The 72,089-nt window shown below is 40.8% G+C and overlaps 4 protein-coding genes across 5 annotated transcripts in view; 2 read left to right on the top strand and 2 right to left on the bottom strand.

Annotated features, from left to right (window-relative positions):
- The window catches only part of tob1a (transducer of ERBB2, 1a), a 3,362-nt gene extending 232 nt beyond the window's left edge, over nt 1-3,130 (top strand). The window contains exons 1-2 of the mRNA XM_061749258.1: nt 1-33; nt 918-3,130. The exon at nt 1-33 is cut by the window's left edge and continues 232 nt beyond it. Of these exons, the coding sequence (XP_061605242.1) occupies nt 1,125-2,162 (1,038 nt within the window). The 5' untranslated portion in view covers nt 1-33; nt 918-1,124 and the 3' untranslated portion in view covers nt 2,163-3,130. The remainder of the gene's footprint in view (nt 34-917) is intronic.
- Nucleotides 3,131-32,748: 29,618 nt separating this feature from the next.
- wfikkn2a (info WAP, follistatin/kazal, immunoglobulin, kunitz and netrin domain containing 2a) lies at nt 32,749-39,999 on the bottom strand. Its single transcript, XM_061750284.1, has 3 exons — nt 39,463-39,999; nt 36,616-36,932; nt 32,749-34,350 (listed from the first exon to the last, which is right to left on the bottom strand). The coding sequence occupies exons 1-3, from the start codon at nt 39,667-39,669 to the stop codon at nt 33,153-33,155; spliced, it is 1,722 nt and encodes a 573-aa protein (XP_061606268.1). The 5' UTR covers nt 39,670-39,999; the 3' UTR covers nt 32,749-33,152.
- Nucleotides 40,000-45,194: 5,195 nt separating this feature from the next.
- ankrd40 (ankyrin repeat domain 40) lies at nt 45,195-53,768 on the bottom strand. Its single transcript, XM_061749363.1, has 5 exons — nt 53,297-53,768; nt 52,718-52,866; nt 51,855-52,475; nt 49,548-49,729; nt 45,195-47,185 (listed from the first exon to the last, which is right to left on the bottom strand). Exons 1-5 carry the CDS (start codon nt 53,428-53,430, stop codon nt 47,042-47,044), a joined length of 1,230 nt encoding a protein of 409 aa, XP_061605347.1. The 5' UTR covers nt 53,431-53,768; the 3' UTR covers nt 45,195-47,041.
- Nucleotides 53,769-56,201: 2,433 nt separating this feature from the next.
- On the top strand, nt 56,202-61,817 carry luc7l3 (LUC7-like 3 pre-mRNA splicing factor). Of its 2 annotated transcripts, XM_061749456.1 has the most exons (11): nt 56,202-56,404; nt 56,788-56,854; nt 56,969-57,008; nt 57,293-57,437; nt 57,537-57,614; nt 57,694-57,798; nt 58,598-58,759; nt 58,898-59,259; nt 59,380-59,600; nt 59,694-59,917; nt 61,191-61,817. In XM_061749456.1, exons 1-10 carry the CDS (start codon nt 56,306-56,308, stop codon nt 59,882-59,884), a joined length of 1,470 nt encoding a protein of 489 aa, XP_061605440.1. In that variant the 5' UTR covers nt 56,202-56,305; the 3' UTR covers nt 59,885-59,917; nt 61,191-61,817. The 2 variants fall into 2 exon arrangements, with proteins under 2 accessions (XP_061605440.1, XP_061605439.1); XM_061749455.1 differs by having other exon boundaries at nt 59,694-61,817.
- Nucleotides 61,818-72,089: the final 10,272 nt, after the last annotated feature.

The following is a 72,089-nucleotide window of genomic DNA, read 5'->3' as shown; positions in this document are numbered from 1 at the left end:
CTACTGAGATCCTCATCCCCCCGCTAAAAAAATGTGAGTATTGTCCTTTTGAAATGTGATACGTGTGAGCTCTTGTGGCTTTATTTTGGCTTGACGTACTGAAAGCTCTTTTAACTCTCACTAAGCTGATTTGCTGCGTCAGTCTACGAAAGTTATGGTTCGTGTGTGCATGGGTGTGGGATGTCGATGCCATTTTCTTCATTAAACTGATGTCTTTCTTTATGATGGCTTACTTAATGACGCGTTGGTGAATTGAAATTATCGTGTGTCGTGTCTATTCCCCCCCCCCCCCAAACTGGTGTCAGCTCGTAAATTATCTATGGGAGCAAGCAGCTCTGCACTTATTGCAACCGTATTGCTCGAACTTTGCCAAGCTGATAAGGCTAAATGTGTTATTTCGCAATACTTTGTCGTACATTTACCACAGAGAGGGCTGTCTCTATGACAGCGGGGTTTTTTTCCCCCTTCTTCCCAAACCCAAATAGATCAACATTTGGGGGACAACAAAAAGGTCAAGTTTATGTACCTTCATCGAAAAAGCCTTTTTTTTTTTTTTTTTTTGCCAATTCATGGATTAAAACCCATTAATGTTATTCCACGTTAATATTAAGTACTCATTATTTGTCTTCATGAGAGCATTTTCTCTTTGCTTTGTAGATAAAAGGGTGTAGCCATTGTTTCGGGAGTTTAACACAGCAGCGCAGTCATTCGATGATCAAATTACTTCATTCAGTGGACATTATTGACTCAATTTTCTGTGTTTTCAGTCAATGGCATCTCCTGGTGTTTATGGAGGTTACATTATGTAACCAGACTCCCGTGTGTTAGTCTAATATCGGAATAGCTTTTTTTAGTTGTTGTTTTTACATTTATCTGGCTCTAAAAGTGTTGTGTGTTTCTCTGTGTTTCTTTTCCAGAAAGTTTCACACTGTGTGGAAAGAAAGCTCTTCTGCAAGTACTGCACTTTTACCCCCCGAACACATTTCACCCACATTTCGGTCCCTTAGGCCATTCTGCCCGAAGAGCACCCGCGTTGCCAACCACGGCTAAACCAAGCAGACCCAGTAGACCCATTGACACGCACGCCCAGTCTCCACTCACCTGGTAAAAGTCAGCAGTCAGCTATGCAGCTTGAAATCCAAGTAGCTCTCAACTTCATCATCTCCTACCTGTACAACAAGCTGCCCAGACGGCGGGTCAACATCTTCGGCGAGGAGCTGGAGCGGCAATTGAAGCAGAAATACGAGGGACACTGGTACCCGGACAAGCCATACAAGGGCTCGGGCTTCAGGTGCATCCACGTGGGGGAGAAGGTGGACCCTGTGGTGGAGAAGGCAGCCAAAGAGAGTGGACTGGACATCAATGATGTCCGCAACAACCTTCCCCAGGACCTCAGCGTGTGGATTGACCCCTATGAGGTCTCCTACCAGATCGGGGAAAAGGGCCCCGTCAAAGTGCTGTATGTTGACGACAGCAATGAGAGCGCGGCGAGCAGCGGGGGGCTCGATCTGGACAAGGAGATCAAGAACAGTTTCAATCCGGACGCGCAGGTGTTCATGCCCATCAATGAGCCCATAGGCGGCGGCGCCTCCCCGGGCTCCAGCTCGCCCTCTCCTCCTTTTGGCCACTCGGCGGCGGTCAGCCCCACTTTCATGCCCCGCTCCACGCAGCCTTTAACCTTCACCACCGCCACCTTCGCCGCCACCAAGTTCGGCTCCACAAAGATGAAGAGCAGCGGGCGCAGCAGCAACAACAACAACAACAACGGCACTAACGCCACGAACAAGGCGGCACGCACGTCTCCCACCAACCTGGGCCTGAATGTGAACACTCTCTTGAAGCAGAAAGCCATTTCCACCTCCATGCACTCTCTCTACGGGCTGGGCCTGGGAACGCAGCCGCAGCCGCAGGCCAAGCCCTCGGCCCTGTCCCCCAACGCCAAGGAGTTTGTGTTCCCCAGCCTGCAGGGCCTGGGCACCCAGAGCACCCTCTTCCCGGGGGACAGCTCACTCGGTCTGGGCCCGCTTCAGTACAGCAACGCCTTCGACGTGTTCGCGGCCTACGGCGGCCTTAACGACAAGTCCCTGATGGATGGTTTAAATTTCAGCTTGAGTAACATGCAGTATTCTAACCAGCAATTCCAGCCAGTCATGGCCAACTAGTACACCAAGCTAATACTTCACACAGCAACGACCAGATAATGTGACCGCTAGTGGTGGTGGGAGAAGGATGTCTGAAACTCAAATGCACATGTAGAAAAAAAAGAACAGAATGTCAAGGTTAATAGGAAATGTGACGTCAACTATAAGATCTCAGTCACAACTCTTAAGAATACGAGCCCGAGGGTGAACTACTTTGCCCCCTTGAGTTACAACTTTTCTTTTTACCCTCAGTGGTGACGCTTGTTGTACGAGATGTCCAAGCTTGGTTACCTAAACATCAACTTGCGTTATTGTTATTTCATTTGCCAACCAAGCACAAAATATTTTTTTATGTTACTGTTTAAGATATATTTAAATAAAAAAGACAAAAAACAAAACAAACAAAAAACAAAAACAAAACAAAAAAACACCACCACAAGTCATGGCCTCTTTCAGTATTTTGACAGAACTGGACATTGCCAATCTTTCAAGAAATTGGCAAAGCTAAGTGGGATTTTCTGGTCTTTTTTCTAATTGTATAATTTAATTTAGTACAGAGTTTGTAAAGTATCAGAGTATCTATTGTTTCTACGACACGGTATTGCATTTATATCTTTTTACTACTTCAGTGATCTGTGATGGCTGCAGCAACTTTGTTTTCTTTTTTATTGAAATTATAAAAATGAATTCATCTTTCAAAAAAATTGACTATTGACTACTCTAAAGATTGTGTACAGAATATTCCGTAGTGGTGGGATTTAAGAATATTTGCTTTTTTGGCAGGAAAAAAACAGAGTTGTATTTTCTGTTAAGAGTAAAAAAAGATTTTTGCTATATTATGGACAAAATGTAATCGTATATTAATTTTGTACCTACATCGTGCAATACTTGATAAAAACAACGGTATAACAAAGTATTCGGAGTCAGTGTCTTACATGTTAACCGGAACTGATAGTTTATTAAGTTTGTATTAAAAGGCTTGAAAATAACAGCTTGTTTACTCGGGTCTTTGTGGGCATTTTTAAAAGTGACATTTTACTTCAAATCATTAATCTAGCACTTATTTGGGAGCTGTTGGGCACCACCGAACATGAAATATTCATTTCATTGCAGTTTTTCCACATTTACTGCTATGACAAGCTAAGCTTCACAAAGGTTCTTCAGCAAACATTTCTTACGACAGTATTTTTGAGGACCTCGCAAGGCGTCACTGCACATGCAAGTCTGGGTGTTGTGTCGAGCCTGATAACCACCTGAACTGCTGCCCTGCGCAGCGTTGGATAAAAGGCAAAGCCCTGTAACTATAAACATAAAAAGCCCAATGCAATGCTCGTTAATAGTTGATGCGTAGCAAAAATAATGCAAACGTGACCCAACTAATTCCCCCTTTGGGCTAAGAAAGAGCCCATCAATCTTTGATGAGGTTTACACTGGGAAATATTTTTACAACATTTTCCTGAAAGGAGGAGGTTATCAATGGAGGGTGCAGGGTAGTATTTCTTCTGGGGTTCAAATCTGAGCTCTGGCCTTCCTGTGTGGACTTTGCATGTTCTACCTGTGCTTGGGTAGCTTTTCTCTCAGTACTCCAGCACCCACCCACATTCTTAAAACATGTTTAGCTTAATTGAAGACTAAATTGTCCTTCGGTCTAGATGGTTGTCTTTGGGGGAGGTCTGCACTTTACCAAGTGCCTCTAGTTTTCATTTCAAAGTGGCTTTAGTAACTTTCTGCATCAACAAAAGTAGATCCTCAACTGTATCATTGCCAGCACCTCAGAGGAGGAGGAATCGCTCCCCTGCAGGTCAGGAGCCAAGCCACTTATTAACTAATGAAATGCATCACGCCAAAGCAGGAACACAGAATTAAAATGTCCTTCACAAGCATCTCATTACAATTCACCCAGTGTTTTCCAACAGGGTGGCTTGTAAATGGATAACTGGATCCAAAGGGTTGAGTGGTTTAAGGACATATATTAATAAAAGTCACTGTTTTTGCACTCAAAAACCCGCAAGCTTTGAGAGCATTTCTGCATTGCGTTTGTGCTGCTGCCGCATATCTTTAAATGTCCAAGACTAAAATAACCCTTGTGGTGTATCATGATCCTTCTGGGGGTCGTCTCATCGTCACTTGACTGTCTGCGTGTCCCCTGATACTCCTGGGGGGCGGGAGGCTGATAGTGCTCTGTAAAGTTCACTGCGTGTGTTTGTGTGCTGATCCCGTGTGCACAATAGAGTGTGGTGGTGGGAGTGTGTTTGTTTATCATCATCGGGGTGAATCTCTCAAGGGAAGGTCGTCCTTAAAATACCTTTAATGTTTAATGGCTCCTTTTTGCACTCATTTTTTACTTACTATACAGTATATCATCTACTAAGACAGAGCATTTCAATTATGTCTCACTAACTTCAATAGATATATAACAATAATGTAGTATGTTATCATACTAATGTTACCCGATTACAGTTATTGACTTCAGAGGTTGTGTCCTTTGCCCAAAAATAGTGACTCAAGTGTGTAAGTGAGTTGACTGGTGTTATGTAATGACTTGAAAATTTTACCTCGCTTTGACTGCTCTGTGAAAAAGGCCTTAGATAAGTATGAGACAGGCCAAAATACATTACTCTCAATTTAATAAGAAGCTCATGTCCTCCACATCATTTGATTGTATTCTCAGGAGACTTTAGTTGAAAATCAAACAAAAAGTAAAGAACAGCATTGAGTTCTTAACTACAGTATTTTCCAACAGGATGAGTTTTCACCAAAAAGACACTTAAGGTATGCCTCAACACATCCGACTTACATGCTGCAATGACAATGCTTAATTTTGTAATAAAAACACTATATTTGGCTATCATTTTAAAGGAATTGATGCCTTAAAAATGGTGGTATATTATTTCCAATGCAGTCATGAATAGAAAAAGGAAATTTGTTTGAGGCAACCTTGTTTTCCTTTAACATTTTATATTAAATTGTTATGAGAAGAGGCTGCAGTAACCAGAGTTTGTATTTATTCTGATTGATTTATGTTGCACAAATGATAATGACAAAAAAAAAATAATTCTATGTTCTTTTTAACCTTCGAATCATTTGAGACAACCGTCAGAGTGCTTGACGTTGCTCAACCTGACTGACTGTGCGCACAAAGGCCCTTGTGACCCTTTGCCTACAAGCTGAAAGAAAAATTGACTTTCAATTTTACATAGCTGGCGCTTTAGGGATGATACATTTTGACTCCATGTATTTTGGCAGGGCAGTATAGATGACAGAATTAAAAAAAAAAAAAAAAAGCACTACTTGTACTAAGAATAGCAATGAGGAGAAGGTGAGTTCAGCAGCACTACCGATGTTCATCTTGTGCCAGGCTGCCAGTTTGGCCTTCGCCTCCCATAAAAAAGACGTTGCAGCTCAATGGCACTGGTGGTGGGTGCCAGCGGACAAGACTTTATGGTAATGCTACCCTCCTCAGCAAAAAGCACTTAATGGCTTTTCATTCGCCTGTCTTTCCCCTCAGCCCATCTATTTCTGGAAGCACGCTGGAGCTGATTGAGCAATGATAAGCTGGAGGGAATGTTGCTTTGCTATTAACATTACTTCACCACACCTTATCTGTATCTCACAGGGGATCCTATAGGAGGATCTCTTTGCTCCTTTATAACTTAGCTTGAGAAATTAGACCGCTTTTATTTTCTCTCTTCTAACTGGGACTAATGACTAAGATAACATTGCCTGACTAGTCCCGGTGAGGGAGCTAAGGGTGTTGACACAATTTGAAACAGTTGCTCACACCCATTTGGAACACATGAGTTATGGCTGGTTGGCAGGAACACATTTGCATCCCTTAAAATATGCAATTTTAATTCCCCTTCCAGCTGTAAACTGGCAATGTTGTATGCAGATTGGTGCATGATATCGAAAACAGTGATGTCTTGGATAGCTTTTTGGTGCTCGTTTTAAATGCATTACACATCTGGTTTATCTCCTTGTACTTTCTCTATTTAACATTTATGAGGCATTGTGGGTGTTGTCTGGTTTGCTTTGTACACTCAGTATATCCGCAGCAGACCCTGGTGTATTGTATGTGCCTAGGCCTTTAAACTGCAGATGATCTCTCTGCAGAGGGAAACTAAAAACAAATACAGCGCAGACTTCTCGGCCTCCCCCACCCTAACTTTTACCTCTCCACTTGACGCATTGTGGCTTCCGGCGCTATCTAGCTAGCATGCCACTAACGTACCTGCTGCTCAGTTCCGATTATACACATACATGGTCAAAAGTCTTGGGAAATACTGAATTAAAAGCAACTTGGGGTCGGGCTAGATCCCTAAGGCCATGTGTACGTGAGAACAATGTAGTAAAAAGAGCCGTCTTGACAAGTTCGGCTTAGGGTCGCCAACATTATGATCCCTATTTACACGAAGAACACCTGAAGAACACCTGAAGATACTGTCGTTGTCATTTACGTACTGTAATGTTTAATCACCTCATCATATTATTACATACACACAACAAATTGATGGATAACTAGTTTTGAAATCAGAAGTCGTGAATAATACTTTGTTTTACTACTGTTGAAGTTATTGTTAAAAAAGGGTTTGGTAACAAAACCATTTTTTTTAGATCTGAAAATGTGAAATTTTGATACAGATTTTAGCAAGAACCATGGAAATTCAAGCTCATGCTTTGCTTTCGCGGGGCCACATAAAATGATGTGGCGGGCCGGATTTGGCCCCTGGGCCTTGAGTTTGACACCTACGCTCTATCTTATCTAAAAGCTTTTTAAATACTACACTCTGTGGATATAGGGTTTGAGAATATACATTATGGGAGTTTCAACTGGTCACAATAAATGTACACTTCAGTAATCTTGAGCAACATGAGATTATTCACAAACGATAATGCCAGAGGGCAGCAAGGTAACATAGTGGATAGCATGTCTGCTTCACATTTCCGAGGTTCAGGTTTTGAATCTCGGTTCCTGATTTCTTTTTTATGTTCTACTTCTGCTTGCATGGGTTCATCCCATATTCCCAAAACCTACATGTTAGGTTCAGTGAAGACTCTAAATTGTCCATAGGTGTAAAGTGTGAATAGTTGTTTGTTTATAAGTTCCTGGTGATTAGTTGGCAACCAGTCGAGGGTGTACCCCAGCTCTTGAAATCCTCTTTGCACGCTTTCTATAGAAAATGGATGGCAAGATGGATAACAATGGCGTTTTCTGAAACATCAAACGCTGTTGTTTTTTAAATCCTTTTTTGTTTAAAAATAGTCTTGTGTAAATGTGGAATGGATTTTTACACAATTCCTCATTCTTCAGCTTACCAAAACATTTTATATCATTCAAAGCAGCTACCTGTGTGGTAACAGTTTTAGGGAGGTCCCTTTCCCAATCAAGGTCTATCAAGGCATGCTTGGATGTGTCTGGTGTGAAAGAACCTTCCCAGCCCATGATCTCAAGCCCATCAAACAGGTGTACCAACTCCATTCGTTCTTCCACTTTCACGCCTATGTCCCAATACTTTTGTGCAAACATTGCAGCTTCAAGGAACACCAAAAAGTTTAATCATTATTATTACAGTTATTATTATAGTTATTTTACATTATTTCATCCAAATGAAGTCCATGTCACAGTTCGACAGGATGCCTTTATAACTTGCATCAATCATGCATGCAAGAGAAATAGCACTGAAATCCCTAGGACGCTTGACAACATTCTCATTCTGAATATAGTGTGGGTTTTGCACCTCTATTTCTGGATTAAATATATTTTTAAACTTCTCAGCAGTCTACAAAGACCACTCTTTTTCCACCCCTCCACCATTAACTTGCCTGGGTACTCGTGGGGGAAAATGAGATACTTTCAGTCATGTCCAAGTGACATGAAACACCGCTTGCCATGCGGGAATTAATCAGTGCTGTGCAATCTGCAGATCAGTGGCACAAGTGATGCTGATGGGGGGGGGGGGGCGACAGCAGGGGAAGAAGGTAAGGGGGGTGGACACCTGCTATCCATCACTTCTAAGTGTGTGTGTTCAGAAAAAGAAGGAGATAGGACAGAGTAGCAACAAAGGAGTCTTTTGTTGTCTCTCCTTAGCTTCATGCTCACAAGAGGCTGATTTGCAGCCATGATAGAACGCAGTGGCAAATTGTGCACACACGAATGTATGCAGAGCATGCACGAAGTAATAGGAGTGCACACCTTTGCATAAGATGAAGAAAAATCAGAGGTGGCTGAAATAGGTTGTTCACACTCTGTAGACTTAAGTAGACAGACAGCTCAGAATGTGTCTGCCTGTGCCCCAAGCAAAAATCCCTTTTTGTTTTCTACATTGTCGCTGTTCTAATAAAATAAATATATGAATTAAGTCAATTAAGGTGTTATGACGGTGACACTTTGTCCTGGCAGATTATTTCTATTTTCATTATTTCCCATGGGGAAAAAATAGTTTTGAAATTCATAAAAATTGGAACGTGATCAGCGTCCTGGAATTGATTGTGTTTGACCTTGTTCTAGTCCACTGTAATTTAATTTCATTTAATCAAGACCCTATCAGAAAGACACAGGGCTGATGAATGTTTCTCTCTGCAACTCTTTAATCCATATTATCTTTCACTTACGTCATTGCAAAGTTTTCTCTGCGGTTGATCCTTCTGAAACACCTTTCCTCTGTCTACTTAGAGTCAAGTTGGATTTACCCGACACATACCTCAGAATGCCTTGAATACTCCACGAATAATATTTGCACATAGCTTATGGGAGAAAGAGAGAGAGCCAAGTGATGACTAGCTGGGCTGTGAAATGGCCGACTTCTCGTGAAATCATTTCATTGCTTGTGTTAATAATATGGATGAAAATGCTTATTTAGCTCAGCGGGATAGGAGTTGAGGATGCAGAGGGAGGTCAGTTTTTGCGTCCTTGAGATCTGGTATGAAGATGTACATGTAAAGAAATAGGAAGAAAGTTATTGGATTGGAAAATGATACAGTCAGAGTATAAGCAGCAACCTGGTGTGCAGCTTGTGATTGGATCTTTTGTGAAAATGTTCAAGGAAAGTCGCCCCAGCTGGAACAGCAAATCCTGTGCTCTGGAATTCTAGCTATCCCCACAATAAAGCTTCCCAGGATGCTCGTGAGCAAGCCTGAGCACAGTTCTTCATTTCACTTTCTCTAACCCTACACAAATCCTTCATAAAATGTCCAAAACTTGAGTTATGTTCAGTTACTGTAGTTAGTTGGAAACAAATTAATTGAACACCCAGTCTCATGACTTCCCATCAGGGTTAGGGTTGATTGTTGGGGTTTAGGGTTGACGTTAGGATTTTATCAACAGTTAGGGATTAGGTTTATTGTTCCATCCGACATGAATGTGTCAGCTCCACTCTTGCGCAAGCATTTGTCCAAATAAAGGCCGTCCCTGAACTGGATGCATGCTACCCTGAGCAGTTCAGTGAATACATGCTCCCAACCAAGATTTATGGCAATATGAGTGAACACATATATCTTTAACGCTAAGTCTATATGTGATGTATGTGTATTTAATTCAGAACAACTTATTCTGTTTTTATGACAGCATGAAGCATAACTTCTTCTCGCTTCCTCTTCCTCCTTATTTGGCTACCCAGGTACAAGTAACTCCAATAATCCTCAGCGTTGTCTGACAGCGCAGTGAGCACTCGATCACACTGCGGGATTGATGTTTTATGAACCTACTGTGAACTGCAAGCAGCCTAGTGAAGGAAGAGGCGTGAACAAGTGATGAAATAGAAGGGAGACACTGTATGTGGCTCCATCGCGATGCATGGAGAAGAAGCTACCTCCAGCTTTTTTGCCTTCCTCAACAATCACTCTCCAGTGGTGTAAGTGTGGGTGAGAGGCATTCAATGCATTGAGCGGCAGGATCATTTCTTCTTTTTCACAGATGTTCCCCTAAAGTGCTCTGTGGAGGCCGCCGACACGTGCACAACCTCACTTTGACATGTACCTCTACTGTGAAAATGATCGAAAGCTATGACTGAGTGGAAATGAGCTGATAAATGCATTTGTTTTCCTTTATATCTACCCTCCCTTATGATTCAAAGATCTTTTTTTGTGTGCCAGAGAGTCAGGCTACTGGTGCCAATGCAAGTGATAGAGATACTGTACCAGCCTGCCATTATCCCTTAAGAGCTCTGTTTGTGAACATCGGGTCTGCGTCACCAAGAACAGCATGACAATGCAACATTTGGATGATGTGATTGGAGGGTTATAAATATGACGATAAACGAATGGCAGCACGGTAATGTCATATCCTGTTCGTGTAATTGTATCGTTCATCTGCATGCAAGCGCTGACCTGCCTCAACATTTGGCACCGCAGACGACATTTAAACTGAGGGCCAATTATAGCCTCATAAACCACAAAAGAAACAATCATTATATTCACAAAAGATTAATGTTGGCTGGATTGGGGAACATTTTCATTTAATAGTTTGGAGTCTGTCATTATTATTATTTTCTCTAATAGGAGTTATTGTTACAAATGATTTTATGACTCCTGTGTTAGCGTGACTGTAAACACTTATCAAAATGAAGGCAGAGTGTTTCATTGGTTTTGTTTTACTAATAAAAGTTAACTTATTTTTACACTTAAAATGTTAATAACTTTCAAGATGAGATACGTATTGATCTTTAAAAGCCCCTGTAAATTGAAAGTATGTCTTCTAAATTTGACATCACAGACAACAGTTGTTAACAACCCTTGCCAAATTTGAATGATTGAAAAAAATAAAATAAAATCGCCAAGTATATAAAATGAGACCTTTTGTGAAATTGTGAAAACTCAAGCCATTGTCTCCACTTTCAAAAGCCTACACACCCCTACCTGCATATGTTTGACCTTCCTGACAATCAATCTTGTTCCTCTCAGGCTGTTACAGAATGGAAATTTAGACCACCCATTTATAACTTAGCAATATGTATTAGTCTAGGATAACGTAACGTTAGCTGCTTCGAGAACGACTATCGATAAACATGGCAAACATCTGTTGTCACTATCGGAGAGTTTTCTCAAGCTTTTATATAGTGGGGCAGGGGGGGGAATAATGCTGGTCACTTAATTACGTCACTGGGTAGCCATTTTAGCCATGTCCAAAGAATCAAGAACATATAAATGGTGAAAAAATGTTTAATCCTATATCTCCACAATATCTGCACATAGAGATATTCAAACATTCACACCAATGGACAATTTAGAATCTTGAATGAACCTTAGTGTGGGAGGGAGCTGAAGTACCCGGAGAAAACCCACGCAAGCCTGGGTAAAAGACACAAATTCAGATTCAAACACAGAACCTCTTATCCATGATGCAATTGTGCAAACCATTATATCACCATGCTGCCCAATATAATCACTGAAAAATGTAGCAATGTTTAAAATGACACAATATGTACCGTGTGAATGTGTGCATGCGCCAGTGTGTGAGTGAGTGTGAAAGAGAAGGTGGGAGAGAATGGGTGATACAGTGTAAAATCTCAACCCAACTTAGTTTCACTGGTCGCGTTCTTAAGCAGTGCCACCCATTGTGGACCCATCAGAACGTCCCACGCACATACAAAGTGTGCCTACATACACACACGGACAAGCCTGAAGCATCTTTCTTTTGTGTGGGAGAGCAGTGACATCATTTTAATCCACCAGCAATCTGTGTGCAAAACAAACATTCACGCATAAATACTCCACAGCTTTATAGTCAGTGATGATTCATCTTCTGTGTTACATTCCAATCACAATCATAAAAACAGACATCATCTAAAAGTGAGAGAAAAATACCTCTTAAGTAAAACTAAATGATTAATAGGCGGCACGGTGGACGACTGGTTAGAGCGTCAACCTAACAGTTCTGAGGACCCGGGTTCAATCCCCGGCCCCGACTGTGTGGAGTGTGCTTGTTCTCCCCGTGCCTGCGTGGGTTTTCTCCGGGCACTCCGGTTTCCTCCCACATCCCAAAAACATGCATAAATTGGACTCTAAATTGCCCGTAGGTGTGACTGTGACTGCGAATGGTTGTTTGTTTGTATGTGCCCTGCAATTGGCTGGCAACCAGTTCAGGGTGTACCCCGCCTCCTGCCCGATGATAGCTGGGATAGGCTCCAGCACGCCCGCGACCCTAGTGAGGAGAAGCGGCTCAGAAAATGGATGGATGGATGGATAAATGATTAATAACCAACATTGCCTGAAGAATAAAAAAGTAAAGGTCTCTCCAAAAGTTTCATTTTCTTAAGTATACGGCTGTCTAACTATGCTTCACGCTATAGGGAATTGGGATTATAGTTGGAGTCAATTTTCTCCCTTCTGGATGAAATCTAATCTAACATACTACACGGAGGAGTAATAATTGGACTCCAAGGTATCTTTACTAAGGCCAAAAAAGTACAGGTGCAGGTCTTTAAGTGACTGAACAAAAGAAACTCAACCATAAGCCATAGTACTTTTAAATGTAAAATAATTCACTAATTTGGTCATGAGAGTGTATTTTCAAGCCAACAACAAATATATAGCAGTATGAAAAGCAGTGGAAGGTCAAGCAAGGCCAAACTACGATGTGAACGTAAAAACATCATATGACAACTACATGGCATATGTAACATCTGTAGGGACAAAAATAATAATAATAATAATAATTAACAAAAAAATAAAATATTAATAATAATAATAAATGAACACCACTATATCATGCATCTAATTGTCATTTTGGCCTATGTACTGTACGATAATATTGAAAATGCACAAAGTCAGTCATAAATTCACTGTACACAGCGATAGACACTGTTGTTAATTTTACACATACCTGTGTCTTATTTTGGACCAAAACTTGAATGGACTGGTAGCTTTCTTCTTGACCACATGGTGTACTTCATTTGAGTCTTGCTGCATCAAGACTGCTGTTGGCTAGCAGGAGTGTGGTACATTCCCCAAATCTTTGCACAAACTGGGCCATCATTGTGAGGACAGCAACACATTTACTCACTACTCAGTTTAAATATGTATATGCACCACTCACAAAAAGTTAGGGATATATGGTGAAATTTTAGGATGAACCTACAATGCACTATAATCTTCACAGGCCAACTTAATTTGACCTTCTCTGAACTTTGGAATACACTATTGTATTGTGCATTTTGGGTTCGCCCTTAAATTTCCACCGAAAGCAAAATGTGAGTAGTGTAAATACAGTATATGTCAGGTCATCCACACAAAGTATTTTGACACCCGTTGGTGTCAAAACTGATAAATGCTCTTCAGTTTAAGAGAGATGCCAGATATAGGGCATATGTAAGCAACATTTCTATTGGTATTCCTACTATTTGTCACATTCTTAAAAAGACGTAGATGTCTGCTGCCTAAGCAACTTTGATAACTACACATCCTTTTTTTTATTTTATTATTATTATTATTTTTGCAGCACTTCTATGCAAACACCATGACAGCTACAGGGCAGCAACTCAGTCAAATTAAAAAAAAATATTTTTACAGTCAATGGAAAATATGCATATGTAAATTGCCATTGGAAATAGCTACAGTATCCAGTTTACATAACTGTCACTCTAATCCCAACTTAATAAGGAAATGTTTAATGTCTTACATAGATTTAAAGAGGGCTGCTGTTATTGTTGTTGTTGTTTTCCCAAAAAACTTTAACAAAACACCTTAACCTTAGGGAAGAAATGACAAAAGAGCATAATGTATTTTGTTAGCTTGCTTTAGAATCTTCATCTGAGTAAAGAGTCACATGTTCCACAAACGTTGGATAATGAAAACATTAAGTAACAGGTTTCTCATCCGCACCGCCATTTGCCATGGCAAATGTTTTGACAGTTAAAAATCTTGCCATGCAAACACGCATGGTGGCGTGGGACAATCTGGCATCACTACTTTTTTTTTAGATACAGATACAGATACACATTAATACTTAACATTATATCGTTCTTTCTTTTATTCATCCTCTTGTTTTTTTTCTTTTTGTGTGTCCTGATTGATAAGTTTGCTTCATTTATTTGTACTGTAGTTGTATTTCCAACAAGCGTGCTAGTAGGGGGCCCTATTAGGGAGTTCTCCGAATCCCAACGTGTCATTGCAATTTGTGGTTGTGTCGTTGATATGAACCAGTATCAGCCAGCAACAGCTTTTAAGGGCCCTAGGTGGGGGTTCCCAACAGCAAGACATTTTTTTGCAGTGTCATTCCAGCAATTAGGCATTCATATGGGCCAATGTCAGCCAGCTCCCGTGGCCCCTTTAACTCAGGGTCCTTAGCAATTCTCTGGCTTGCCTGCCCTGTTGTTGCACCTCTTCCCAAACCCTAAACCAAAACCTAAACTCTAAACCTAATAAAACCCTAACAGGAAATCCTAATTCTGACCAAACCCTAAATCTAACCCCGCCAAAGATTAACACTGGTTCAAAAAGTGGCCTGATAAAACTCAACCCAGGAAAACTATTTGTGTTGTGATGGACAGAAGATTTAAAAACATTTGTGTTTTTTGTTTACAGGTAGGGTGTTGATTGTGTGTTTAAAGGTGGATAAGAGATTTTCACCACACAGCACGCCATGTGTGGGTAAAAATAGTGAAAAGAACAGATGGATATCTTTTATGTAAACAGTACAGAAGAGAAGGCCAAGTGGACAGGTTTCAGATTATACCAGAAGTGGCAGATTGCATTCATTTCCTCCTTAACGGGGTTCCGTTGCGCGATAATGTTGACGTGACATGTTTTATACAATCAATTTCCACAATAAAAGGTACTTTGCATCTTCACATTTTTATGAGATCCAATACAAGGGCTGTATCCAAAATCCTACCTTAACAAAAATCCTACAAATCTTTTTATTCTTAGGTTTTTAGGGGTGTAGAACTGTGTACGAGTAACATTTACCTGACAGGGTAATTACCTGATGTAGCATTATGTGTAAGCACATCAGTTTTATATGTATAATGCATGTGTGCTCATAACAGTCTCCGTGTGCGGGCATCTTATTAGAAATGTTTATTTAGGTTCTTGGCCACGCTCCAGCTCTACTGCAGACGTCAGCAGCTCGCTAAGAAGGATGGGACGGGGGACGAGTGGCAGGGTGAATTAGGCAGATGGTGAGAGAGAACAATGAGAAGTCAGAGGAGGATAGGAAATAAAAATATAGATTGCTGGTGTGATGATGAAGTGGTTAGCTTGGAGTGCTGATGAGAGAAGAATCGAAACGGGTTCACCTCAAAAATTATGATGTCCTACAGAATACAAACAAGAGAGTTTAAGGATATCTGCATTGAAAAGTAGAAATGATACATGCCATGTATTTAAACGGGATTTTTGAAATCATCCAATAAACATAGCAAACATATTATGTCACTTTGTCAGATAGTTTTATCTGACCGTTTGTCTGTATAGTCAGATACTGTAAGTTACGAGATGTTATTTATATGGGTGAGGGTGGAGTCATGCCGGTTGCCTGACGACACTGGGCACTGTTTTAGCTGTGCTCCCAAAAAAATCAGGAATGCAGAAATAGTTAAAAAAAAAAAAAAAGAAAGGAAAGAAAGCTGTTGAACACTATATTGCCACAATTCAGTACTGCATTGTTCTCAGTCTTTTCACCTTTTCAGCAATTATCCTCAAACACGTATAACGTATTCTTAAGCAAATCTATGAATTTAACATTGTATATATTGTAGAAAATTATATTATACCGATACATCAGTGGGCAGTTAACATGCATGCCTCATAACAGTTCCGAGGTTCGGGGTTCGGATCTCAACTATGGCCTTCCTGTGTGAAGTTTGTGTGTTCATCCTTCCAAGTTCCCAAAAACATGCATGTTAGGTTCATTGAAGACTCTAAATAGGTGTGAATGGTTGTATGTGTATTTGTGGCCTGCGATTGACTAGTAACTGGCGGGTGTACCCCGCCTCGGGGTGGGCCCCAGCTCACTGAGGACAAGCAGTAAAGAAAAGCGACGGTACAATTACTGGACGCTTACCCGCACCAGCAATCGAGGCAATCGAGGTTTGTTCAATGTTGTGGCCTCTAAAGGATTAAGAGAGTGGACCTGCATACCACATCAGCTGAATAGTACTCTGGAATGATTTCTGAGCGACCTCACCACTCACGCACGCACAGACAGTCATCTCAAATGAAAGAGTGGTACAAGTGTCCTCCACAGGCAAACTGGTGTTGTATGAGTGAACTCTGTAGTCTGAAGAGCACATGACATATTCAGCAACAGGAAGCCATATGGATGGTAAGAGTTGGGCTGTTTTATAAGAGTGATCCTGCAGGAAAATGGAGGAATGAGTGTGTTTGAAACAATAGAATACAGCAACTGTTTGGCATTCATCTACGTCATTCCTACATAAATGTGACGTTGCAGAAAAACAATGGTTACATGCTAGATTATCAAACTGAAATAATCATATAATAATAAGTATTGTTTCAGACCTGACGTGTGCGTGTAAAATGTAAATGTAAGTCCATGAAAATATAATACTGTCGCTTGGCCATAAGCTGCTGTCCTCCTCTCACCCTGCATTTGATGCTGCAATCGTATCCACGGCAGCTTGACAGCCACACACACGAGACATGCTAATGGTTGGGTTGACGCAGACACACTGAAAAATAAAAGCATTTGCAAAGTCGCCAAGAGACCACAGGCTTCTCAGTGAACCAGAACACACCAATCATCATTTCGCAGCATCCCTCCTACGCAGAGGAAACCACAGACACCGATTCTAGGCTATTTTTTTGTTTATTTGTTTTTGTTTGTTTGTTTGTGTCCTGGGTGTCATTAGACAAAATGCATAGATGTGTGGGGTTTTTTTTCTTTAACTAATAGTATAGAAGTATTGGCCATAACTGAACAAAATGTCTATTTTAAGAAGGGGAGCGTGCAAGAGCTGAGTGAGGGGGGAAAAAACAGTCATAAAAAGCAGCAGGGGGCAGACTGCCTGACTTTCAGTCATGGATCTAACTCAAATATGCTGACTATGTGTCATATAATTCAACAGGGCAGTATCCAGGATTTAGGCCTCCTTCGTTAGCCTCTTTTCTCGCAAAATACCCATAACAGAGAAGATAAGGCAAACTGTCTGTGCCTTTTGACACACCACCCACTCTGTGCACTTTTACATAACTTCCACAATATGTCAGATTTTTATTCAGATTTGATAAAAAATAACTTTATCCAATTATTGTAATTTCAGTATTATTTATTTTGAACAAGTACCTGGAAAAAAAGCAGAAAAATAATCTGCATTGTAATTTTGCATCAAAGGTTTGCTATTTCTAATGTGTGTTCATGGTTGAGTCTTGTGTTATATCAGGTTTGCAGTTGTTTTGGGGTCTTTGGGGTTAGAAAAATATTTTGAGTTATGATGTGACAAATAACAGTTTTCAAAGTCAACCAACATTTGTGATATTTGCTGTGAAAATCCCTTTACCATCTTTTGGTAGGAACTTTTACCCAAACTTTGGGTTCTGCTGATTTGTGGCTTCGGCCACAGTTGACCAGCTTCATTCAGTCTGTGAGTGACCCGTGTTGTTTTCATGCAGGGCAGAAATCGATCAAAATTCTTTCTCCCTCACCTCTTCACCACCTACCATTTAGAGTGCTTGTCCCTGGAGAAATACTGATATAGCTTCCAGCCAACCACTCTTAACAGGACATTGAAAACAGTCAAGGAACAATGAGGACGCAGGTCAAAAGCACAGTTTTCTAGGGCGATTGGCTCCTGAGCAGGCCAATTTACTCCTACATCAGCCAAACAATTAATAATTGTAAATCAATCAATTTCTCTGACAATGTGTGGATATGCCCTAATGCCGCTGTTACTTTATACTTGGCTGGGAGCGTTCAGTTTTCCTGTTCAAAATAGTACCTCAGAAAACTATAAAAACCACGCTGCATTGAACGCATGAGTCAGAATGAGACCCAGACGGATGGTCTCGTCAATGTACTTCTCAACATTAGTTTTTTGGCCACAACGAGCTGATCCATTTTATTCAAGAGGCAGCAAAGCAGAGACTGTGAAGTGTAATAGTGCAGCACTTACCGGAACTAAGGCACAGCAACAGATCAATAAAAACATCTCCCAAACATACAGTATGTGTGCAAATGTGATATGTCCGTTGAACTTTCTGGCCATAACTCCAAAAGGTATCTCTGGCGTAAAGACAGTAACACAGTGAAGCGTATTGGAGGCAGCGTCATGCTGGAGATATTACAATGCATGAAAGCTGTTGTTTTTGTCGTCTGAAATGTAAATACAGTCGTGCGCTGTAGCCTGCTATGGGAACCACAACCTTCCCAACATGGCCACCACGTATACACGTTGATGAGCTGGGCTGGCATTTCTAGTTTTTATATCTAAGCCCGCGAAGCCCAATAGAAGACATTGTCTGCGGTCATGTGACTGTCTTGTGTCCTTCGATTGGTGAACTAGAGTTAAACATCACTAGCGATTACGTTGTACTGGCGCAAACTGCGCCCAATGCAGAAGTTGTAGCCTAAACAGATCGCACACAAAAAAAAGATAAATAAGTAATAATTGATAAATAAATGTAGCGAGCGGCATGTAGATCATTGTCATGGAGTAAAAGTACCGTTTCCTCTTAACATAAATAGTCAAGTAAAAGTAAAAAGTATGCTGCATTAAAACTTCTCTGACAAGTACAATTTATCCAAAATTCACTTCAGTAAATGTAACGGAGTAAATGTAGCGCGTTCCTACCCACCTCTGGCTATAAGGTTACGTTAATGGCGGAAAAGGTTTTGAAATGATTAATCTTGGATTCAAATTTTTTGGGGAAAACCGGCATTTAAACAGGGGGTGTGTATACTTTTATAACCACTGTCGGCAAACTGATCAAATTCCACAACATAATTCCTAATTCGTAACTCATCACTCGTAAATCACGCTAGTCCCTCCAATGTAATTTCTCCTTCTGGTTATGGAGCTTTTAGTTTATCAAAGAGTTGTACAGTATGCTACTTTAAACAAAAGGCCATATAGAAAACCCGACTTGGGGTTTCTGCTGATCTTTAAGATAGCAAACTTTTCCATCTGGAACATTTCACAAGATATTGCACAACATTTGTGTGAAAAAAAAAACAAAAAAAGCAGGTCAAACTGATCTGACATGATCCACACACCCTGAGGATACACACCACACCCGTCTCTCCTCAGCTCCTCTCACATTGTCTTTCCAGCTGCAGTAAGTTTAGATGAGCCTGTATGTTCTACTAAAAATAGTAGCGCACAACTCATCAGCTATCCTATTGTCAGATAAAATGGAGAAACAAACCCAGAGAATGAAAAGATAGTGCATGTGCATGTGGTTTGGCCTTCACTTGATTCTTTAGTGGTGAACAGCCAAACAAAGGTGTGTGCACACAGGAATGCTGCAGAACACAAAAATAGCACTTTCTCTCACATTCACTTGCATCCTGATTATTTCACTCACATTTTATTTTGCGTGCGTGTGCGCATCTTCACTTCCTGTCATTTCTGCTGGTCAGGATATGTTGCGGTTTGCTGCCTGGGAGGAATCTTAAGTGAATAAATCCAGACAGACAGCTATGGTCTCCTCTCAGGCTCGGTGTACACCGGCTGATGGACAGACTGATGCAAGAACCTAAACTGTGAGATGTGAGAGAATTGGTATCTCAAAATGCTTCTAGGTGTGTGTAAAAAAAAAAAAAATCAGATATCATGATCATTACATTTGTTGTATAAAGTTATAACAAAATAATACACAAAAAAACCTATGCTATTCTATTCATTTGTTGCCTAAAAATAATTCCTCCCCTGGTACATTGACCAACTAGTTTAATTTGTTTCGTGATCACACTCGTAACTCCAAACGCTCGAATCTCAAATCATCTTTCCCCATTGAAATGAATGGGAATGCCATTAATCCGTTCAAGGACCCCAAAGATCACCAACGAAAGTTTTTAGCATGAGAATTAGCACTGTACAGTATTTTACTTTATAAACCATAATTTAATACAACAATTTAATAGAATGTAAAGAATCAAACAGTTTGTGCATCATGATAATTCAATGTGCTGCTCATTCTGATGTGTGCACCTTGGCCACCAGGAAGTATAACTTACACAGCCATATCACACATAGATTTGTTGATGAAACACCAGACCATCTCAACTAAGCTGCAATATTAGTAATTTTTTCCAGAGGATAACGAATGTAAGCCTGTGAGTATTGTTGTACGCTCTGTCTGCATGTGTTGCCACAGCTTGCATTCAAATACAAGTTCTTTAAAGGTTTATAATTCCTGTGACATTGATGCCAGTTTTCTTAGGGTGTGTATGTTTTTTTTGTTTGTTTTTGCTTTGTGTGTTAGCATTAAGCTAGCTGACTTTTGCAAGACAAAGTTAATGTGGTTTTAAATACACGTCATTTTCTTTGTTTTAAAGTAAACTTCACCTGGGAGTGGCAACAAAGCACTCTGCCTCCCTTTTGAAGAATTGCTCACTATCTGCCAAACTGCTTCTTGCAATGAAGCTCGCTGTCACCATAGCTAGCACTCTTACATGACTTGTTTGTGACTCAGTAAAATAGAGTGATCATTTTAGCAGCAAAAGCCATCAAGACTTTGGGAAGGCAACTTAGACCGGTGGCCTTTGTCCTGCTTAGCCTCTATCATGAGCCTGGTTGCTGCCTCTCTCGCTCCCTCAAATGTCATGCTGTGCCAAGTGGAAGAGATTCAGCTGACTCACAAACAGTGTGCTCTGCCAACTGCTGCTCTCACACTAACACATAGACACACGCCAGTACCAAGGTGCGGTGAGGAAGAAAGCAAGACAATAAATGATATCTTAACCCCAATTCTACTTCAACAATTGCTTTATTTAAAACCAGCCAAAGGATTTATGAAAATATACAACACAAACACCTTCCCAAAGCCATACATGCATCCGGTTTTGAAGTGAAACTGCAGTTGGGCTGAAGTGGCAACAAATTAATATACTCCCCAGAGCGCACCACACTGAGTCGCTCCAATTACACTCTGTACAAAGAAAGTGAACACGGGAGCTCGTGAAAAGAGGCGGCAAGGTCCCCTGGGGTACAACAACCAGCCCCCACCTCGAGACACACATTCACGTGTCATGTTGCACAATAATATGCATGCAAACGCTCAGTTCTGGAGAAGAGAGACCCAGTTCTGCTAAGAAGAAACAAGGTCACTTTTCAAGGCTGCCGTTAGCTACCAAAAGCTACAGATTATATGAGAATTCGCTTCAAATGCTCCTAAAGATGAAGCTGATCAGAGAGACAGGCAGTACTTGGTGTATCTTCTGATAGGAAAGGGGAGAAAGGGGAGAAGGACACTTGGTCGTGGAACCTCAAAGTACAGGAAATCATTCAAGGAAAGAGGTTAGCTAAGAAGAAGTGGGACACTGAGAGGACCGAGGAGAGGAGAAAGGAATACATAGCGATGCTACGTAGGGCGAATGTAGAGGTGGCAAAGGCCAAACAAGAGGCATATGATGATATGTATGCCAGGTTGAACACTAAAGAAGGAGAAAAAATATCTATACAGGTTGGCCTGACAGAGGGATTAGAGAAGGGAAGGATGTACAGCAGGTTAGGGTAATTAAGGATCGAGATGGAAATGTGTTGACTGGTGGCAATAGAGTGCTGGATCGATGGAAAGAATACTTTGAGACGTTTATGAATGAGGAAAATGAGAGAGAAGGAAGACTAAAAGAGGCAAGTGTGGTGGATCAGGAAGTAGCAATGATTAGTAAGGGGGAAGTTAGAAAAGTACTAAAGAGGATGAAAAATGGAAAGGCAGTTGGTCCTGATGACATTCCTGTGCAGGTATGGAAGCATCTAGGAGAGGTAGCTGTGGAGTTTTTGATCAGGTTGTTTAACAGAATTCTAGTGGCTGAGAAGATCCCGGAGGAATGGAGGAAAAGTGTGCTGGTGCCCATTTTTAAGAACAAGGGTGATGTGCAGAGCAATGGGAACTATAGAGGAATGAAGGTGATGAGCCACACCATGAAGTTATGGGAAAGAGTGGTGGAGGCTAGACTCAGGAAAGAAGTGAGTATTTGCGAGCAACAGTATGGTTTCATGCCTAGAAAGAGTACTACGGATACATTATTTCCCTTGAGGATGTTGATGGAAAAGTACAGAGAAGGTCAGCAGGAGTTACATTGTGTCTTTGTAGATCTAGAGAAAGCCTATGACAGAGTACCCAGAGAGGAACTGTGGTACTGCATGAGGAAGTCTGGAGTGGCAGAAAAGTATGTTAGAATAGTACAGGACATGTATGAGGGCAGCAGCACAGCGGTGAGGTGTGCTGTATGTGTGACGGAGGAATTCAAGGTGGAGGTAGGACTGCATCAGGGATCAGCCCTGAGCCCCTTCCTGTTTGCAGTGGTGATGGATAGGCTGACAGATGAGGTTAGAGTGGAATCCCCGAGGACCATAATGTTCGCAGATGACACTGTGATTTGCAGTGAAAGCAGGGAGCAGGTGGAGGAGCAGTTAGAAAGATGGAGCCATGAACTGGAAAGGAGAGGAATGAAGATTAGCCAAAATAAAACAGAATACATGTGCATGAATGAGAGGGGTGGAGGGGGAAGAGTGAGGCTACATGGAAAAAGGGATAGCAAGGGTGGAGGACTTTAAATACTTGGGGTCAACAGTCCAGAGCAATGGTGAGTGTGGTCAGGAAGTGAAGAAATGGCTCCAAGCAGGTTGGAACGGGGGGAGGAACGTGTCAGGTGTGTTATGTGACAGAAGAGTCTCTGCTAGGATGAAGGGCAAAGTTTATAAAACCTATACTACAGCCATGATGTACGGATTAGAGACAGTGGCGCTGAAGAGACAACAGGAAGCAGAACTGGAGGTGGCGGAAATGAAGATGATGAGGTTCTCTCTAGGAGTGACCAGGTTAGATAGGATTAGAAATGAGCTTGTAAGAGGGAAGGCCAAGGTTAGATGTTTTGGAGACAAAGTTAGGGAGAGCAGGCTTTGATGGTTTGGACACATCCAGAGGAGAGATAGTGAGTATATTGGTAGAAGGATGATGAGGATGGAGCTGACAGGCAAGAGAGCTAGAGGAAGACCAAAGAGAAGGTTGATGGCTGTCGTGAGGGAAGACATGAGGGCAGTTGGTGTTAGAGAGGAGGATACAGGAGATAGGCTTATATGGAAAAGGATGACACGCTGTGGCGACGCCTAACCGGACAAGCCGAAAGGAAAAGATTTATGTTAAGAAGAATCGATACTTTTACTCTGTTACAATGATCGACATACCGCAAACCTCCACCCCGCCCTCTTGGCTGTATAATCAGAGTTGCAGAGCTAAGCAGAGTGAAAGCACAGGAAAGACAGTGCGGGGGCACAGGGGGCATGGCACTAGTGCTCGACCACCGTGTAGTTCAATCGGTGGGTCTGCTCGGGCCCCGAAAGCTCAGATTACGTTGCACATAATGAGAGGCCTGGCTCAGCATGCGCACACATACAAACACAAATACACACACACACACACACACACGCTCACACAAATACACACACATACAGAGGCATTATTGCTAAAGCCCAATTCTGTTCTGTTTTTTTGCTTTGGTCTCTACAGTGACGACTGCACAGCACCACTGCTTTACATGGGGATGTAACAAATTGTTTTCTACCCATCTGAGGACATACCACTCAACTCAGAACCAACATTTCGATCATAATAAAATAATAATAATTGCAATAATAGTAATAATAATAATGTGTTGAAGAGAAAAGAAACACAAGCACAAACATGCAAACTATAGATTATTATATGGCGAAGATTTGGTCAAATTATACTTGGGCTGTAGTTAATAGTACACAGAATACAGAATCATTTTCTTTAATATCATCCATCCATTTTCTATAGATAGTCTATAGACCTGTCCTGGGTCACTGGAGCCTCTCCCAGCTGACTTTAGGCGAAAAGTGAACTGCACCCTGGACTGGTTGCCAGTCAATCAAAGGGCATATAGAAAAAGAACCATTCACACTCAGATTCACATTGTCACTGAGTGACAACTGAACCCACGCTGCCTGCACTGAAGTCAGGCATGTGTACCATCATTAGTAACTTTGTTTTGAAAGGTGCTACTGTATATACTGTAAATAAGGTTATTATTATTACTACTATTTACATTACTAATTTATAGGCTGTAAACCTAATCTCATAACCCAACCCCTTTACAATTATGGAAATCAGTAATGCATTTGTTGCTATATGTTTGTGGTGTGTATTGCAACAAGATTTGCTAGTTTTGGAATGTTTCAGGCATGATTGTTGCTGTAATTTAGTACTGTTCAAATGTGATGGGATGCATGCATTTCATCCATCCTCCATGTTTTGTACCGCTTATCCTCGCTACAGTCACAGGTGAGCTCGAGCCTATCCCAGCTGACTTTGGACGAAAGGCAGGGTATGGTCGGGTCGCCAGTAGAAATACAAGCATTTACATTTACACCTATGAGAATTTAGGGTGGTCAATGAACGTTTTGTGAGAGGAAGCCAGTCTACCTGGAGAAAACCAAGCACACAAGCACAGGGAGAAGATGCAAACACCACACAATAAGGCCAGAGCTAAGACTGGAACCTAAAATCTCAGCACTGTGAGGCAGAAATGCAAACCACTAAATCACCGTGCCAACATTTCATACAGTTTTCTCTCTTTGTGTGAGAACTTTATGAATGGTTACTGTAAATATTGAGTTTCCTCGCTTCAAAGACTTCACAAAGCTAGACGCATACATTTAGTTCCATTTAATTCAATCCACAATTATGTAGGATACATGCGCTGACACCGTGTGGGGCAGCACTGTATTCATTGTCTGCCGCTTTTGTCGTATCAAGGCCATGAGCATGACACCCTCAATTGGAGGGCAGTGTGAGCATGCGTGTCTCGTATTTTTGTAACCTGCTATGCCACAGAACATGATCTTAAATCCGTAAACATGACGTATTGCATCTCAGTGGATGTTCATATTTCCACAGGGACTACTACAATGGACTTGTCTCTTCTATGCATGTGCTTTGTAGGTCCAAAAAAAATAACAGAATGAGTGAGGTCATAGACCTCTGCCGCAAAGGCTTCCAGCTCAAGGTTTGCAAGAGTACAAGCAGGCTTTGTCGAAGCTGTGTGTGCAGTGCTCTGTGCTGCATTACAATGGAATGGAGACAGAGAGAGGCCCTAACGACCTCTATTGATTTAGAGCAAAAAGAGTTGCACCTAATGCCCCATCCACAGATTCTGCTGCAACCAGGAAAATATCAACCACCCCTGGCCTTTGGAACATACTGTAATGGGGACATTGCTCTAAATGATTGATTTGTACTGGGGTTGCGTAGCATCATTCTGAGAGGTGTTGTTTTATATATATATATATATATATATATATATATACACACAGTGGGGCCTTGAGATACGAAAGACTCTACTTACAAGTTTTTCAAGATATGAGCCACTGTTTGGCTATTTTTTGCTTTGACTTGCGAGCACAGATTTGAGATACGAGCACTGTAAGGTGGCAGCTAAGTCAACCCCCCTTACAATACACACACACACACACACACTCACACACACACACACACACACACACACACACACACACACTGCTTATGTAACAGTAACAAGTGTCGCATAAGCATGCACTGTACACTGATATGTGCTGGCCACTCCTCTCACTTCAAATCTGTAATGGACTTTCTGAGTCATCAGCGCAAAAAAAATATATATATAATAATCACTCTGCACCTGTCACGTTGGATACCTCAGTTGAATAGATACAATGGATACAATACAGATTTCCTAAATTGTACTCAAAATTTGTTCCATTAATAAAATACTGTATACCCATAAAATACCTTTGAGCTAAAAAAAAAATAAAAAATTTAAAACACTTCCACTGATTTGACTTTTCTTTTAATTTGCTCAGAATGCCCTGTTTCTTGGTTCCTTTCCTTCCTTTTATTTACTGCGGTTGTCTTGTTCTTTAATATCCTGGTTGCTGTTCTCCTGTAGGATCCTTGTTTTACTCACCAGTTGGCATGTTGCGTTCATTCCTTCCCACAGGTGGGGTTTTGTGTCTGGTTCCATTTGTCACTGCAACAGAAAGAAATACATGTTCTGTCATTGTCTACATACAGTAATTAAGATTGTTTACTGCGCTCAGAGATAAAGGTTCACTATTCGGGTCATATGGGCTTGAGAAAATAAACATTTAAAAAGGAATCAGATACTAGTGTTGCTAATTCGGTCGGTAGTTCATTATTCTTATAGTAACGCTCAATTACGATTAAGGTGCTTCTCTGTAACAAGGTAACAGGTCAGCGCGGATTGCAAACTACCCCTTCAAGTGGATAGTCCAGCTACTCCCAAACACAGAAAGACACACTCAGCTTTGGTACACCACACAGTAAAAGGGGCGGCGGAATGAGAACTGGCTCCTTTGCATGAGACAGGATTTGCCCCTCAAAATGGGCTGATTTCAGCAAGGCCCTAAAACAGGGTGTGTAACATATTCTATAATTCTTGATCCCGGTCGTATTTTGACAAAAGCATGTCACGGAAATTTTATTAAGACACACGGGAAGTAATTTAAATTGTATCAAATTAAATAAATAATGTCTCATTTAAACTGTTTTTTTACATATCTCATTAAAACTTGAGATCATTTTAGTGAGCTGTTATAATAAATAATTTTTTTGTGACGCAAAATGCTCAGAACTACTGAAACAAATCTAATCTCAGACTTTTGGACAGCACTATACAGTATAGATTTAAGTGTGTCAAAGTTTAAAGTGTCAGTCGTGGTTTAAATTCAATAATTAATTCACCAACTTGTTCACCCTGCTCCGGCCGCAGTTGTTATGGCAACAGATCAGGCGGAGTGATGTCCTCAGGCTAACTTTCAATGTGATTCCCTATTGCAGCGCTCAATTCAAACAGCCTACTGAACAGTCCTTCGGCAGGTGCGGCCCGCTTCAGAACGTCCTTAAGAAGCGTCAGCTCAGGTTCCGGTTCCTCAGGGGTGCGGCCCGCTTCAGAATGTCCTTAAGAAGCGTCAGTATACTTTCCTATTTGTTTTTAATAATAGTCAAACGCACTCAGTCTTGTTTTCTTAGCTATATGGATACATTTGGAACAGGGTTTTCTCACTGGAGCAGGAGGAAACAGTAGAGGTCAAAGGTCAAGTGTCATGTGATGCTGCCTAAGCTGCTCAGGACGAATGTACACACAAGCACACGAGTCTTCATTAGGCGTGAGCCGCACGTGAGGATGTCAGCCGCAGTCAGCTTAGAGGCATTTGCTTTGCTGCCCGCTCACGTATATGTAAACACACGTGTGCATAGGCAGGCCCTCACACAGAGCCATTGTACACTCCATGATTAATCTTTAGTTTTACCTTCTGATCACTCATTAGTCCTCTCCCGCTCTCTAAACAAACCTGAGAAATTATTCAGCTACCCCTTTACACAGTAGCCTTCATTCCTCTATATCTCTAACATAATAAAAATAAAAAAATTAAACAGGTATTTCTACCACCCAAACATGACGCAAACCTCTCCACAACACATAATGAAAACAATGAATAATTTTCATACTCTCTCATGACGCACAAACCTGACTGGAGTCCAAAAATAGCCCTGACTAACTACCTGTGTCGTTAAGAGGCGCAGCAGGCATTCCCTTCCGTTTCAAGTAATAAACACTTATGCAATACTCCTTTTGAAAAAGGGTCTAACAAACCTGTTTCCACGTCGCTCGATATTCTATTAAGAATGTAAACAAAGAAGCCTGACATCCCAGGAGGACATTGAGTCATAAAATGTTCGACCTAAAGGTCACACCACGAATCAACAGCACCCCCATGACAATTTAACGCTGATGATAATGATTATGTTAACGAGGAAATGACATTGAAAATTCTTAGATTAGGTCAACGTGTGCAGCAGAGGAGCTTGAATTGTGCTGAACTGGTTTCACGAGACGACAAAGAAACTGCAATAGTTTTCTTGCTTCCTCCAAACCCAACATTGTGCTCCAATTAAAAGTCTATTTTGTAACAGACTAACATGGGAAGTGTCCACACAACTATTTAGTATATAGCTGACACTATAAAAGTGATACAGTACCAATTTGGAATAGTTCAATATGTTCCTTTTTCATCTCTACAGAGAAAACTGACCTTGGAGGAGACTCACTCAATTTAGAGTCGAAGCAGTATTTTTTTTTCAGTCTTCCACTCAACATTTAAGTTAGGACTCCCTCCAGTGTCTGCACACCTTCATAGCATTTCACAAAGAGGGAGGGCTATCTGTCCTGCTGCTACCACGGCAACAGGACCTGTGAGGTCATTGTGGCTGAGAGCAGAATGAATTCTATTTAGAGGGACTGCACGCGTTGGTTCAATGAGGAAAGGCCTGGTTGAGACCAGATGCTGTTTTTGAAACTCTAGTAGGGACAGCATATGAATTAATATTCTCTTTCTAGAAACATTTAAATTGCACAAATAAGTGCCTGGCCTGCAAAACAAAGCCCTAAAAGCAGTTTCAATCCAAATAGCCATTTTACAGCTATCTATCTATCTGTATATATATATATATAGTTCATAATAATAATAATAATAGTTATATATATATATATATACCGTGGTGCCTGTATGCAAACAATTAAATGTAAATCCTCTAAATATCAGAAGGTACATGACGCCATTTTTTTAATGACATTTTTTTTTGGTAGTGTGCGGTGAAAATATATATAAAATATGTGCCCTGGCTGCATGAAGTTAGGGAAACACTAACCTACAGTATGTTAGCTTGCTTGCTCGCTATTTTAGTGACAGAAAACATGACCCAATCCTATACTTTCTTCTTGGATTTTTTTTCTCTCACTGCTTTGCACATATTTTTTCAAACTTTCACATTTTAAAGAGCACTTGTGCTTTGCATGCGTCATGGCCCCATGGTGTATTCTGGCCGGTCAAACTGCATTGCCGTTGTGGTTGCACCTTAATCTGTGTGTGCTGGATACTTGCTGAGACTCTCCAGCTGCTCCTCACTGAATGGTGGAACTCGTCCCCAACTAAACTCACTGGTGGCGGTGCCAAGCGAGCAAGCCTGATCTCAGATTGGATCCCAGCTATGCCACAGACTGCTCCCGTTATCCTCCTCAGGGTTAAAAAAGGACTCCTTTGGCTTGAGGGTGGGTTTGCTGTGATTTAATGTGAGCAGTCAGTCCCTACAATGATGTTTTAGTCCCTTATATTGAACTCTAGACTATATAACAATAGTCAAATTGTCTGTGTTGCATATGATGACAACTGTGATTCGTATGAGTATTTACTCTTCTTTGAGGAATATTGTACTGTACCCTTGTTTGCCAGTAATGTGGGCACTTGTTGGCCTTTTTACCTGTGGCATTTTGCAGCCCACCTATTTTGTATTTCATTTATTTGCAAACTTGTTCAAAAACAGACTTGATCTTTATTCTTTTGTTCTAGTAATCAGAAAGGATCACTTTGTGTTGGATTGTACAACACTGGTAGTTTTTGTAGCTGTCTCCAATTAAAAGACAATTTATGTTCACCGTTAACTGTTTTTTTTTCAATATTAGTCCCTTTCTCCATCACAAATAATCCAGAAGAGTCCTAAAAGCTTGTTCATAGCTCATTGTTCAATTTGTCAATTTTTGTTGATGGATAAAAATGTTTACATTAAAGTTCAGAAAGAGATAATTGATTATATTTTTAAACAGTATCTTCATGTTAAAACATTAATTCTGGTTAAAAAATATATATCTTTGGGAACTGAGGTTAGTCTCGTGTTGATGTTTTGGTGGGTTGCAGAGGATTTTATCAAATAATTGCTTTATTTGTTATAATAAAATGTATTATAAATAAAATCAAAAAATGAAATTTAACTATCAGAATTTAGAATCATCTTTACTGGCCAAGTATGTTAAAATACACAAAGAATTTGTCTCTGATAGTAGGAGCCCCTCTAGTCTCACAGCAAACAAGCCACTATTACAAAAATATACATTAAGAACATAAAAACACAAGTGCAGAGAGTCATTAAGGAGTGAAAGCGCTACCAACCTGAGGGAAGGAGCTGGAAAAGGTGGTGACCGGAACGTGGCGGGTCCAAGCTTGTCCTCAGGAGTGAGTAGGGAGGGACCAATGATCTGATGTTGATTATCATTAGTATTTCATTGTTGAAATACATATTTACATATATATTTAATGTCTTATATAGTTGTGTTACTTGTATTCATTTATTTGAATAAACTATTGGCTAATTTATTAGATTGTAATCAATTATAAATCACATACAAATAAACAATTTTAAATCTACATTTTAAAAAAGTACTTATTTTATTAAATACATTGTTGATGAAGTAGAAATAAAATCACTTTACAAAGTAAAATCTAAATTTGAGAAATAAATTATGCTAAATAAATAAATAATGGGTATAAATAATGGGTAAATTATAATTAGCTATAGACAATTATCCGTTGAAAGATGAAAATGGATTGCTATTTTATCGGTAAACAATTCTACATAATACTGTACATTTAACTGTTTTATTTCATTTACTGACAAATAAGTAATTGTGAATAAAATTAAAATGAATTATTATGCTATCCCTAAAATTAACTATTTTACTATTTCTGGTATCAGATACAGTATCTGTTTTTTAGCAAAAATGGCAGCCACCTCCCACAATTCATTGCAAAGGCTGTGCTGCATTGTGGGAGGTGGTGGCCATTTAGGGCATGCAGTAACCACAGTGAACGTAAACATCGCCGCACCCAAAAAGGCTAAGGCACTGCACAGTAATTTGAAAGCACACCCACTGTTAGTGCATCTTCACAAATTGTTTTTACCTGTTTCAATATTGCACGGTATTAATTTTTAACCCCACAACGATCAAAATAAGATAAATGCGGCTGGAATGGCTTAATTGTGTTTCTATTCATTTAAATGGGAAACATTACCTCAGTTTATGAATATTCCGGGTTACAAACCCCCGGGGTCACGGAACGAATTAAGTTCGTAACCCCGTGTTCCACTATATATGAACTCACCGATGTAATTAACTGAAGAAACCAAAATACTGTAATAGTTACTTTACTGCAAACTACAACCACAATAATAATATTGGTAAATTAATACTCTCTGACATTATTATCTCAGTAAAATGCAGTAATATGTGATACATCTCATATATTGTGCAAGTTGTCGTAATGTTGTGTAAAAATACATTTAAATACAGTCTGATTAACAATGTGCTATAGCTATGTATGAAAAGAAAATTAGAAAAAATAAGAAAAGTGAAGCTGTGCATTGAAGGTATTGAGTGATATGCTTATACTGTAGTTGTAACTTTTTTGTCTGTTTTATTCTGGTGCTCTCAACCCAACTGGAGAAAATCCTGCCTTCTAGTGGACAACCTTACAAATTGCAGTTCAAGCGCGTTTGTATTATTGGTAAGGTTTTTTTTTAATAAAAAAAAAACACAACTCTAAAGAATAGAGTAGCTGCATGCATGCATATGTTTATCTCATTTTTAGTTGACAAGTAAGGAGCAGTCATTTGGTTCATACTAGTGTGTGTAATATATGGCTAGGGGGGTTGATTGTGTATTATGAAGTACCTTCAAAGTCCAAGTTCCTCCTCCATACGGTGTCACTGAGGGCATTGTGTCTGCACTTGTCAGGCTCATTATTATGGTCTGTCTGGCGGGCGGGTGGCCTAGCTGGTGGTCTCGATGTGAACTTGGTGCTGTTGATGTGAGGAGCTGAGCATCAAGGGGTTTGTGTGGAGCTTAGCTAGTCACTTGTCAGCAGCTCTAATGAAAGTGGTGCTTTTCTTGGTGGCCTCTTTTTCATTAGGCGGGTCAGAGGTCATCACAAAAGGCTGGGTCTTTGACGGACTAAGTGGGTAGATGGGTGAGGAAGAGGGGTGAGCGTGGGGGACATAAAGGCATGGGGGGAAGGGGGTAAACATTCGGTAGCTAAAGATATGAGTGAGGGGGATTATGTTGTTTCCCGTTTGTATTGTTGTTGCATTATAATGTGCTAATCTGTTCCTCGACAACATTTTGGCCTAATATTGAACAGGACACTATCTAAATCTAAATACAGATGTGATATCCTTCTTGAGTTGCCATGATCCATTCCTTTCTTATTGTGTCCCTTGAACACAGATGTGGCCCAAGAGAGTGAATCAACCAACATCCCTCTTTTCCACCGCCTCCTCCTCTTCCCCTTCACCCTGGCCTCTTGCACATGAAAGGGGCCGCACAAGGCCAAAGGATGGCCAGTGGGGTGTGTGCAATGTGAGGGCCCCAAACCCAGACACAACACAACACCACACACAGCTCCACAGGCCTCCACAGCTGGGCTGGAATGTGACCCGCTTCAGATTTGAAGGCCAGACAAGGCCCAGTTTGTGTGTGCGTGCCTGCAATAAAAGACATAAATCTCAGATGGAACGTGAACTGCCTTCACGGTCAACTTTACAAGGAACATCAGTAAAAATCACAACCATCCATAACATCTTCTCAATGATCTTTATTCATTCAGCGTCATTCCATATTAATGGATGCTAATACATCACAGAGAGCATGAAAATATATAGATGTTCTCTGTGTACTTGAGCGATATATTCTGTATTTACTGTATCCACTGCTCTATACGAAATAAGAGAAAAATAAATATAGAGTAGTTCACAAACATATCCTGGATTGCAAATGATTCCAGATGAAAGGAACCAAAAAGCTTATTGATTCTGTTAGACAAAACGGAGGCGTAACGTCCATTTTAGGCCACAAATAAAGAACAACACATATTAAGATGATGTATATAACAATTTCATAAAATATCTGGGATTTGATCTCTTTTTCAGTCTTCGATTTTAAGCGACAGTTCGGACTGGTGCGGCTTCTCCGGCATCAGTGAGTCCCTACTGGGTGCCAGGCAACTCAAACAAACCGCAGCTTCTCTTGTGGGAAATCTCACGAAGCTTCCGGACCTTACGGGCGCTGGAGGAGCCTACAAAGCTGTCCGGCTGCAGGACGGCCATCCCGTTGTGAACCTCCCCCATGATGATGAGCTGACTCTCGGCTACGGTGATGTTAGGGCAGGGGCAGTTCCAGTCCATATTCAGAAGAGTCACCTCCAATGGTTCTTTGCCAAAGAACTTAAGACCCATCTTCTCATCTTTCAGGATCTCTTCCACCGTCATCAGAGCGTGACCTGACTCCTGCTCCTCCGTCAGCTCAGTGACCCGTGCCAGGATGACAAAGTCGCTCCTGCAGAAGCTGGCCACCATCTTGCCTCGAGGCTTACACGCTTTGCAATTATGGTTCTTGGGAAAGGGGCACATCCCTTCGCAGGCTTCTTTGGACTCAAAGTTGTTCTCGTTGCCGCCGCAGCCTCCGTAGACAAAAGACTGGCACTTCTTGAGGGTGTTGCTGTAGGCCCAGCGATGTTCGTAGGCTTTGCATGGCCCCTGAAGGCTGGGCAGGCTACAAGGAGCTGCCACCTCTCCCCCGCATGACAGCATACAGGTATCATAGCTGTCGAAATGGTTCCGGTTCTTATTGCACTGACTGTAAGTGAAGGTGAAGCAGTTGTTCCTGCTTGATTCGTAGTACCAGCTTATGGTTTCTTCTCCACAGTTGTCGGTGTCTGGACTTTTCAAGCACTCTGCAGGTGGGAAGGGCAGATTAGTATTATTTCCTTCGGCTTCCTTCCCCTTAGCCTCTCTCTTGATTACTGCCAAAGGGAAGTGAGAAGATGCACTTCCTCCCACATTTTTGGCCGTGCACGTATAGATTCCAACATCTTGAAGCTGCGTGTTGTAAATGACAAGTTGGCCAATGTTGGTGACCACGACGTTCCCCCGGACGTGATTCGGTCGCATGACAATGTTGTCTTTGCCCTTCAGTTGTTTCTCCCAGGTGATTTCCGGTCGTGGCTTGCCAGTTACCTCACACAGGAAGCTGGCTGTCTCACCCACAAACACAGCCTGCTGAGTGGGGCTACTGTGTATGGTGGGGTTCTGGATGTCAGCTGGGAGGGTGGTCTGAAGAGCCGTGGTCGGATGGAGAGTTGTTTCGGCTGGCATTGGACTGGTGTTTGGCCATGTCAGGTGGTACCTGTAGGAGAGTTGAATGGGAAGAGAGTTAATTAGTTTAAAACTAATCTGTGCTCATAACTACACTATAATAATATCACTTTATGAGGTACACTTGCATAGCCTGATGAGATACCAGAGCTTGCCTTTGCTAAGATATTATTTCACAGCTTTTCATATTTTGGTTTCGCTACGTACTAGCTACAGGGAGAGGGGCCAAGTATTAGAATCACCACAGTATACAGTATATGACAACCACAGTATTGTTTTGTCACAGCTAGTAGAGGGCAAATGTCTGCCAAGACCAAACGATCTTAAGGTACGTTTGCATGAGAATGATTTTTTAAAGAAAAAAAAAAAGGTTTTTGCTCTTTTTCAAGTTTCTTTTACAGATGACAATTTTGTTAAAACACATGAAAATAATACAGCCCGGCCTTGATATTTTGAATGTGACATACACGTGTACATCCTGTTTTTCAGTGTTTATACAGTAACGACAACAACGGCATTTTCAAAATCCAGCACTTTGAGACCTGTGTATACGCACCCTTAATTTGGATCAGGTCCAAATTTTACATACCTACTACCGATACGTCTGAATTTTGTTGTCAATATTCATTTGCATTGTGTCAGAAAGGTTCCATGATTGGTGTCATGTATTTCAAACCCAAACTACGAGTTTTCCTCTTCACTGTGGGCCAGATGATCAACCAGCACTTCTACAAGGAGATCCTGCGACATCAAGATGGCTGTGACGACCAGAGAATGCTAAGACTCCACGGGAAAAAAATTTAAGTTTGGATTTTAAAGATCCAATGCCATAATTTTTTTATTTTTTTTTATCTTTGATGTCCTTTTATCAGGTTTGCAAGATAAATGCCCAAGATGCCCTTTTTCAAGCTATTCTACAGTAATTGGTCTTTTACGCCTGGCAGTTGAGACGGACGGATTTCTCATTAATATTCAATATGTAAATAAGCTTTGCTTTCATTGGATCGCTGATGTCTTTATGTATGGGGGAAAAAAGCATTGCTCCGATCGGTCCTTGGCGACATCTCGGCGACCGTCTTATGGTTTATCACGGTGTCCTTGAATGGCGATCTTGTGTAGGCTGTACAAATACAGTATATTGAGCTTTATCCCTTTTATCAAACCGTAATGAGAGAGAGAGAGAGAGAGAGAGAGAGAGAGAGTGAGAGAGAGAGAAAGAGAGAGAGCAAGAGTGCAAAAATACAAAGATATGGGAATATATACAAGATATGCATATACACATTTTGGTGACAAAATGTAACCTTCGCTATTTCATCCACAGTTACAATATAAATTATTAATATAATAGAGTATTGGTGTAAAACACAATATGTCTGCTTTAAATACTGTTTTTGTATGGCTTGGCAGCGGCCGCCTGGCTGGGTCGCTCTCTTAAGATCCCAGCGTGTGTGAAAGCTAATATTTACGAAGTCATCCTCCACGAAATGGGCTCGAACACAGCACAATTCTGGTTCCGGAACACTTGGGAATTTCTCCCAAAATAAATCAAAGCAATTTATACCTCAACTTAGGTTGGCAGGTGACGCAAAGCTTTGCACAAGCCATTTTTCCTGAGATGAGTGGCCGTGTACCAACCACGAAGTGGGCCGGTACTTGAATAATTGGTTACTTTCTACAGCTCAAATACACAGAAATCTGCCTTTTCCATTAAATGGACAAACAGCATATTGTAGATGTCAAACTTTAATCAGGTCACAGACTCATTTTAACTCTATATTATGCATAAAACAGAAAAATATGGATATTGATGGAATGGGACCTTTAAATACATCTTTTGCTATGCCAGTCATGAAACCTTTCTGACACACCTTGCACATTATTCACTCAGAAATGTCTGTCCAGATCCACACAGCAATCCTGCTATGTGACTGAGGTAATCATATTACAGGCAATCAAACCTAAGCATTATCATTTTGTAAAACTTTTCTTATGGATCATGTTGGTTTGTTTATGTGTAACCTATGAGGAGTCGGGTGAGTATATGCTGTACACCGTAAACTAAAGCTGAATTCCAATCTGTTATATAAAAGACTGATGTTCCTACTAGCTGATAGTGACACCACCATATGGTGGCTATGGTTTTGTTTTATTTATGGTAAATTCAATGGGTGAAATAAATATACAACAGGTTATAAGCAGCCCTTCGCCGTTGCCATTTTTATTTTTTTTTACATCTCTCACACAACATTACCTAACCAAAGCAATTGGAAAAGATTGAAAATACTTAACATGTTACCTGCAGGTGACCTCAGAGATAGACACACCCTTGGAGCACGCCTCTGCGTCCATGTAACACTTGTTATAGTAAGTCATGCCGTCAGACGCACACGTGAAGTGGGGCTCTCGCTCGCAGCGGTCCCGGCACTTACACACAGGCTGCCCGTCCCAGATGTCACACTCGGAGCCTTGCTGGGAGCACATGAACTTGTCACAGGTGGCACCTTTGGGCATTCCGATGGGCCCCTTGTTGCCCTTGATGTCTATGTAGCGCGCCGCCACACAACTCTTGTTTCCACATACATTGAGGCAGCACTTCTCAAATGTCTCACAGTCCTAGAAGGAGGATGAGAAACAATATTTCTGCAAACCATATTATCGTGTGAGTTAATTGTCCATATTCAGTTAGCTGAAACACACTCCCTGGCCAATAACTAATACATTAGGTACACCTGAACAATCTAATCAAAATTAATACAAGGGCTGTAAAAAGTACACCTTTATATAGATAGGATTACAGTGGTGCTTTGAGATACAAGTTTAACTAGTTCCGGTGAACGCGCTCGTAGCTCCAATCACCTGTATCTCAAATCATCTTTCAGCATTTAAATGAATGGAAATGCTATTAATCCATTCTATCCTGCCCCTCAAAAAAAGTGTTGTAATGTGTTTTTTAATAATAAAAATAGCATGCTACAATATAACTCACAAAACACATACAGCAATAACATAATTAAATAGAATGAATAATAAAGATTTTTGTCACACTTCTTTTCGTCTTGTGTTGCTCATTCTGCTGTGCGTGCCTTGGCTACCCGGGGGCAGTATCACACATTCATACGGATAATGTACAGGAGGCTCAGCTCCTCTCTCGTCTTTTCAGTGCAGCAGGATAATGAGTCATTCTTCGCAGAGGATAAAGAATAAAGCCTGTGAGTATTGTCATATTATCCATCGACATGTGGTGCTGCAATGTTTTATGTTCAGACATCAGTTGCTTAAAGAGTAACAACACCGCCACATACAGTGGGTATGTATTCAGACCCCCTTAAATTTTTCACTCTTTGTTATATTGCAGCCATTTGCTAAAATCATTTAAGTTCATTTTTTCCTCCTTAATGTACACAACAGCACCCCATATTGACAGAAAAAAACAGAATTGTTGACATTTTTGCAGATTTATTAAAAACGAAAAACTGAAATATCACAGAGCCATAAGTATTCAGACCCTTTGCTGTGACACTCATATATTTAACTCGGGTGCTGTGCATTTCTTCTGATCATCCTTGAGATGGTTCTACACCTTCGTTGGAGTCCAGCTGTGTTTGATTATATTGATTGGACTTGATTAGGAAAGCCACAAACCTGTCTATATAATACCTTACAGCTCACAGTGCATGTCAGAGCAAATAAGAATACTGAGGTCAAAGGAACTGCCTGAAGAGCTCAGAGACAGAATTGTGCCAAGGCACAGATCTGGCCATGGTTACAAAAAATGTCTGCTGCACTTAAGGTTCCTAAGAGCACAGTGGCTTCCATAATCCTTAAATGGAAGACGTTTGGGACAAACGGAACCGTTCCACAAGCTGGCCGTCCGCCCAAACTGAGCAATCGGGCAAGAAGAGCCTTGGTGAGAGAGGTAAAGAAGAACCCAAAGATCACTGTGGCTGAGCTCCAGAGATGCAGTCGGAAGATGGGAGAAAGTTCTAGAAAGTCAACCATCACTGCAGCCCTCCACCAGTCGGGGCTTCATGGCAGAGTAGCTCGGCCACAGCTGTAAGCAAACGCGATGTAAACCAGAGGTGTGGACTCGAGTCACATGACTTGGACTCGAGTCAGACCCGAGTCATGAATTTGATGACTTTAGACTCAACGTGCTGATATGTTAAAAGACTAGCAACTCGATTTATGACTTCACTTGGACTTGATAAGACTTGCTCCTTTGACCAAAGCACTGAGAAACCATTACCTTGTAGCTATATGTACAATTTACTGCTTTACTACAGGAAAATATGGTAAGTGACAACATAATACTGAAGATCTTAATGATCATGTATTAGGTCGAAGTGACCCACATCATTATTCTCAATATACTCGATTACTAATTGCAGCACTACTGGATGCAAATTCGTATTTGTGACAGGTCTGTTTAATGTTACTTCAGAAATATAGTGAGAAAAAGGAAGTCATAGCATAGCATTTTCATGGATGAAAGGGTGGGGGGGGCGCCATATAAAATCTTGCCTTGGGTACCACATTAGCTCGGGCTGGCCCTGTTTCAGAGATGTCCTTAATATAATCTACAGGTAAGTATTAACAGGAATTAATGAATCTGTGACATTTTGTTTTTGTGAGACTGTATTGTCCAGGGCAGTACGATAGCCCGAGTGGTTAGCCTGTCTGCCTCACAGATTACAACGTTCGATTTCCTATGCAATTCAATGAGCTCCCTTCACAATTAACTCTTGGTTATTGTACGTTTACACGCACTGCAGTGAGAACTGTTTCCATTTCCACCCGTTTAAAAATAAGATAAAATAACATCCGAAACTGTATGTTATGTAACGCCCCAATTAACTGAGCCGTTTCATTACCTATTTGACCGTGTCAGTAATAAAAACTGAGCATTATTGCATTGTTCAGGTGGACTTGAATGAAATGTGACAGACAGATAGATAGATAGATAGATAGATAGATAGATAGATAGATAGATAGATAGATAGATAGATAGATAGATAGATAGATAGATAGATAGATAGATAGATAGATAGATAGATAGATAGATAGATAGATAGATAGATAGATAGATAGATAGATAGATAGACAGACAGACAGACAGACAGACAGACAGTGGAATAGAACCCACCTGGTCAGATTCACACTCACGGCTGCAGGTGCTCATGGCATCCACCCACAGGTTGGGGTTCAGCTCATTGGGGCACAGACCGGCGTGAGAGTACACTACTTTGGCCACGGACATCGGCATCGCCCCCACACTGTCCGTAGAGAGCAGAAAAGTGTAAAAATGTCCCAGAGGAAACCAAATCCATCGCGGAAACAGCATCCACCACATGGCGTGCGTAACAGCGCGGCAGATTAAACTCTTGAGAAGAGACGACGAATAAATCCCACGGGAGGAAAAGTTAAATAATAAGGTCCTGGGGAGTATATGAAAACTAGTAACTGTCCAATACTACAAAGCGGAGCCTATGGACTCGGTCAGGGTGCACCCTCCCTCACTATATACGTTTAATATCGCATGCAGAGAGATTAGCGCTGCTGCGTGCAAACCACTCCAAGATCTAACTGCATCAATTACTGTGCCTCTCGTCCACTGGTGCACCAAGAGCCGACTGACTTACAGTTAGGATCAACTTAATTCAGCACGTTTGCCGGCTGCTCCACGCTCACAGTGGCGAGACACACCTGCGCGCACACTTGGACGCCTTAACCCTTAACATGCAAACAACAAGCACGTAGACTTGAAATGTTCATACAGTATGTGGCAAAAAATAAATAAATCTATATATATATCTATATATATCTATATATATTACTTTATTGTAAGGCAAAAATAACTAATTGGATACTACATCGCAGCATATAACTACTATACAAATGGGACCCTGATCAAATCAGATCAGACCTGGTTGAATGCTCTTACTTTTTTCAAATTTGACTATTTTGCTTTAAAAAAAAAAGGGAGGGGGGGGGAAGTCAAATGTTTTGAGTTGACGGATTAAACTCATTTACTGCATGTTTTAATTGCAGCTGTCAAGGTTTAGCCTGGCATTACCGTACTGTACTGTGACGTCTAGACTCACTCATTCACTCTCTTCTCATTCCAGAAGATGGCACCAAAGGCACTTTTATTAGGCTCTAATAATCGTTCGAATATCTTCTTCATTGAATGGTATTATAATGTGAAAATGACATCTACATTTTCAGAGGAAGCTAAATAAAATTTCCATTCAGGTCCTATGCATAAATCCCATTCCCCCTATAAATGATGGCTGTTGATACACTCTCTGCAGAGGGGGGAAAAAACAAAAAAACAAAAACAAAAGCACATGATTGTACTTTCGGAAGTCCACTGTTTTGCCTTTATCATTTTTATTATTTGGACGGATCCCTAAAAAGTAGTACTGTCTTACTTTGGACATTTGACTTTTACTGCTGAGGAACATAAATGTACCTTTTGGGTTCTAGTTTTTGTGCAATACACAAAAGCCATGGACACAATACAGCATGTCAATCATCAGTCAAAAGAAATTTATCTGGGTCGGGTTGTCTTTCAAGACTAATTTTAAATGCAAAGCATGTATGTATCTTTATACTTGGCATGTATATAATTTACATGCTTTTGTTGGTATTAAAAAACTAAAGAATCATTTTTAAAAAATAACAAATGCTTTTATTACACTTAATTCAGATTACACACTAAGGGCATTCTTTGACAAGGGATTAGTCCAAGAAATTTGAAAGTACCGGTAGTAAGCATCAGACAAAACAAAAAATAAACAGTTTAATATCCTTCCGTCAACAGCTGGCTTGTTCCCTTCTAAGAACTTTGCTGTTTTTCTAAATGGTGACAGTCTTTTGGTTGTTTTAGGAACACCGTTCAACTAAATCATGCTTGCTGACCTCAAAAGCCGGTCTGCCTTAAGTGGAACATTAAAAGTTAACCTTGTGTGCGTGTGTGTGTGTGTGTGTGTGTGCGTGTGTGTGTGTGTGTGTGTGTGTGTGTGTGTGTGTGTGTGTGTGTGTGTGTGTGTGAATGGAGTCTGTGCTTCCCCCAGCTGGGTCCCTGCTGAGCCCAAGAGGCCCAATGTGCTCCAGGCTGAACCCTGTAGTCTTGGTCTGGTTACAGTCTATAAGCTTTTCAGACACACACACACATGCATGCATTGAACTCTATATACTCACATGTTCAGATACCTAGACAAACATTACACCTCACAATGCCAACTACAGTATTTCCTTAGAATTAAATATCTGGTATGTACACAAAACCACACGCATATAAAAACACACCGACAAACACGTGCATATTATGTGAGGATGCTTTCAAGTGGGGGCACTTCTCACCCACTTACTCCTTTACACACTCACCCCTGCAACCCTAACCTTCAGCTTCAAGACCCCGCATTCCCAGCATAGCCGACACTGGGGCTACACAGGGCACAACACATATTGAATCAAGGCGCACTGAGAGCACCCTAAACTCTGCCCTCGTCACATATTTTGTCTGCAAACAGACCTTGACTTTGACCTTCTACTTATGTGAACCCTTGCCAGCCGCCAATATTGCAACTCAAGTCATCAAGTCTCCGCATAGACGGTTAGCAACATTTATCACTAAAAGCCTTGCATCCCCTGCCCCATTACTAATGTCTCACTGACATAAAGGGGATCCTTCACTCTTTTTATCTAAAATATTGCAACTGTACATGTAAACAAATGTAAAAAAAAAAAATTCTCCAAAGATGAGTATTACACACAGAGGATTAAAAAAAATATTTCATAGACTGACCAGATCAGCTAAATTCACAATTCCCATTTCTGATATTCTAATGTACAGGTATTTTCACTATACCAGGTGATTAAAAAGGGAAAGAAGATGAAGAAGGAGGAAAGGATCAGAAGTGAAGCACAAAAGGACAAAGATGAGCCTTTACCTTCCACCGAATTCTTCCTATACTGTACTTACATTTATAAATACATGTACAGTACAATATCTCACAAAAGTAAGTAACTACCACACATTTTTGTAACATTTTTATTAGTAGTAGTCAGTGTACAGCTTGTATAACAGTGTTAATTTACAAAAGAACTCAACAAAGCCATTCATGTTGAAACAGCTGGCAACAAAAGTGAGTACACCCCTAAGTGTAAATGTCCAAATTGGGCCCAATTAGCCATTTCCCCTCCATGGTGTCATGTGACTCGTTAGTGTTACAAGGTTTCAGGTGTGAATGGGGAGCAGGTGTGAAATGTAAATTTGGCGTTACAGTATTGCTCTCACACTTTGTCATACTGGTCACTGGAAGTTCAATATGGCAAATCATGGCAAAGAACTCTGAGGATCTGAAACATAAAAGAAAATAATTGTGGTTCTACATAAAGATGGCCAACGGGTAATGATATTGCCAATGCCCTCAAGAGTAAATTTACAATGTTATACAAGCTGACTACTTTACAACATAGCAAAGTTTAATTTCATCAGTGTTAAGTTCCATGAAAATAAAATGTTTACAAAAATGTGAGTGATGTGCTCACTTTTGTGAGATACTGTGTGTCCTTTTATTATTTTTCTATGAAATATCATTAAGTCGCCACGGGTCACTTGAAACGCACGAAATAATTAGAAGTTGCACAACCGTCTGAGATTATGGTCAGATCTTGTAACAAAGAGGCAGTGGAGATATCTCGAAGAAGGTTGTGTACGGATTTACTATATGTGGCTTACGACCTACCAGAGAGGTGCACAAATGATAAAGGTCATAGTCTAAGCTCAGCAAGAAAGCCAAGTAAAGTACCTGTGAGTGATGTCGTCTTCCGTCTCCATTTTTTAAATACTCTTAAGGGCCTACTACGTAAACTGAGGTGTTTCCACTGCCAACAGTGGAAGCATGGGAGACTGGTAGAGCTGCTTTAAAACAATGACGGGCTGTTCATAGTAAGCTCTTTATGAGTGCCCCACTCGAGAACAAAGGAGAGGGCCACGTCCAGCCACAGTGGGGCCCTAAGCTGATTCCTCAATACAGGTCTAGACCAAACATACTGCACGGCAGACAAACGGACATGTATGTGCAGGAGCATTTCTGCCCAATGAAATGTACTCCTACTACTAGCGAATTATGATGAGACCCAGGCACGTGCACAGACATTTTTGGGGGCAGGTCCTCAAGACAAAATAAGGGCACCCATCACCATTATTATACATACAATTCAAAAAAACAGTAGTAGATATGTTTAATTATGTATTTATTTCAGTTAATACAATCAGCACAGTCAATAATACAACTATTAACAAAGGACTTGAAGGAAAGCTGTGCAGTGGCTATAAAAAGGACACACACCGTTCGGTTCAAATGGAAGGTTTTTGTGATATACAAAAATAAGACCAAGATAAATCATTTGGAAACCTTTTTCTCTCTCACTATTAGTTAACCTATAAACTCTACAACTCAAATAGAAAAAAAAGGCGAAGTAAAAAAATATTTTTAAAAAAATAATACATTGCTGTTAAAACCCAAAACAATATTTTTGGGAGGCTGAAACTGGATTAAACAGCATCAATTTATTTCAAAGGAGAAAAATTGAATGCGTAAAATAATTGATAAGCTTGGTCATAGAACAATTAAACTCAGAAGGTACCACTTTAGAGACAATCCACTCAGAACAGTTCTACGCCACTGCAGACGACAATAAGATAAGCAGGACAGAATATGGATGGATAGAAATTGTTACTTTGACCATTATTGTATTACTAAGTGCATAAAGTTAATGCAACTCTTCAAATGATGAGCGTATACTATAGGAAGCATTTGTCCCATGCACATTTCGTGCTAAGATTATGCAATATTTGTGCTCCTTGGTTTGCTTTGCCTGAACATCTGCTCTCCACATGGGACTGTTGTATTCGTTCATTCAAGAGGCGTCACAGACACACAAGGTGTATGTGTACGACCATGACTTAGCTGTTGTTTATGTACTTTATATCAGAAAGGGAACATAACAAAAGGTCTTGATGAGTTGCGGCATAACAAAATGTACTACAGTGGCTTGTTGTGCAAACCTGATTCAGGAATATACAGCTGGAGGGTGAAGTTATGATAAAAAGTTGCTTTTCAAAGAGATGACTCATACTGAAGATGATGTATTTTTTATTATAATTAGTAATAATAGTTATACAGCTTTACTGATTTTTTATTTGTCGAAATGTATACTTCCATTATTGTTTGTTTTTTATTGAAGAAATATCTTAGCACAGTCTTTACAATTTATCGCAATTTTCATAGCCCTTATTGGTATAGTGCGTAAGATTTATTTTTTAAAATAATATAGCAATTCCATCCAAAAACTATACTACATGCTAGTCTATATTAACAATTATTGCTACCACAGCACATGGTCTAATTTCCTTATCAGATGTAATGGAATGGTGGGTTAGTTCAATGTGAATACATTGATCAAATTTAGTCTCAATTGATGGGTGGTTGAAATGTTTAATTTAACCAAATGTTGGTGGTCCAGAAAACCAGGACATTGATTCATTTTTTTTAAAAGATAAATTACCATTTACCAGGACATTGATTCATTTTTTTTTTTAAATCTATCGATTTCGGTTTAGTCCCTTAAATATGTTACGCTTTATGCGGACTATTGTAAGACTAATAGGCGCGTCTTCTCGCAAAAACGAATTTAACAAATGACTATGGCGGTACCAGATTAAAAAATAACTCATGACTCTACCTCCCCCTAGTGTTTGTAATGTTGCATTTCAACTATATTAGGAAACTTTATCATACCCGCTACACAGACTCAATATTAATAAAACGATACTGCATTGGAATAAAGGAGACAGAGAAGACATGAAGGCATTCACCATGCTTTATCAAAGAACACAGACAGGTCTCCAGAACGAAATACACAGCTTCAATAGTGCCTACGATTATGTCTGCAAGTACACAGGACGCATCTTTTATAAAAATATCAGACTCTGGATGCATAGGTTAAGTCAAACTGTATTCTGCTTGAACTCTAGAACAATAAACAAACTTGCAAATATTGTTAGTCCTCTCCTTTTCACAGAATCCAACATGAGCCATAAACCCCATTTTAAACATGACACTCTCACCCTGTCTAGCCTGGTCCTTCCTCCTGCTCATTTAGGTCTCAATAAAGCCGTTAACATTGTTTTTACTTCACATTGCAACTTCCAATGTCCACTTCAGCTTCCGACATAAACGCTTTGACACAAACACAACAGGTCTACCCGGTTTAAAAAAAAAAAAAAAAAACGAAAAAAAACCTAAACTATGCTTATTAATAAAAAAATATCCATCATAAAGTAAGAGCTTCGGGTATACATTTGTAAAGTAAACAGCACTGGGTTAGAAATATTTTGATTGTAGGATGTACAATGAGACTTAATCTACGGCCCCACTGTCAAGAAATGAGCCCCAGCGTGAACAGAACACAATGGTGAAAGCAGCATTCACATTTCCATGACTTAAGGCCCATTAACATCTTAACATACAACAATTAAGTGTTATGACTCATCTTGTCAGTGCAGTTTTAGGCTAGGTCAAAGACTTTTGTTATCTAATAAAGTTAAGATCAAAAAACAAAAAAGAAAAAAAAGAAAAGAAGACTGGCATTGAGAAGGTTAGCCAAAATGGAGGCAACCCCGCACCTCCCTCCCCTTGTGGCTTGTTACTAAATTAACTATCGGAAAAATGACTCGGATGAGCAGGTGCATTTTTCATTCCTCTCCACTTTGTAGGAAACAAACTTGTTCAGCTGCATTCCTTTGTGATGCTCTGTGGTTTGCTTATCAGCAGGTCAAACTAGCTTTGTGACGAGAACGGTCCGTCGTATTGTTCAACGCAAGTTGCAACCTGTGAACGTTGATGGGACCCTCACACGCAACTTAACAGTAGCTCCGAGTCTTGTTAATGGAAAGCAAAATGTGTGGTCTGGCCTTGTGATAATAGTTAAAACTAAAATATGAATACTTCAGAGATGGTGAGGTATTTGAGAATTTTAAATAACTAAGAATTTTAATTGGTACACCGGAAAAACTATAAAAACTACATTTTTCTTTTCCAGTGTAATTCATCTCCATCGTCTTGGAACGTGTGCAGACAGCAGTTAAAATGATCAGTCCAAACAGCCCAACAATTAAAGCAACTAATGGGAGCTCCCCTCTTGCAGCAAAGACACAAGGGTGAAGCAACAGCATGTATAAAGGTGTGTAAGCAAGCTGGAACATGTTCTATCACTTCAAGTATATTGTACTTGCTCTGTGGCTCTGATCTGCGACAGTTATGCAACTGTGTGTGACACTTTGTCCCACACATGTCCATATAAGGCTATTGCAGAAACCCCAGGAAGACAAGCTAATGTCCCCGAAACAACCCCTTGTCATTCCCTTGGAGTCTTGGCACAAGGTGCACTGGGTGACGACGGAGAGAGAGAGGCCCAAATATTTTCTCTCATAATCCAAGACACCATGCATCAGTAATCTCTCAGAACTAGTTGGGAACACTTAAGCAGCAAAAAGGCCCAGGGGAGGACAAAGAGCTTGAGAACTTGAAAGACGCAATCCCGCTATGAACAAGCTGAACAAAGCTCGACAAGGGATCTGGCAGGAAACTGGTTAGCGGCCGCTGGAGTGTGGCTACAGAAGCCCGTGAGAAGCAGGGAAAACGGGCAGTCTAGTAGGTGAGGCGGGAGGCCTTCATGTTGTAGCAGGGTCTGTCAGTGAGGCTCCCCGTTCCAGAGAACAAGGACAAGCCCTCGGATTTCTCCAGCACGACCTCCAGCTCCTGAAAGTCCTGCAGCCGGGCAACATCTTTGTCCTGGACAAAAGAGGGATATCCGTCCCATATTGGACCAGTCATTGTCACTGGTCACAACACACATGAAGCAGCACATTTCTACTTGTTCCTGCAATCCCTAAATGCAGCAACAGCATCTAGATTCTAATAACTCTTACATACTGTGCTGTTCACTTTCCATGCACACATAATTGTGTTTATCAATATATGAACTACAGATCTTTTTAAAATATATAAATAGTCTACTGATATTAATAAATGGCTGATTAATGTCAACGTTTTAGATTAAAGTGTATTTGCTACATCACAGCTCACTTATTTTGCATTGCAGGTGCAGATCTCACAACTGTGTCCTCTGTATGACTTCTGTTTAGGCTTTACAAGATCAGGATTTTTCGGGCCGATCACCTCTCAGCGAGTTAAAACAAAACGATAACCGATCATCGATCCGATCACATGATACAGGAATATGTCTATTTAAATGACCTATTCATTTACTGTAAATACTTGTGTACCTAATTGCTAAAAAAAAAATAATCTATTTACAATAAATAATGTATCTTTGTTCCTCTATTTATGCCAGTGAGGCATAGTGAGCCGGGTTCAATCCCCGGCCCCGCCTGTGTGGAGTTTGCATGTTCTCCCCATGCCTGCGTGGGTTTTCTCTGGGCACTCCTGTTTCCTCCCACATCCCAAAAACATGCATTAATTGGAGACTCTAAATTGCCCATAGGTGTGACTGTGAGTGCGAATGGTTGTTTGTTTGTATGTGCCCTGCGATTTGCTGGCAACCAGTTCAGGGTGTACCTGCCTCCTGCCCGATGCGACCCTAGTGAGGAGAAGCGGCTCAGAAAATGGATGGATGGATGGATGGATAGATGGCAGGAAGTAAATACAGTAATTAATGTGTCCACTTTTTGTGACATTTTTGTTTGTTGGTGTGCCGTTAGATTTTTCAAATGTAAAATATGTTCCTTGGCTCCATAAAGGTTGGAAATCACTGCTCTAGTCAGATCGTGTATTCTAATCAGTCAGGTCAAACCAACATTACAACATGACAGAAATAATGGGTGCTAACTTACTGTAATTAAATTACTTGATTTTTAATTAAATTACTTCACCCACACCGAAACTTTAGAGCATGATTCGACAGAACGGCGGCATGTTTACGTCCAACTGTTCGTGGTACCACTAGCTTGCTAGGCTACATAACGTTTTGTTGCCTGCTTGCGAGCCGTAACGTATTAAAAGTACGGGAACATACCTCAAGCAAGCCTTAAACGAACGTCCTCTCCTCTACTGAGCACCGGTGACCACCAACACATGTTTTTCCCCATTTTGTCCTTATAATACAGTCAGCGTGATCCACTTTTGTTGTCGTCGCCACGGTAACGAGTGTATCCGGTCGCATTTGAGTTGAGTTGATCGTAAAAAACGTGATGCGGTGGTATCGGAATACAAGGTTTTATTGCAGTAGTCTGACATAGTGCAAGCGGGAAAGAGCAAATTTGTCTTGTAGTCTGATCGGGCATTACGTGTTGTCGGTCTGAGATGTGTTGTCTGTTCCACACCGCCAACATTTTGTAAAAAAAATTTTTTTTTTAAAATAACTTTATTTACAGGTCTATGGCAAAAGACACGCGACAATGCTAAAAATAAACTAGCTTTTGGATTCAAATATACTGTGCACGATGGCGATGCGGAGTAAATGTCTTTTGCGGCGTCGATCAATGACGTCATTGATCGGATCGGCGAATTATGACATTAAAGCCGATCAGCTTAAAATGCTAATTATCGGCCGATACCGATAAGGCCGATAAAATTGGTGTAAAATCTACTTCTGTTCAATGAGTTTAGAATGTATAATCATTCTTAAGCTGTTTTACTCTTTCGATATTCACCCATGAACCTCCAAAGATCAATGGTTTTATGTTTCTTCGGGAACCTGTGCAAATGTGGTGAAAACACAGACAGTTCTCAGGACTGTTTCAAACTCTCTCGAACACTGTTACCAGCCCCCATAACAAAAATACACATATTTATGGCATTAACAGTTTCAAGATTCCCAACATTTACCTTGATATAAAGGTAAATGTAAAATCTATTTTAGTAGCAGTAGATCAAACTTTGCTTGTCACAGCTTCATTGTACACAAATTGTGTAGCACCAAAAGACACAAAAGAATGACATTTTTAAATATTTGTATGTATATTTCGAGTCACTTTTGGAAAAGTCATCACATTTCAGGGTGAAAGAATGCATTGAGGGTATTTTTATTGCTGTCAAATGTGAAAACAGGTAATATTTTGCCTCAAACATTATGTAAGGGGACAAAAAATAAATAAAATAAAAAACAAACAGGGTTAATTAAAGTGCATCTCACCTTTCTTAACATGGTGTTTGGCAGCTTGCGGATCTTCTCCACGTGCTCAGTACTGATATCCAATTCGCGGCAGCAGACCCTCAACAGCGCACGATACGTGAGCTCCTGGCGGTCCAGCTCCACCTCGATGAAGTCGTTCTCACGGGCGTTAGGGTTCTGGATACGGACCTTCAGTACTAATTCTACAGTGGGATTGAAGCCAAAGGTGGGTTCATCGCAGTAAGATTTGGGACAGTATTTTGGGACAGTAACGCTATTCTAATTCAAGTGACAGACTACTACAACCTACTGCCATAACCAAATAACAACTCGTATGATTATCCACATAGTCATACAACAGCTCTTTTACAGTGTGTTCTGTGAACCAATCAAGTCAATCCATCCAGCTTTTCATCACATCAATCAAAAATGTGCTCTACATATTACACAAGCGCCCATATACCACACATTGTTGTCCACGTGTATATTGCTGCGCCAATATAACAGTTGATCTTGAACTCATCTTTTTGCAACTGTGTTTTGTTGTGCTCTGTTTTATTTCCCTCATGGGATTAGGAAAGTCTATTTACACGTGATTTCAGTCCGAAAAATGTAGCAGTGTTACATATACAGCGAATCCCCGCATACTTGTACCACAGCACCTACGGTTTCACATACTGACAGATTTTTAAAAATATATATTTTTCACCCTTTTTCCCTCCAATTTTTATACGTTTTTTTTTGGGGGGGGGGGGGGGGGGGGGGGGGACTAACTCCGAAAATGCTTACTGGCAGTTTATCGCTGCTTATTCAATATTGTTTTGGGTTACAAACAAACAACAAATAAATAAATGGTTTCAATGCAATTAGAATGGGTATCAATTGTCTGTGGATTTTTGCTATTCGCAGTGGATAGGGGCCGGACCGCAGCGTCCACTGTACGTACAGTGGATAGAAAAGGTCTACCAACCCCTGTTCAAATTTTGTGATGAAAAAAAAAAAAAAATCAGAACAAGATAAGTCATTTCAAAACGGTTTCCACCATTAATGAAAAACTACCTTAAGTCTTTTAACGGGAAAAATTAAAAAAACATACAGTAATCTGGTTTCATAAATATTGATATTCGATTGGATTCAGGTCAGCAGTCTAGTCGGGCCATTCCATCTTCTTAAGAAGCCATTCTTGTTGATTTAGTTTTGTGTTTTGGGTCAATGTCATGCTGAAAGATGGATGTTTCGCTTTATCTTCATCTTTCTAGCAAAAGTCTGACTTTCTGCTAACATTGACTGGTATTTATTACTGTTCATAATTCAATCCACCTTGACTAAGGCCAAGGTTCCAGCTGGAGAAAAACAGCCCCAAAGCATGATGCAGCAACCACGACGCTTCCCTGTCTTTTGGTGATGAGCAATGTTGTGTTTGTGCCAAACATACCTTTTGGAATGATGTTACTATTGCTTGTTTTTTACTTCCGCACTCTAAAAGGTTAATTTTTTCCCCCCAATTGATTGCCACGGGTTATATGTCCCATATGAACAGCGGTGTGTAGACTTTTTATATGCCCTGTACATCTTAAAGCAGCTTGAAGCTAGTCGTTTATCAGAAAATAAATCCCCCAAAATAAGTATATTGAATTAGTTCTATATTGTTTAGTGTTTGTCGCACTGAGGTGACCATTATTGACCAATCAACGACGACAGCGTTTTCAGGTAGACCCTAACTCCCAGCCAAGGCACATATTTTACATTAGAAAAATATTACCGCAGACCACCCCAAAAAATGTCACAAAAGTATATGTACTGAAATAATGATCGTCTCAATTTACTCACAAATGTATTTATTCAGTGTCAAATTTGGGCCTGTACAAAGCTATTATTGTGTTGTATGAACTGCAACAGGTGGATATACAGGTTAATTGTACCTTCTGCTACCTAGTGGAAAAAAAATTTATTGTTCTGCTTGTCACTATAAGTCACTAGCATAGACGTTGAACAAAGACACATTATTAGTCGTAAATAAATAATCATTTTTGGACCAATTAAGTGAAATTGGATAATTTCTCACAGCACACCTAATGATCTCTTACGCGACATTAATATGCTGTGCCACAGTGGTTGGGAATCACAGCTCTACTGTACCATGGTTGTTGGTATCCTAATGGAATGGTGCCAAAGGTACACTGTAGATTAATTATTTTGGTCTGCCTCACAGCTCCTGAGATAGGAAAGATAATATATGGACCTGAAACAAACTGCTTCATCAAAAGGGGGCCAGGCAGTACTTACATGACACATTTTTGTAAAGGTTGGAAAAGAGTTTGCTCTCACCTTGTACATTGACAGGGAAGGTGCTTGTGAAGAAAAACGGCTGGAATGCTGGCAAAGGTCCGCCTGGCTGACTGTAGCCTATCTGCTGCGGGACAGACTGCTGCCTGCTCACTGTGGGGTTGGATGGAGCCTGGACCTGACTCCCATTGCTGCAAGCCATACCTGGGCTGGGTGAGGCCAAAGGAGGCGAGCACATGGTTCCATTGTGTGGGACTGCGTGGTTAACAAGGTGCGGCTCGACTGACAGATTCATGGGCACTGTGCAGTTTACAACTGTGTGGTTATGAGATGGAGCTAAGCCAGTTGCCACGCCATTTTGCTCAGCCAATGGAACAAATTCCCTGACTTGAACTTGGTTATGAGTGATGGGGTTGGTAGGTGGAATGGGGTCATCAGAGGCCAGGCTCTGTGGCATCTGTAAGTGCTGGGTTGGAGAACGTGGGGCTGAATTGCTGTCTGTGAACTCCGGGTGTTCCACAGATCCATTTTGTGCATGGTGCTGAGAAAGGAGGAGCTCCATCTTGTTATCCATCTTTGAGTATAAAAAGGGAGGGTTGGACAAATAGTTGGGGATGATTGGCAACTCAGGCTCCTTGACTTCTGGCACGTCCTCCACTTCAACTGTGGAAGTAAAAAATGCAATGTAGCTAGCATTACTATATCATGTCTGCATTAAGTTAGTCCATGAAATAAGAGACAGTCAAATTGATTCTATTTCTAAAAAAAATAAATACCGCACAAGGTTATTGCAAACGTAAGCAATGTTTTGTTCATGTCCAATGGTAATACCTTCATCCATCTTACATAAAGACTATAAAAAAAAGTTATGAAGCAGAAAAATAATGTATGTGACTAATGTTTACCTCCTAAAAGTCGCTTGATCTCTGGTTTGGATGTGAGCTGTGAGGCCAGCTCATCCTTAGCTGTGAGGATGTCTTTGTCCGCACCACTATTAAGTAAGTAGGACACGATCTGCTTATGGTTCCGCTTGCATGCCCAATGCAGGCAAGTCCTGGTGAGATTAAAGACAACGCAAAAACAACAGCTAATCGTAACATAGATTGATTTTACTTTACTATAGTATTGTATAATTATTACTAATGACTACATAAGTGATGTTCATGATTGGGGAAACTTTTGTACCTGTGAAGTATATTTTTTCTCAGTGAGTTGTTTTTCTTTTTTCTGTTTTTTTGTTTGTTTGTTTGACATCCCAAATTACCCACTAAAAGGATTTCCGACAGGCAGCTCCAAAGGATTAAGACATGATTTGCCTAATAGGATAGCACAGGTCAAACCAATCACATGCAACTCACCAAGCAACTTCTTGACGTTGTTAAATTAAGCGTCAATTCTTTACATTCAGTGACGGCAAACACATTTTGTTGCTTTTCACCTCAGGGAGACTTCACCTAACGTTATGCTTTAGTTCTCGAACTTACCATCCATTGATTTCGTTTTGGGAATTGACGTTTACTCCACTCTCTACCAATGTCCGCACTTCGTCAATGTCCCCGATGGCAGACGCCTCCCTCAGTCGCTCCTGGAGTTCTTTATCCAACGAAGTGGTGGACATGTTTGCACGGTCTACGAGAGTCCCGAGTTCATAGGAGATACTCAAGCTTCACGAGTTAGCCTGACAATAATAATGGCCAAACAGTACTTGCTAGCTTGACTATGTCATACCAGTCTTTGGGGCTAATGTTAGCTGGTGATAAGAAACTGCTTCAGCTAATGCGAATTGATTATTTAGCGTTTACAGATTAGCGTATAGCGATTCCTCGTTTGCACTCGGCTCGGTTTGTAATGTCACAGTCAGCACCGCTTTCCAGTCGATCTGATCGGCGGCGTCTGCGTTCCTTCGGCGGGTTGCCAGAAGCACCGCCACATCATGGGGGGACACTTTTGGATGTAACAACGACTTAGTATACCGGATTGAGGGAGTTGGCCCGTTGCACCATACGTCAGTGTGCCCGCCATATTGGAGGTGGCAGTAAAGTAATAATGGATTGCACTTCATAATGCGCCTTTCTACACAGTGAACAGTTAATGGCACTCATTCACCCATTTACACAAATTATAATTAGGCACCAAAAATAACATGCCACTTTTAATTTTATTATTATAAGCAGGACCACCTGAGGAGCCTGTGGCTACTCTAAAAATAACTAATCAACAGGGCTGGGACATTGAGATTTCCTAGGAATGTTGTAGAAGTGATCATTTGAAAATATAAATACTTGTAGAGATTTTTAGAAACAAAATGTTACATATTGATATTGATAATTGTGGGAAATAATTTACATGATCAGTGTTTTCATATAGATGATCATTATTTATAAATAATAACATATAGTTAATGGTAATTTGAACACATTTGTTATTTCAGAAATGTGTATCAAACTTGTAGCCCTTCACATTTAAATAGTAAGATACCCAAGAAGTAGCTCTCAGATTTAAAAATGTCAGTGACCCCTGGGCTAGGATATAGGCAGTAGTAAGCATTCAGGGCCAGCGAAGCATTCTCTGTTGGCCTAGACATGGGGTACTCAAATAAAAATCTTAATGAGTCAAATTCCATTTATCAAGGACGGTCAGAGCACATGCGGTAAAACTGTAATATTCAAGTCCTTTTCATCCAAAACAACAAGGAAAAATCCATCCATCCATTTTCTGAGCCGCTTCTCCTCACTAGGGTCGCGGGCGTGCTGGAGCCTATCCCAGCTATCATCGGGCAGGAGGCGGGGTACACCCTGAACTGGTTGCCAGCCAATCGCAGGGCACATACAAACAAACAACCATCCGCACTCACATTCACACCTACAGGCAGTTTAGAGTTGTCAATTAACCTACCATGCATGTTTTTGGGATGTGGGAGGAAACCGGAGTGCCCGGATAAAACCCACGCAGGCACGGGAAGAACATCCAAACTCCACAGAGGTGGGGCCGGGGATTGCATGTTCTCCCCGTGCCTCCGTGGGTTTTCTCCGGGCACTCCGGTTTCCTCCCACATCCCAAAAACATGCCTGGTAGGTTAATTGACAACTCTGAATTGCCCGTAGGTGTGAATGCGAGTGCGAGTGGTTGTTTGTTTGTATGTGCCCTGCGATTGGCTGGCAACCAGTTCAGGGTGTACCCCGCCTCCTGCCCGATGACAGCTGCGATAAGCTCCAGCACGGCCGCGACCCTATTGAGGAGAAGCGGCTGAGAAAATGGATGGATGGATGGATGGAAAATAAAATGTCACTTCCTCTTTTACAGAAATCAAAAAAATAGTTGAATAAAACAAGACATGACTCCTTCATGAATCAAAAACAATATAACAGGAACTGTTCAAGAACGCTTTTCTTTAGAACAAAAAAAATAAATTAGGGAAAATATATTATGAATCAAGCATTTCAGTAATTCCAAAACTAACACATGCTAAAATAAAACCAAATGGTTATTCTTTTATTAATTCTGCATCTGAGAATGGCTTCTTGTGGTTACCCAAAATCAATGGACCATGACACTCAAACTCTTTCATGCATGAATTATGACAACCTAGGTCAGGATCTTCTTGTTTCTCTTTAGCCATACAAAAAAAACAAAAACTTCTTTTTTGGCAAACATACATTATTTAAAGGAGTTTATGACAAGTCCACTAGGATGGACAATATGTGATCACATCAGCATGCCCAGCACTGTCATTGGAATACTGCTACCATTTACTGTTCCTGTTTTTTTATTTATTTTATTATTATTATTTTTTGGGGTGGCTGGGGGTCGGGGTAACCATTCATCAACACTGTCACTAATATCATGCTCACTTGACTCGGGGGGTGTATGCTCAACTGTCCTACATGACTATTATGCTTTGCATCTGGCCTCTACAAAACGAAGACATGAAACTCTCATGAATCATGATAGAACTGCTAGAAATTATACAAAATAGGTCCAATCGGTCCACTTTGCCACATTCAATATGGCGGTGAAATATACGTACTAATCAGCCCACAAGGAGGTAGCTATGTAACATATGCCTGTTGTAAACTTGGCGTCAACGATTGTATTCATATAGATTACTGAACATTATAAAGTTTATGTACTGTTTTTTGCTAGTGGTATTAATAATGAAAATATCAAATGTGGCTGGATGCTTCTATTTGACCAAAAATGTGTTTGTGTTGCGTGTACAGAATTACCTGAATGCCTAAGTTAGTGTGAGGGCATTATCATAATGTCCATACACTATCGTTTTATGATGAGTGTGTGTGGTTTTCCATGAAATTCCATCGTTGTTGTTATTTCCGGGTCAAAAGTCTTGATTCACTTTCGCAGTTAGTTAGTGACGTCACCGCAGCTGCCATTTTGATTCCGATGTACTTTGGTTTGGGCGCACTGGGATGGTGTGAACTGCAGCTCCGCGATCTACTGTTGTGTTTGACAACAATATTTCCAAGTTAAGCAAAATGCTTTCCGCAGCCCAGTTGCTCGACGAGTTAATGGGACGGGACAGGAATTTGGCCCCGGACGAAAAGCGATGTAACGTCAAATGGGACGACGAGAGCGTAAGTTAGCATTCTTGCTAATGCTACCCTCGAGGGTTTGATCGCTAACGTAACTGAACGTCTCGTGTTTGCGGAGCAAATACGCGTTGTCTATGTCTTTGAAGCATTTTAAACGGTTAATCGTGCAGTTATCGAATAAAGTATCCGTACAAATATACACGACGCACCGTGGCATAAATGTTATTCCGCACACGTTGAATCATTGTTAGCCTACTAATGCTAATGGTAGACCTCACAATGAAGCATCAGTTTCATGCGTTGCGATGTGGTTCATGCAGGAAAGATTCACTTACTTAAACTTAGCTGAAGTGTCGAGATCGATATTTTGCCAAAGAAGGAAAATTTGAGGACCTTGAAATTAAAATTTTCATCTCTGGCTTTAGGTGTGTCGATACTATCTGTGTGGCTTCTGTCCAGCAGAATTATTTACAAACACACGCTCCGATTTGGGTAAGTCAAACACCAGTATACTATTACACGTCGCACGATTGTAAACGTTCACAATACATTTGTGACATGACAAGAGAAGCTCACTGATGAACGATTTCCATTTTCTGTTGACAGGCCCTTGTGAGAAAATCCATGATGAAAATCTTCGCAAAGTGTAAGCAACGCATTGTTGCACTTTACTTTTTGCCGTGTGTCCAATCATTGGACTCAGTATTGAAGAATGTGCACCTCTGTTGATATAAGTTTCCCCATCCTGTGAATAATTAAAGCAATAGCCACCTGTTTTTAATACAATGCAGATATGTCTTATTTGTTAATAGTTTTTAACTTTATTTTGTGTAGATGTGAGCTATTGGGAGAATGACTGACTTTACCCGTGTAGCTGATAATGTATCATTCTGTCTAGCTATCTTAATGTTGTATTTTGTTTTTGTCTAGATACGAAAAGAGCTCACGTTTCATGAAGGAGGGCTATGAGCGAGACTTTCTGCGCTATCTGCAATCGCTCCTGGCCGAAGTCGAACGGCGAATTCGCCGAGGACATGCTCGCCTCGCTCTTTCCCAAGCTCAGCAGAATGCAGGGGTTTGTGCTGCATATTTTTCTATAATAATTATGAAAATGTGCAAATTATAGAGAAAGGTATTGTTATTTGGTACTAAAGATAGTGTTTTTTCCCCCCAGCAAGCTCCAGCTCCAGCAGGAAAGAATGAGGAGAAGGCTCAGGTTCTGACAGAAAAGATTGAAGATTTAGTCGTACAGGTTTGTTGCAAATAATGCACAATGATTTTCCTTTTTCACCACTTATGTGGTTGATTTAACACTATCTTTTTTTGCATAGATTGAGGAGCTGGGCTCTGAGGGTCGTGTGGAGGAGGCTCAAGGAATGATGAAGCTGGTTGAGCAGCTCAAGGAGGAGAGAGAACTGCTTAACTCCAACCCTTCGGTGAGTTACCTAGCTCAGTCTAATCAGTCTACATCTGCTGTCTTAAGGGTTAATTTAATCCTGTCATTACTAAAATGATTTTTGTACTTTATTCAATTTTGTAAAGAAAAAAAAAAGCAATAAATGAGAACTTGGCCGTTGACCCTCCAGAATTCCAGCCATAAAGTACAACCACTGCACTATACAGTTTTAAATAGCCATAACATACCCTACATTAAACTACATATAATTTTCATGCAAATCTATTTTATATGTACTGAAATCTAATATTGATTCAACAGATATGTTTAATAGGTACTCTTAGTTGAATATTTAAGCAGTGGGGGAGTTGGGATTCTTCCCTCACAATTATGACGCTACATGGATTATATTAGTCAACGACGAGATGAAATCAATTTAAAGTCCCGACCAACGTTACCTCTAAGCTGCGCCCCTGCGCAATCGCGCACTTCTAGCACGTACTCAGCGCACAAGAAAATCTATGCTGCGCAAAAAAATAAAATAATTCAGGACTACTGTGGTTAAAGCATTTGCATTTCAAGTGGGCCAAATCAATTATATTAAAAGTTAACCAATGAAAATTGCTGCTGTAATTTGGTTCTTTAAATAAGCCATGCAACTTGCTATGATCCAAGGTTTTGAACAGGTGTCATACTGGTGTGTGGCCACAGCGGGCACATCTGATGTTACTCACAGTGGTCCTCGGTGCACTCAAGGAGCTTGTGTGTCTGCCCAGACAGATGAAAAATTAGAGGGAACATTGGTCCCGACTGATGTGGTTTTTTTTTTTTCAATTTAGACCATTGAGAGCTTTGCGGCCCAGGAGAAACAGATGGAGGTGTGCGAGGTGTGCGGAGCCTTCCTGATTGTGGGCGACGCTCAGTCTAGGGTGGATGACCACTTGATGGGAAAGCAGCATATGGGCTATGCTAAAATCAAATCTACTGTAGAGGAGCTGAAGGTAATAGCACCACAGTTTTGCAAAAGTGGGGGGAGATACAGCAATGGCAAAATGACAATATTTTTGCTTCTAGCATGTGCCTAAAATTCACTGCCGATCACTTGTAATTAACTTAGTTGCTTGCTCAACTTCCAACAGGAGAAACTACGACGCCGCTCAGAGGACCCTCAAGGGGAAACCCCAGTCGTTAAGAAAGACAGAGAAGAGCGGGAGAAGGAGGAGCGGGAGAAGAAGCGTAAAGAAGAGGAGGAAAAGGAGAAGGAGCGAGAAAAAGAAAAGGAGAAGGAGCGGGAACGTGAGAAGGAGCGTGACAGGGAAAGAGATCGGGACAGAGATCGGGACAGGGATAGAGACAGAGATAGGGACCGACGAGCACGGCGAAGCGATTCTAACAGTCGCCACTCCAGCCGAGCATCAGACAGGAAAAGAAGTCGATCACGGGATCGTCGGAGGTCCAGGAGCAGAGACAAAGACAGAGACCGTGACCGCAGACGCAGCAGGCAAGCCAAATTCTTATTCTCTAATGTCAAGAGTTTAGAATCAAAATGATAACCCACAAAATATGCAGTCATAACTGCAGTGTAATATTTCTGTATCACTGACATTTGAATGTCCCGCAGGAGCCGGGATAGAGACCGAGATAGAGAGAGGGATAGGGACAGGAGACGCAGCCGTGACCGCTCCGACCGGAAACGACGTTCCCGCAGCCGTGACAGAAGGAGGTCACGAAGCTCGGAGCGCAGACCTCAACGGCACCGCAGCCGCAGCAGGGACCGGGACAGGGAGAGAGATAAGGAGAGAGACAGAGATAGAGACAGAGCGCGCTCATCCAAAGAAAAAGGTGACAAACTATGTCTGTTTATTATTTACTTATTTATTTTACAATTTGTAAAGTGGATGATCACACCGACCCACCCCATGATGTTTGTTCCAGAATGTAAGGGGTCTGAGGAGAAGAGCAGCAGCTCCAAGAAAGACAAGAACTCTGATGGCAACGCTCCTGCCGTCAAGGCTTCAACAGAAGCAGAGCCGATGGAGACAGAGGCTGCCGCCTCGGCCTCCCCCCTTCTCCTTAACGGCCAGCAAGAGCTCCTCCTTTCTGAAGGTGACACTCAGTCCAATTAAAACTGATCTGATAGGACCTCAGATCAGACTCAGGTAAGTGTGTCCTTCTCCTCGCCCCCCTGACTCCCCCAAACCCCTCACACACCCCCACCCCTCCCACGCTACCTCCTTCCCCTCCTGCTCCCACCTTCTTTGCATTCACTTAAATGCTGATGATGTTTGTCTGATGTACCATATCCTGTTTTTGAATAGTGCATCATAAGTATGCACTGAAGATGAAGAACTAGGCCTGATGAATGAGAAGAAGGTAGAAATCATTCACACAAAGCCAAGAGGGAAAGGCCAGTGTAGCCCTGAGCAAACATGCCCAGAGGTACCCCCTCGTTTTGTATCGCTTTTGATCCTTCAAGATGTTTTGGTCCTTGTGGACAAAAGTAGCAGGAAAAAATATTACAGTATGAATCCAACCAATTTTCCTTCCTGCATTTTTTTTGTCCAATTGGCAGTATTTATTTGATAACGTGTTAAGTTGAATTCAACGTAGATTACAAATGGTTACAAACAACTGTGTGTTTATATGTACCCATAGCAGGGACTATTTTATCCTCATATGTAAACACACAGAAATACTTGACTAGCAAATGCCATGCATTTCCTTACTGTGCCTGATAATGCTATGCACTGTGTGTGTTTTTTGCGGGGTGGTGGTGGGGGGTAGTCATAGGAACTGGGGGGTGGGCGTGTAACGTAACTAACTAACTGGAGGGTAGGGTTTATGGCATAATTTGCAGCTGACTTCCACACCTCACAGCGTTGGTGTTGTGAGCGAGACCACATGTGAAAAGGGCAAATTAAAAATCAAGGATACTCTCTGACTGTCAAAGTGTGCAGGTACTCACCCCAGGTACTCCTTTCTATACCCACATCCTTTTGTCAATGCTGTTGCCTGTCTCCACAACATCAACTTGAAAGCTTGAGTGTGAATTTGTGTTGTTTAGCTTTCATCATTCAAGTATAGGAGAGCGCGCCTGCTTGATTAACCTCTGCTATAGGGTTTAATGTAGTCCTTTCTGAATCATTTGTATGTCACATCTGTCCACTTGCATAACTACTGAGGAAATATCACAGTGTCAACACTTGTAAAATGATTTAATTTTAAAGTGGTGTCAAACTTTGTAGAGAGTTTGTCAGCATTTTCAGCCAAACGCTGACAAGGCATGTCAGAGGAACTTTGTAATCTTTTTCTTTTTTTATGTTCTTTCTGAGATATTCTGTTATTGCTGATAGCAACTATTTGTTTTTTCTGGACCAGTTGTTGTGGGGTCCTTTACTAACATTCCATTTTGTGAACATGTTTGCCCAACAGGGGAATCTGAGATACCCATTGGAGGAAGAACAGGAGGAGAGAATCCCAAACTCACCTTGACCCTGGCACTTCGCTGCTTATAAACAAGGTGATCCACATATGCATAGTGGCTTACATAAAATCAAGAACATACATGTGGAAAGAGGGAGGAAAATATTACTACATTGGTTTTCATATCTGTTGATCTCATAGTTGGATGAGTTGTTGTGGTTAATATAATGTGTATTTTGGGGGTGTAGACATCAGTCAGACATCACTTGAAATACCAAACTTGGTAGGCAGAGTACACCCGTTTTCTTTTTTTTTTTTTTGAGACTCTCCCCTTTTCTCTGCATTTAGTAAGAGCTCATTAAAAAAACAATATTTGTTGTTTGTTTTGGTGTGTCAGGTCCTACTTCACTTTCTGATATATTTTTTATTTTTTAAATAATGATGTAAAATGTTAGTCCAATGAGAGGGCTTGGTTCTTTTTTTCCTTCCACGTAGAGCTACCAATGATTTGCTCCTCTTGCTGTAAAATATAGTAATTTCCTTTGAATCCAAACATTTTGGTTAAAGACTGAAGATGTGATTAGTGGTCAGCTTCAAATGTTCATGTGTTCTTGAGAAATAAAAGGTAAAAATGTGTTACTATTGTGTTCTTCCTTTAGATTCATACAAAAAAATCTAATGTCTATAGGGCCTCTTAAAAATCATGGGTTACGTAAGATACGTCTTTATGAAGGGTAACTGCAGCAAATGTTTTTTTTTCTCTCTCGATAGTGGGTATAAAAAGGACACAACCCTGGTAAAATGATCATTTCAAAACCTTTTCCACCATTGATGTGACTTAATAGCTTGCACAGTTAAGTTGAAAGATTTTAGTACAAATAGCTGAGATAATGTTGCACAAGTGAGCACAACCTCTATTAACTGGGGATGTGACTGTGTTCAGAATGACTCAATCACATTTAAACTCAGGTTAAATTGTATTCTGCACACGCCTGCTTCCATTTAAAGAGACTGACACAGAGTACACATCGAAATGAACCGATTGTGGTTTTGTAATGGCCTTGTCAGAGTCCAGACCTGAAACTGATCGAACATCTGTGGGGTGATCTTGAAGAGGGCTGTGCACATGCAGGAGATGCCTTGCAATCTGGCAGAGTTGGACTGTTTTTGCAAATCAAGATGCGGCGTTGATAGATGGAGTGCTGTAATAGAAGACAAACGTGCTGCAACAAATCACAATATTTGAGAGTGCATATTTATGAAAGTTATTGAAAATTAGTTTTTCCTCTTAAAAGATGTCCAATATTTTTTTTTTTTACATCACTAAAACCTGACATTTGAAGATTTGTGACAAAAGTATCAGGATAAATTCTGAAGTGTAAGAGGAATATCTTCTCATATTCAGTGGAATGCTTCAGAGGGAATATGCCTCAAGAACAAGACAGACTAAAACATTTAATGGCTGGATGTGCATTCAAACGCATAGAGAATGTCAAATTCAATCGACTTAAGGTTATATTGTAGTGCACTAAGGTACATCCTGAGATTTCATTCAAAAGGTGCATTTTCAAGGTAAACAACTAGGAAAAGTGAGGATATTATAAAAAAAATAAAAAAACGGCTAAATTATCACCTACCTCTCACTCAGCAAGCTCTCATGATGATGACATCATTCTGTAACTTGTGTGGCGTACATTACCAAGTAATTGGTACGGTTAAGCTAATGCTTTTTTTTGCACTCTGGATAAGTGATGGTCCTGCCACTTGACAGCTGCTGAAAGTAACTAAAACGTTACTTTTTTCTAATTTAGTTACTTTTTAAATCACATAATCAGCAAAGTAACTAAATTACTTTTAAGATCAAGTAACTGAGTTACTTTTTCAAGGTAACTGGCAACACTGCTAACGAATAAATTAAAAACTGTTTTTCTTCGGCCTGACATTGTATTGGAGGGTTGTGCAGATGGCTGGAGTTCTTATGTGGCAGCAGGGGGCAGTATGTGCTCATCAAGGGATTAGCACATACAGGACTCATGTACACTTACTGAGTACAATCTAGATCAGGGGTGTCCAAACTCATTTTTGTCGCGGGCCACATCGTAGTTATGACTTGCCTCGGAGGGCCACTACGACTGTGAACCCATATAAATTAAAGATTACCACATTTATTCTAATTACATACAGTATACACAACACACTGATGAATAACCAGTTTTGAAATCAGAAGCCTATAAAAACATGTTTTTCAACTATTACATTTCTTTTCAAAGGGGGATTGGTAACAAAAAAATGCTTGGAAATGTCAATGGTATTACACCCGAACACAATGCGCAATTTTGATTTGCTTTCGCGGGCCACATAAAATGATGTGGCGGGCTGGATCTGGCCACGGTCCACCAGTTTGACACCTGTGCTCTAGCTTGTACCTTCCATTGCACACACACTCTCTCTCTCTCGCTCTTTCACACTCACTCACACACATACTCGTAGCATCACACTTAAAGCTTAAAGAATATAGTAAAGGCAATGCAATCACCCCACATACGCGACACAATAGCATTACGCGAAAATTATATAGACAAGCACACGACATAGCGTCACAAATAGAGAAAAAAAAAAAATATATTAAATGATACGCAATCCACGTCACATGGTGTGTTGCCCAAGGGAAAGGGCTAGAATCAGCGTGTTTCTGAATAGTTAAGAATGCATAATGGTTTATCAACATTCACGCAATCTTAGTTGAAGGCCAGGAGGCAAAGCATCATACAGATGCTACAGAGGCAATTCATCAATTCTGCTGTCACAGTGCTGAATAATGATGGCGACTCCCTGTACACGCTCACAGCTTTTGTCAGGTTGTCAGTCATATTTTGATGATGGAATTAAATTTCCCCTATAGTCGCTGTTCTCCTACTTCTATTACACTCTTGCACAGCTGCAGCGCTAATATTCTATTGGCTTAACATTTAATTACTGTACAGAAAATGCTGGGATGCCTTGCAGCCTTCCAAGCAAATCAATGCTCAGTAATGTAATCAAATTTAGCCCTTATAAGTGATTTTATAATCTCATCAGTCTTCCATCTAAAAGCCAGTGCTGCCCAGAGTGGTTATATTTATTCTAAACTGAATATGCACTGTGTGTTAAGTGTGCACTTATTGACCCTCGATAGAAGGCAACACTATCATCAAAAGTGCCTTTTTATTGTACTAATAAAAGGCAGCATCTTCTGAACTGTCAGTGAAAGTTAACAACAGGTTGAAACACCGGCTGCTCAAATAGTGGTGCCTTGCGTCCTCCAAACATATGTCTGGCATTCACACCAAAGAGTTCAATCTTTGTCTCGTTAGACCAGAACATTTTGTCTCTCAAGGTCTGAGAGTGCCCTTCAGGTTCTTGGTCACCTTCCCTGACTGAGGCCTTTCTCCCCAGTTGCTCAGTTTAGATGGACGGCGAGCTCTTCTATTTCCAGATGACAGAGACCACTGCTCATTGGGACCTTCAAAGCAGCAGACATTTTTCTGTGCCCTTCCCCAGATCTTTGCCTTGAGACAATCCTGTCTCAAAGATCGACAGACAATTCCTTTGATTTCATGCTTGGATTGTGTTTGACATGCGCTGTCAACTGTTGTACCTTATATGAACTGGTGTGTGTTTATTAGGGTTGCAGTTAGGGTTCTACTTTCCAGATGAAGTGCACATGCCTGCATTTTACTAGAAATATCCTATGTAAATTTAGCTATAATACATCCATCCACGAACCCATTGTCTCTACAGGTTGCCTTCATTAGGGTCATGGGTGAGAGGTGCGGTACACCCTGGACTGGCCAGTATTGATCCACAAACACCTTTCTGTTCACTCTCTATTATGTGTCTGTCAGGCATACGGAACTTGTTTGACAGAAACTTCAAACATACCTGCACAGTAAATCATGTTTTTTTTTTTTTTTAATGCCAACAGTTGGATAAATTCTATGAGAGACATTAAATTAGAACAACTCTGAAATCAAACAGTTTCACATAATTTTTTTTTTACTTTTGAGGTTACACTGTATTGACCAATGTCAATCCAGATAGAGCATTATTATTAAAAGCAGAGGGTTTGATACTGTCCTTGTTTGGTGCTCATTAGATATGCAGTTGTACACACTGTGACAAGCCATACGAATGCTGACCAATGAGTGTTGTGTTACCTCATCAACTACCTTAGTAACAGAGCTCACACCACCACATTAAACTACGAGCCACACGCTCTGCCCCAGATATGTTGAATCAGTTGGGTCAAACCGGTACCATATGCTGTGAAAGCAACATTCATCTTATCACTACACTCAAGTCTCACGCCTTCAGCAGATGGCTCCACCACAGGAATGAGTTCCAAAATTCTGCCTTCCTTTCAGACTTTCCGCATTTTTTCATGTTTGAGTTTTTTTCTCACCTCTCATTCTCCTGCATTTTTTTGCATTTCTGGGCAAAAACGTAACAAACAGGCGCCAGGAATCCTGGGTAGAGCAGCCGGAGGGTTTTCAGTCCTCCCACCTGACCATCAAAGCCCTTTTCAGGGTCATAGTAAGGACATGGCTGTTCCCCATGACCCCCCTCAGAGTACTCAAGAAGGAACAGTTGGACACAGGATGATCAGAGGATTAAATATAAACAGAAAGATGAAATTTGACTAGGCTGTGTGAATAGTGAATACCAGACATTATACAAGTTCACACATTCAATTTTACTCAACTAGTGTGTGGAGCAACATAACATTGCTATGATTAGTTTTATGTTGACATACAAGTTGTCGTCGCTTGCTTCACAGTTATAAAATTGGGATAAATGCCAGTGGCACAGTGCTCGACTGGTTAGCACAGCTGCCTCACAGTTCTGAGGACCCGAGTTCAAATCTGGCCTCGCCTGTGTGGAGTTTGCATGTTCTCCTCGTGCCTGCGTGGTACTCCGGTTTCCTCCCACATCCCAAAAACATGCATGGTAGGTTAATTGAAAAGTGTAAATTGCCTGTAGGTGTGAATGTGAGTGCGAATGGTTGTTTGTCTATATGTGCCCTGTGATTGGTTGGCGATCAGTTCAGGGTGTACCTGACCTCTCGCCCAGAGTCAGCTGGGATAGGCACAGGCACGCCCGCGACCCGAGTGAGAATAAACGGTACAGAAAATGGATGGATGGATACCCCAGTCACAGAGTCACACTCATAATGCTGTTTCGTGTCCAGGTAAAGAAAAACACACAAAACAGCACTGTAGTTTTAGCCACTAATTGTACCCAAACACTCTGTGTTACTAACACCCTACAAAACGTTAAGCAATCAGTCATCTTAGAATTTAACAATTATTCAGCGCAAGTCTAAATCCCACTGGCAAAAAAGGCGAGTTCTGATGGAATACACTCCACAAACATAGCAGGAATAGCAGGAACACAGAAAACACTTAACCTCACTAACTGTAACCCAGAATGCATTATTATGCTACAGTAATTAGGGCACACCTTTTTTCTCACATTCGTTTTCAACACCGGACATTGACACGGGTTGTAGCCTGACCCAGTGAGAGGCGGGGTACACCCAGCGCAGGTCGCCAGTCAAAGTGCACACAGAGGGTGTAAGGTGAGTTCTAAACCCAGAAAAACCTGGAATGAGGAAGACATGTTAACCAATATTACACCGTGCTTCCCTTTTTTCTCCAAAATACATTAGTTTCCCATAAATACAGTCTTTAACAACATAATTTGCTTTACATTATACTTAACTGTAAATGTTTGAAATTACAACAACTTGGAGTTCCACCAGTGCCATAGAACACATTGTGTTTGACTTTAGTGGTTACACTGCATTTTAATTCAGAGGCTACTAAGGCTCAGCAATCTTCATATTTTTTCCTCAATTATTTCAATGTTATTTATTTTAAATTGTTTTTAAATGTCTTGCATTCCTTCTATATGATGAGCCAAACGTAACACGTGAGCAAACAAAATCTTCTCTCCATGATCAACAAGGCCAAAGTTTTAGCTCTGTGGTGGTGTCCAGCATTATTAGCTCTCCATTAACAGTCCTTCCATCCATCCATCCATCCATTTTCTGAGCCGCTTCTCCTCACTAGGGTCGCGTGAGGGTTGTGCTGGAGCCTATCCCAGCTATCATCGGGCAGGAGGCGGGGTACACCCTGAACTGGTTGGCAGCCAATCGCACGGCACACGCAAACAAGCAACCATTCGCACTCACATTCACACCTACGGGCAATTTAGAGTTGTCAATTAACCTAGCATGCATGTTTTTGGGATGTGGGAGAAAACCGGAGTGCCCGGTGAAAACCCACGCAGGCACGGGGAGAACATGCAAACTCCACACAGGCGGGGCCTGGGATTGAACCCTGGTCCTCAGAACTGTGAGGCAGACGCTCTAACCAGTCGGGCACCGTGCCGCCCATTAACAGTCCTATGTTTAGTTATTGATCACAGACAGTCGTACCCGAAGGCTTCTCATTAGGTTGTGGCCACAGTGCTTATATTTAATCGTCTGTCATGAGGGATTTTCCTTCTCTTGGGTTCATTGTTATTGACAGTGTCTGCTGATTGCTATCAGAGCAATACATTTATTATTTATTTATTTTTATCAGTACATATCTAATGTTAAAACCCATCATGTCTGATTGATTACAAAACCTTATTGTTACAGGAGACTTTAATTTCAGTCTGGTCAGTCTGGTTGGATTGAATGAGAATAAAAATACAGTGCGAGCTCATTTAATTGCACGCCTTGACTACAGTTTGATGGTATATGAGTCAAATTTATTTTATTCACTTTACACACAAACGGCAGCCTCCAGCCTTGTCCATCTGCTTTCCTCTCCAAGAAAGTGCTGATAATGCGCTCTTGTGTTCCTTCTCTCCGACCCATTCCCTTTCATGGCACGTTTTTCCACCCTATGAATTATGTATCTGATTAATTAGGCTCGTCATGATAGTGTATGGTCAATTGGTAATTCCCTTCCGTTCGAGTTCAAACAAAAACGAGACCCGTTTCGTCCCTCCCACCTCTGCTGCCATTATTTTCTGCTGCGTTATGGATGAGAGGGATGGTATTTGTTGCAGGGATGTTGCCGGGCATTGCACATGGGAATACAATGAAATAACAAGATAACAAGATAAAAGCCTTGTGATGGGCTTCAAAGCGGAACGATAGCTTGAATAGAAGAAGAGTTGGTTGTTAGTACAGAACAAGCCAGCATTCATTGACGGCAGCGACCAGAACCAAGCATGCATTCATGAGATTATGCGTGTATACATATACTCATGAATATAAATGGTTCAGTATACAACCATCTAATTTGATTTGCAATTGATACACAACTCATCTCCCACATGAACTTCAAGGCATCAACTGGTCAAGCTCCTCAAGCATCTCCTCAAACATGGAATTCAACCAAGAGATCAAGGCTGTGAGATTCAGCTCCTCTTTCCCATGTCACTGTGAAGTACTTTCAGAGTCCTGAAGACTATTAGTGGAAGCCTAACATAAACTCCCCCAACAGCTGCAGATGTACAGTACAATGAATGCTTGAACAGTGAATTCAAAAGTTCATCGACAATATGATCCAAAATAACCAAAACAAAAGCGGTGAGGCGACGGCTTCGGTTGACCTCGTTCCCTTGCTTCCCAGTTATTGATTTCTGCTTTTATCAGCATGTATTATTTTACAAGGGTGTCAGTGATGAGAAGCGAAAGAGATAAATAGTAGCAATGATCATCAAAAACTGCACTCTTCAAACATACGGTTTGCTGCCACATTATTCAATGTTTTACCATTAACCACTGCTATGCATGACAAACATATTGATTTATAATGAAACTGTGCTGAAATGTTACCTGCATAATATTTATGATGGTAAATATTTGAGCCTGGGACAGCATTATTATACTGTATTTCCATAATGTCATGGGGGGAAATCCAAGCAAATCTTGCCTGGCCGGGAGCACAGTAACCCTAAACTTCTGATCCTAGAATCACCCCTGCACAACGATACATCAGGAATAGCTTTGTCCATACTGTGACGTTATCATATCAAGCCTAATTGGTGTTCATGGCTGCACCTTTAGACCGCCATCAGGTCCATCTTCTACACCTCCATTAGCAGCTGCTGCCACCCCTAAAGACAATGGTAAACTGGAGCATATCCTTGACTCTGTAGAAAAGGTGATCAGATTCCATCTGTCATCCCAACAGGAACTGTACTCCTCCAGGATGTACAGATGTGCAGTAAAGATTGTGGCCAACCCCTCTTATCACATTTATTCCAGTCACATCCTGAGTTATACTCTTATGTCTGGAAGCAAGCTCATGTCCAAAACCTAAAAACACAAGAACAATTTTTATCCTATGGAGTCGACCATCAACCGGGCCTCAGTCCTCAACGTAGTCGGCCATCTATATAGAACCTACAAGGCCCAAGCGCATGACTCACCTCTACCACAACAGCAGAAAAAATTGAAATGCTTGTGGACGGCTACCCACAATGTTTGAGGCAAGTTCCACGCTTAAAGATGTTCAACCAAGTGTTAATTAAACTGGATGTACACTTGATTGACTGACATTGATAAAATACAGAAAGTCCTCAAAATTATGTTCATACGGATATAGTTCCGAAAAAACAAAATTAGGGATTCTAACTGACGAAACAAGAAGTTTCCTCAACTTTACTTTCAGACAGGTTTATATGTCATTAAAAAAAAAAACTTTATGTACTGTAGATGTCTAGTTAGAACTTTACACCTCAATGCCATACAATGTCATGTTTAGCACCACGCAATGTTAAGGTGTAAATCCCCGAGAAATCTGCTCTTCCTGTTGGAGGAAGACTGTTTTGATGCTAAGGTGTCTTATTGTGGAGAATTTCTGCTATATCTACTCTCACATTTGACGCTTTTTGATTACACCAGGGATGCAAGTGGAGGTTGTTGGGAGGTGGCTTGTGCATTGTGTATCCTTTGGCCTCTTATTGATCGCTGGCTTCAATAGCTCCATCGATTGTCCGTCTTTTCCTGCATAGAGATCAGTCATGCACCTGTCCACTGATGCGCTATGGTCAGTGCTGTGGATATGCTTGCCAAGCAGGGAGATTACAGACAAGTCACTAAAGGCCCTGTTATTAAATGACTGAGCGTTTGAAAGATGAAACGCAAGCTTCGAAATTGGCCACGTTGTTCAGCCCTACCACTGATCAGTGATCAGCTAGTGTCACATGGTAATACTACAACTGTACACTATTTGTTTTCCTTTACTAATTTTCTTGTAATCACACTGTGCATCTGTGGGAGGCATTAAGTGTTTGTGTCTGTCTGGTGGATGTTGCGTAATAATGCAAATCAGCTCAGAGCACGATGCTTTCTAGCAAGGTAATGCCAGACACTGAACGTGACTCAGCGACTTCCCATTTCCTCTTTGTGAAACCACTTTATAAGATGTCAAAGATAAAAAGGAGAAACTGTTTAATACTAGTGTTGAGCATTAATTATCATTCGCTCGTGTGTTTGTGCAAATGTAAATAAATATTGGAATATTATATTTGCTGTACATGTGTATTATTTATTTATGAGTTATGAATTTATTTTAAATGTGTCATGTCATTAATTAACTTGTGTCACACTGTGTCGTCGATGCAACATACAGTATATCAGTTGAACATGTAATTATATCACCTGTAATGAAGTTGTAGAAGTGTAGTACGTTATGCATCGTACATCAAGGCGATAAAGGGAAGGTTTGCAAGTTTTCAAAATGCTAGCAAGATTTGAATTAGGCATCATTTCATATCCCCACCCCGCTCACGTCCCTGCTGCCTCGCGTGTCTGCACAAAGAAACGCCCCCTGCTCACTCAATGAAAAAGAATCAGAAAGAAAAAGAGGCTCGTCGTGCTTGGCTGGCAGCCTCAGAGTGCTCCTCGGTTGGCCAGGAACGCGCGACGAGCCGCTGGAGGAACGAGGACGGGAGCTCTTTCCCGCTCATCTGCGGCTGCCTAGCTCAGGGTGCACCGCGAGCGCCAAGGTTACATGAAATATTTACTGTTTTGAGTTTGTGTTTTTTGGGACGTACAATAAATTAAAAATATAAGAGAGGTGATCAATTTACCTGACGACTCAGTGAGAACGGTGACGTCAGTATTTGTTCATACATCGGTGTCGGTGGTGTCCCAAACCCAGCAATATGCAGCCATCCGTGGATAGGACACCAGCGTTATATGTTTACCCTTGATTTAAAGTAGAGAGCTGTCCACTTACTCCCTTTTAACTTTTGTTGCTAACTGGAGTTAGATAATCTGGGCAAGAAGCTCCAGTATAGTATCCTTTTGCGCAAGGCTTGTGAGGACAACCGTGAGCGTGAGCAGATGATTGACATCTCTTCGGTCACGCCCCCTTCCGCTACACCCGCTGATTGGCTATTAAAATTAGAGGCATTAGATGCGGGCAGAGAGGAAGCATTTTTCAATATATCATTTTAACAATATTCTACTGTCAGATCAGGAGACAGTTTTAACATATATGACAAAAAGTGTTGTTTTTTAAACTGCAGTTTACAGCTTTAATATTCAAATTGTGCCTAATGTTACTGTGTCTTACTGTAGTATTAAATGGGACTACCACGCTACTCTATTTCAATGTTGGTCATTATGGTGGTACTTGAAGATCAAGTACATTTTGAGATGGAACTTGATGTAAAAAGGTTGAGAACATCTGCTTCTATACCGTATGTAATGGGCTTGAAAGAAAGCAATGATGCTTTGATTGTCTTTTTTTATTCTTTTTTTAAATTGTTGTAGCAAATGTACATATTGGACTTAATTGCTTTTTTTGTTGAAGAAGTCACACCTATAGTTTGTGCTTTATTTACATCAATGCTAGC

The sequence above is a fragment of the Phyllopteryx taeniolatus genome, chromosome 16 (genome assembly GCF_024500385.1).
Source record: "Phyllopteryx taeniolatus isolate TA_2022b chromosome 16, UOR_Ptae_1.2, whole genome shotgun sequence".
Taxonomy (NCBI): Eukaryota; Metazoa; Chordata; class Actinopteri; order Syngnathiformes; family Syngnathidae; genus Phyllopteryx; species Phyllopteryx taeniolatus.
This window is presented reverse-complemented; position numbering and strand designations above follow the sequence as displayed.

Coding starts and splice junctions, on each gene's coding strand:
- wfikkn2a (XM_061750284.1), bottom strand. CDS start 39,669: ATGTGGTGGATGCTGTTTCCGCGATGGATTTGGTTTCCTCTGGGACAT. Junction 36,933..39,462: donor GTGAGTGTGAATCTGACCAG/GTGGGTTCTATT, acceptor TCCTCCTTCTAG/GACTGTGAGACATTTGAGAA. Junction 34,351..36,615: donor ATCTCTGAGGTCACCTGCAG/GTAACATGTTAA, acceptor ACTCTCCTACAG/GTACCACCTGACATGGCCAA.
- ankrd40 (XM_061749363.1), bottom strand. CDS start 53,430: ATGTCCACCACTTCGTTGGATAAAGAACTCCAGGAGCGACTGAGGGAG. Junction 52,867..53,296: donor CAAAACGAAATCAATGGATG/GTAAGTTCGAGA, acceptor TAATCTCACCAG/GACTTGCCTGCATTGGGCAT. Junction 52,476..52,717: donor GATCAAGCGACTTTTAGGAG/GTAAACATTAGT, acceptor TTACTTCCACAG/TTGAAGTGGAGGACGTGCCA.
- luc7l3 (XM_061749456.1), top strand. CDS start 56,306: ATGCTTTCCGCAGCCCAGTTGCTCGACGAGTTAATGGGACGGGACAGG. Junction 56,855..56,968: donor AAACACACGCTCCGATTTGG/GTAAGTCAAACA, acceptor TTCTGTTGACAG/GCCCTTGTGAGAAAATCCAT. Junction 57,799..58,597: donor TGCTTAACTCCAACCCTTCG/GTGAGTTACCTA, acceptor TTTTCAATTTAG/ACCATTGAGAGCTTTGCGGC.